At 60.3% G+C, this 68,543-nt stretch overlaps 2 protein-coding genes and 1 long non-coding RNA gene across 7 annotated transcripts; 2 read left to right on the forward strand and 1 right to left on the reverse strand.

Moving 5' to 3' along the window:
* Positions 1-2,356: 2,356 nt before the first annotated feature.
* LOC122173185 (uncharacterized) lies at positions 2,357-12,064 on the forward strand. Of its 2 annotated transcripts, XM_065573888.1 has the most exons (4): positions 2,357-3,345; positions 4,304-4,395; positions 4,546-4,587; positions 4,906-12,064. In XM_065573888.1, the coding sequence occupies exon 4, from the start codon at positions 8,854-8,856 to the stop codon at positions 11,467-11,469; it is 2,616 nt and encodes an 871-aa protein (XP_065429960.1). In that variant the 5' UTR covers positions 2,357-3,345; positions 4,304-4,395; positions 4,546-4,587; positions 4,906-8,853; the 3' UTR covers positions 11,470-12,064. The 2 variants fall into 2 exon arrangements, with proteins under 2 accessions (XP_065429960.1, XP_065429961.1); XM_065573889.1 differs by lacking the exon at positions 4,304-4,395.
* Positions 12,065-30,953: 18,889 nt separating this feature from the next.
* LOC101941285 (carcinoembryonic antigen-related cell adhesion molecule 1-like) lies at positions 30,954-55,950 on the reverse strand. 4 transcript variants are annotated; one of them, XM_065573890.1, is made up of 10 exons: positions 55,756-55,950; positions 55,048-55,410; positions 37,437-37,712; positions 37,032-37,295; positions 34,821-35,096; positions 34,286-34,537; positions 33,453-33,564; positions 32,841-32,890; positions 31,990-32,021; positions 30,954-31,760 (listed from the first exon to the last, which is right to left on the reverse strand). In XM_065573890.1, the coding sequence occupies exons 1-10, from the start codon at positions 55,823-55,825 to the stop codon at positions 31,641-31,643; spliced, it is 1,815 nt and encodes a 604-aa protein (XP_065429962.1). In that variant the 5' UTR covers positions 55,826-55,950; the 3' UTR covers positions 30,954-31,640. The 4 variants fall into 4 exon arrangements, 2 of the variants coding, with proteins under 2 accessions (XP_065429962.1, XP_065429963.1); XR_010594024.1 differs by having other exon boundaries at positions 31,722-31,760; positions 33,399-33,564; XR_010594023.1 differs by lacking the exon at positions 32,841-32,890 and having other exon boundaries at positions 33,399-33,564.
* A 3,255-nt stretch (positions 55,951-59,205) lies between these two features.
* Positions 59,206-60,621, forward strand: LOC135976663 (uncharacterized). The gene is made up of 3 exons (XR_010593980.1): positions 59,206-59,286; positions 59,380-59,481; positions 60,186-60,621. It is a non-coding gene; the product is annotated as an uncharacterized LOC135976663 (long non-coding RNA).
* The last annotated feature ends 7,922 nt before the right edge of the window (positions 60,622-68,543 follow it).

Below are 68,543 nucleotides of genomic sequence, written 5' to 3' on the forward strand. Positions count from 1 at the left end.
TTGTAGCAAGGGAGATTTAGGTTAGACATTAGGAAAAACTTCCTAACTGTAGAGGTAGTTAAGCACTGGACAAATTACCTAGAGAGGTTATGGAATAGCAGTCACTGGAGTTTTTTAAGAGGTTAGACAAACACCTGTCAAGGATGGTCTAGTGTTGTTATTACTCACTCCTGCCTCAGTGCAGGGGTTTGACTAGATGACCTGTTGATGTCCCTTCCAGTCCTACATTGCTGTGATTCACACTGAATTGCCTTGTGCCACTGTCTAGTAGTAGTGGCACACAGTTCTCTGACATGCAGGTTTATAAAATTGGAGTTAATATACAGTTTAGAGCATAGCAGTTTTAAAGCTCTGCATGTTCAGATCAACTGAGCTGAAAATTGTGATCTACAGTATTCCAAACTATTCAGATGTGGGCTGAAATAAATAAATAAAATCAGCATGAATTGCTCAACGATATCAATGGAATCAGCATTGCGCTGCTCTATATTGTAAAACATTACAGTGAAATCTTGCAAGTATTACACAGCACGCCGCCTTGCCCAAGTGGTAACTAAGCAGAACATCTTCCTGTTTCAACATTCATAGCTCCTAGAAGTTGTTTTTTTCAAACACTGAATACTGCGAAGTTATGAGTTTTAACAGTTTTTTTTTCTTTTAAACCACAGCACTGAATGGTATTCTAAAATTGTTTTCCAAATATTCTTAAACTCCCAGTTTACCTCTGGATGATGTTCATTGTGAAAAGTATTGCAGGTCTAATAATAATATTTGGCACTTTTGTAATTCACTGTCCAACCTGTGTTTTGTGCCCTCCTCTGGTGGATTTTTAGAGGATAACTGTATAGCTACCAGCTAAGGGAGTTATATCTTGAACTCAAGTAGTAGAAGCTCATGCTTTTAAGTCTGGATGGCTCGGGTTCAATCTTTGGTGACTAGCTATGATGGAGGTTGCTACACTTATAATTCCTTTAATCAGAGGTTCTGAATATGCTTTGTTGTAGGCAGAGCTAGCCTATAGTTAAGCAACCGAAAATTTAGAATGGGAAGTGTTGAAATGTTGGGAAGCCTTATAATTTTGCCAGTCTGGAACGAACATCCCATCTGAGGAATGGGGGCGGGGAGAGAGGAGAGTGAGACAGGACCAGGAAACTGGGACAAGGAATCCAGAGCGGTAGTGGGGGGCAATTGAAATCAGATGAGGAGTTGGGGTGGGTTAGACAGCAATAGGATAGACATAGACTGGAGGGGACGGGGAAGAAGGGTCTTTGACTACTAGAGACCACTCCATTCAGGAGCCTGGAATAGACCCAGGATTCCTGAGTTTCACAGTTCCTCTTCTGTCAGCAGATATCTGTGAAACCCACTGGCAAAAAAAGTGTCTCATCCCCCTATAGAGCTGATCTATCACATATAGGATGACAACCTACTGCCTCTGCCATCACTTACTCCATTAGCTCACGTGGTAGAAGTCTGTGCAGTGGATCTAAAGGTTCATCGGCAGGGTTGGAGCCATGTGAGTTTCACGATGATTCCACATGCCAGAATTTCTGGGGCAGTTCAGTTTTGATTTTTACAAAAAAAACCTGGGGAAATGCCTACAGAAATAGGGTGACCAGATGCCTGAATAGGGGAATCTCAAGCAGGAGTAGAGAGGTTATTTTATCTCTGTATTTGGCACTGGTGCAACCACTGCTGGAATCCTGTGTCCAGTTCTGGTGTGCACAATTGAAGGAGGATATTGATAAATTGGAGAGTGTTCAGAGAAGAGGCACAAGACTGATTAAAGGATTATAAAACATGCCTTATAGTGATCGACTCAAGGACCTCGATCTATTTAGCTTAACAAAAAGACTGTTAAGAAGTGAGTTGGTTATAGACTGTAAGTATCTACATGGGGAACAAATAGTTAATAATGGGCACTTCAGTCTAGCAGAGAAAGGTAGAGCATGAGCCAACGGTTGGAAGTTGCAGCTAGACAAATTCAGACTGGATATAAGGCATACCTTTTCAATGGTGAGAGGGTTATGGTGTTTTTCTAAAAGCTTTTTCTAAAAGCTATCCTCTAGGAATTATTTTGGGAAAGTTCTATGCCTGTGCTATACAGGCGGTGAGACCAGGTGATCACCGGATCCCTTCTGGGTTTATAATCTCAGAACTGGGTACATCAGTTCACATGCAAAATTCTCATTGAATTCCATAGGTGTCCTTGCCCTGTGGCTTGTGGTGCGGGCTGCAGCAGGGGCCATACAACCCCTCTCGTAGCTTCCTAGGGCCCCCTCTCATGGCTCTGTGCATCTGTCTGTCATTGTCGTCCTCTCCCTCCCCCCCCCCCCCCCCCCCGCCGCCGCCCTGCTCACCCAATGTATCCTGATATTTCACTCTTGTGATCTGGGTCACCCTACTCCTGAGGTCCCTTCCAACCCTGATATTCTCTGATGCAGTATGGACGTCATGGATAATTCAGTCCAATGGAGAGAAACAGAATCAAAAACACTATTTTATTTAAACACCTTCCACCCCCCCCTCTCCTCCCCCATCCCCTCTTGAGGACTCCTGACCAACTTAACAGCACAATACATATGCTAACAAACAAAGCTTTTGTTTAAGTTTGTTAGCGTGTGTATTGTGCTTTCAAAGCCCTATAAAGAATGAATGCTCCCCCTAGCCCTGTTCTGCTCCTTAAAGGAGCAGAGCGCAGCCCCACCCCCCACTCTGGGGGGGGGGAGTCGAGCCCCAAGTCTTTCCGGTGCCCCAACCCACTAAAAATCTCTTGCCGGTTCTTTGCACTCGAGGGTACTGCCCTCAGGTCCCCGCTCACCCTGACGTGCGTCGCCGACTCCGTCCCAGCCCCCAGCTATCGCTGGGTTCTCAACGGCACCGACACTAAGGAGACCGGGAGCAGCTTGACCTTTAACCCCATGACCTGGGCTCAGCAGGGCACGTACGAGTGCCGGGCTCACAACCCCGTCACCAGCCGCACTGCCTGGGTGTCTGTCGCCGTGTGGGTGACAGGGACGGGTGAGTCCCCAGGATGGAGCAACGCGCTGCAGACACACGGATCCCAGTGCTGGCACCAACGCCCCAGCGGGCTTAGTACTGGGTGCTCCCCCCTGGCAGTCAGTGCTGTCCCCAATGGGTGCTAGGGGGTGCTGGGCTGCAGGGAGTGGGGTGGGGGGATTGTGGCTGAACCATCTGATCCAAATCCCCTCCCCACCCCCGTCTCTCCTCCAGCCGCCCATCGCCCTGGTGCTCCTTCAGGTTTCTCTCCCGGGGCCGTCGCTGGGATCGTCATCGGGTCACTGGTGGGGGCGGCGCTCATCGGAGCCGGGGTCTATCTCCTCTGTGAGTAACAGCCCCCCACCCCCTGGGGAGCCAGGACTCCTAAGTTCTATCCCTGGCTCTGGGAGGGGAGTGGGGTTTAGTGGTTAGAGCAGCGGGGCTGGGAGACTGTGACAATGCGGTTCTGGTGGAACACAACTGAGAGTGCCAACTCAGGACAAATTGCTCAAACAGGGCAGTTACAGACCAAGGCTGGGGTTTTTCCACCTCTAAGCCAAACCAAACCAAACCAGCCAGACTAGGAGGACTTCCACTGGCTAACCACAAGTCTCACAAGCAATTCCCTTAGACACTCCAGTTTCCCAGTATTATCACCAGTGCCACTCGTTATGGGGACAAAGGGTTATGAAAACCAATACCCCAGTAAAAGAAAAAGGTTCTCCTGATCCCAAAGGACCCAGCCCCAGACCCAGGTCAATATACAAATCAGATCTTACCCACAAATCACGCTGTTGCCAATCCTTTACAATCTAAAATCTAAAGGTTTATTCATAAAAGGAAAAAGATAGAGATGAGAGTTAGAATTGGTTAAATGGAATCAATTACATACAGTAATGGCCAAGTTCTTGGTTCAGGCTTGCAGCAGCGATAGAATAAACTGCAGGTTCAAATCAAGTCTCTGGAACATCCCCAGCTGGGATGGGTCCTCAGTCCTTTGTTCCGAGCTTCAGCTTGTAGCAAAGTTCCTCCAGAGGTAAGAAGCAGGATTGAAGACAAGATGGAGATGAGGCATCAGCCTTATATAGTCTTTTCCACGTGTAAGAACCCCTCTTTGTTCTTACTGTGGAAAATTACAGCAAAATGGAGTCTGGAGTCACATGGGCCAGTCCCTGCATACTTTGCTGAGTCTCAAGGCATATTTGCCTTCTCTCAATGGGTCCATTGTATAGCTGATGGTCCCAGATTATATCAATAACGTCACAGAGACAGACCCCAATTCCAGTGTCTCTGATTCCTCCAGACGCTCGCTGCCAGAATGAAACCCCCAAGGAGAACGGGGCCCCCGTCCTGGTGTACGAGAACCTGCCCCCGACAGCCTGGGTGGGGTCTGCGGTGAGTGACAAGGGCTCAGCCCCTCCCTCTGCTATTCCAGTCCCGCCCCCTCCTCTGCAGGTGCCACTCAGTCCCCCAAGCTCAGCTGGAGGGAGGGGGGGGTCCTCTGGGGTCTGGTGGTAACAACCCTCTTGCCTTTGCCTCCTGCAGGCCAAGCCCAGGAGCCCCCTTGACCCCAGCCCCACATACCAGGTGAGCACCGGCCCCTTGTGCTGTATCCTCCCCGTGAGGGGTGGTTGGACCCAGTGGGGGGAGGGGAGGAGATGCCCCCCCCAAGCCCTATGGCTGGGAACGGGGCTGGTTATCACATCCCAGAGCTGGGGGGGGGGGGCAGAGTGAGCCACAGGGGGACCAGCCAGGAGCCCCAGGGCTGAGCGGGGGACCCAGCACTGAGGGGGATGGGAGGGGCTTTGGGGCCAGTGCGGGGAGCTGGGGGGCTGTGTCCTGCAGGGCGGGGTTCCCAGCTCTCCCCTGGGGCGTCTCTGGCTGAATCATCCCCGTTTTCCCCAGACGCTGCAGCCCCGACAGCCGGACGTGTATGAGGACCTGAAGAAGTGACGCCCCCTCCTGCACCCCGTGCATGCTGGGAGGGGCCCGGGGCATGCTGGGAAAGGCGAGTCCCTGAGCCTGGGTCCCGCTGCCCCGGGGACGTCCCGTCGATGAAGCGTTAGAGGGCAGGAACAGTCACCACCTGGCCCAGGGGGTCCGTCCGTCCGTCTGTCCATGCTGCTTCCCTGGGGCCCATCACCGCAGCGTCTGGGCCCCTGTGAGGAGATCAGAAAGTCGGCGCCGGTGACTGGCTCCGGCTCCGTTGTGCCCAGCACAGGATTTGGCTTGGTGACGTCTCACGACCAAACACCCCCAGCCTGGGCACGTGCCCTGTTCTCTGCCCGCCTGACCTGAGCCTGGCGCTCTGTGTCCCACACCAGGCCGCGGGAGCTCCCCACTGCACGGAGGGGCCCGGGAGGCTCAGTGACTGGCCAGGTCCCAAGGGGAGTCTGTGGGGCTGCAGGGACTCAGACCCGGGTCTCCCCAGTGCCCGGCTGGTGCCCAAACCAGGGCCAGGCGCCCCTGCCCAGGGCTTCCCCCGACCCTCCCCCCAGCGCCCGGCCCCGCGTCTTCCCCTCCCTGGGGCAGTTCTCCCCTGCAGAGCTGTGAGCAGCGAATCCGACCCGCCCGGCCGGGACCCGGGTCCCTGGCAGGGCACAGGGCACCAGGGTCTCACGGGTCCCCCGGCTCTAACGTCTCCAGACCAGCCCCCAAAGGGGCTCAGGAGGTCCCTGCCCAGAGCCGGCAGCGCTGGGCGCAGTGACCGTGGTGAGCCGTGTGCCGGGGGCACGGCCGGAGCTGTGTCTGGCCTGGGTCCCAGGGGCTGGTTCCAGCCGGGCAGCGGGAGGCTCCAGGCCCATCCCTGGCAGACAGGAGGCACTGGGCCATTCTCTCTGTGCCTGACTCTGGGGGAGCTGAACCCCACAGAAGCTGCCAGGAGCGGGGTCGGGGCTCTGGGAAGCACATTCCCATTTTATTCTCCATGTCACCCATTGTCCCATTAACTCCATAAGAACGGTGATACTGGGTCAGACCAAAGGTCCATCTAGCCCAGTGTCCTGTCTGCCGACAGTGGCCAATGCCAGGTGCCCCAGAGGGAATGAACAGAACAGGGAACCATTCTGTGATCATCCCCTGTCACCCATTCCCAGCTCCTGGCAAACAGAGACTAAGGACACCGTCCCTGCCCATCCTGGCTAATAGCCATTGATGGACCTGTCCTCCAGGAACTTATCTAGTTCTTTTCTGAACCCTGTTATAGTTTGGCCTTCACAACCTCCTCTGGCAAGGAGTTCCACGGGTTGACTGCGTTTTGTGAAGTAATTTCATTTGCTGACCCCTAGTTCTTGTGTTATGAGGAGTAAATAACAGGAGCCCCCAGCGGCTCCTTCCCCCAGCTCTGGGCTCTGGCTGGTCCAGACACTCAGCCTGGTTTGCTCTGTAAGGCCTGGCCGTGCCGGGGCTGAGCGGGGCGCTGGCTGGGGGAGGGGTCACTGCTCAGCTGGGGGTTCGGGGCCTTGGGGGGCAGCTGGGAACTCGGCCAGTGGGTGATTCGGGGGACGATCATTGACCTGTCGAGGGCTGAGCGGGGGGTTGTGCTGCCTGCAGAGGGGGGTCGGGGGTCTGACCCCCAGCAGGGCCAGACGAGGCTCCTCACAGTGGGGCAGGGGGTCACAAGGGGCCTGCCGGTGCAGGGGGAGCAGAGCGGGAGCAAAGGCCCCACCCGTGAAGGAGCCAGACCGCGGGAGCCCCCGGCGCGATCCGGCCCCAGCAGGGCCAAGGGGACCCCAGTGCATCTGGCCCGGAGCCCGGCCGCGCTGGGCACTCGCTGCTGCCCCCTGCTGGCGAAGCGTGGCCCAGCCCCCCGCAGGGCTCAGCCGGACAGGGGCTGCCCCGGGAGGGAGCTCTCGGCCCCACTCCTGGTGAGCCAGGGGGCGGGCCCGCTGGCCCAGGCCTGATTTGCTTCCCTGTGTAGATAAATCTCTGATAATTTTCATATGACTTTATATTGTGCCTCTTCATGTAACCTTGTAGTGGGTCTACCCATGTGGGACCTCTGTTTTCATGGGACTTTGTATCAAAGTCTCATATAGAAACCTTGTTCTGATGAGCCTTGGTATAATGTTATAGCCCCTAAGGATAGAATAAGATAAAAGAAAAATGTCTTTTTGCTAGCAGTAGAACAAGAGCTCTTCCCCCGGGCCCCCCATCCACCCACACTTTGTAATCAATTGCCCTGTTGAATGAAGGAGGTGTGGATGAGGAAGGCGGGAGGCAGCACCTCCAGACAGCTGCAACTCTTGAAGAGGGGCTGGGAGCCAGACCCAAGGACAATAAAACGTGTCAAGTGGGCTCACTAAAGAAGATCAGACATATTGATGGCCTCGGGGGGAGGGGAGGGACGTTAGAAGCAAGTACCTTCTTTTGAAAACACCCTCTTTGAACAGCATTGGGACAACCCCCAGAGAGAAGCAGCACAAAGGACCAATGGACACAGACACGGATTTTGAAGCTGGTACAGATTTGCATAAGAGAAAAGCTGCTATAAATGTGAGGTGTCTTGCAGAGGACCACGGGTCTCATCTTGTCAACACGGGAGCATCAATCCGGATCGGCAGAAGCCCGGCTCCACCCCTCCCACATCTAACTCACCTGGCCAGTGCAGTGAAGGGGAGCAACTAATTGGTAACAACAACAAGACAGAGTGTGCTTGTGTGAGTGCATGAGTGTAATATATTAATTGATTGATACATGTATTACCAATAAATGTGGCGCTTTGCCTTATGTCACGGACTCACAGATCGTGCCCACTCTTGGCCCCATGCGTTCCGTGGGGGGTGCCCCTTTCAGTGTGACAGCCCTTCTCGGGGGTCCACTCTCTCCCGGGGTCAGGCCCCTCCACCTCCTGGAGCCGCACCTCTCGGAGCCTTAGCACGTCTGTCTCTGCCGTGGGGCCCCTGTGATGAACTGGGATTGTTCTTAATGTGGTCTTTGAATGCTGAGTGGGGAGTTTGGCTGGGACGGTCTGCATTGGGGGATGGGAGACTGGCCTTGAGGGAAGATACCTGAGCATGTAACGTGAGAACCCAGGAAGGGGGTTGCAGGCCTGTGACGAACTGGGCCTGTTCTCACTGTGGTCTGTGAATGCTGACAGGGGAGTGGGGCTGGGATAGTCTGCATTGGAGGATGGGATCTGCCGGAGGGCGCATACCTGAGTGTGTAACATGAGAACCCAGGAAGGGGTTGAAGGCCAGGTGACTCCTGAGCCCGGGAAACTGAACAAAGGCTGTGGGAGGGGTCGCTGAGGGCAGAGTGCTGGAAGCGAGCTGGAGAGATGGCTGGGAGACAGAGATGGCTCTGACCCCCCCGAAGGGGGGTGGGCTGGAATGCCCTGGGACCCCAAGCTGGACTTAACTGAGGGGGTCCTGTTGTCTGTGCCTGCAAGACCTGTCTTGGACTGTATTCCTGTCATCCAAATAAACCTTCTGCTTTACTGGCTGGCTGAGAGTCATGGTGAATCGCAGGAAGCCGGGGGTGCCGGGCCCTGAGTCCCCCAATACTCGGTGACAACTGGTGGCAGCGGTGGGATCTACTGCACCCCGTGGACGGCGCTTCCTGCAGTAAGTGACTGGGGAGCAGTAAAACGAAGGGGGATTGACGGGGACCAGGCCTGCTGAAGAGTGGGCGAGAGACGGTTATTACCCCTGGGAGTGTGTGACCAGCGAGAAGGACTTTTGCAGTAACAGGGTTCCCCGGGGGGATCGCAGCGAGTGGTCCCAGGGGCGGAGGAGTCTGCAGCTCGACCCTGGCAGAGAGGCGGTGACCTCGAGAAGGGCTGGCACACTAGGGGTCCCCCTGGGAACTGTGGGGAGCTGTGAGCACACAGGCCGGTGAGTGGCCAGCAGGAAGATGTATGCCAAGCGGCTTAAGAGCGACCTGGTGGAGCTGTGCAAGCAGAGGCGGCTGCGCATTGGGAGGCTCACCAAAGAACAGCTCATTGCCCAGCTGGAGGCGGAAGATCGCGCGAATGAACTGATCCCTGTGTCTCAGGGAAGCAGCCTGGCAAATGCAGCGCAGGCACCAGTGTCTGTCCCAGCTGGGAGTGGTCAGCCGGCTGCTGAGGGCTTCCCGAGACCCCTCCTTCCTATGCCTAGGGGAAGGGTGGGGAGGAGCCCAGCAAATACTGAAGGCGCCGTGACCCCGCCGGCCAGCAGGGGATCCCCCCGGCGAAGCCCGCCGGCCAGCAGAGGATCCTCCCGGCGACGTTCGGCATCCGTGGAGCGGAATTGGCTGGAATGGGAGAAAGAGCTAAAACTGAGAGAGCTGGAGGATCGTGAACGACAGAGACAGCATGAACGGGAGGAGAATGAGAGACAGAGACAGCATGAAGAGAGACAGAGACAGGAGAATGAGAGACAGCGTCAGCATGACCTGGAACTGGCGAGATTGAAGGGCAGCGAACCCCCGGCTGTGGTGGGTGAGGTGGGACCCAGGACTGCACGGAGCTTTGATAAGTGCATCATGGCCCCATACAAGGAGGGGGAGGACATGGATGACTTCCTGGAGGCCTTTGAGACGGCCTGCGAGCTGCACCGGGTTGATCCCGCGGACAAACTCCGGGTCCTTACCCCCTTACTGGACCCCAAAGCCGTGGCATTGTACCGCCAACTGGGAGAGGCAGAGAAAGGGGACTACGAACTATTCAAAAAGGCCCTGCTACGTGAGTTTGGGCTGACTCCTGAGATGTACCGGGAAAGGTTCCGGAGTCAGGATAAAACCCCTGAGATCTCATATCTGCAACTAGCCGTCCGCATGGAAAGATACGCCAGCAAGTGGGCTGGTGGGGCCCAGACGAAGGAGGACCTGATTAAACTGCTGGTACTGGAGCAACTGTATGAGCGGTGCCCCTCCGACCTGAGGCTGTGGTTGGTGGACAGAAAGCCAGAGAACCCGCGACACGCAGGGCAGCTGGCTGATGAGTTTGTAAAGAGCCGGTCAGGGGGTGGCAGGGAGGAGCCCCAAAGGAACAGGCCCGCCGCGATGCAGAGAGAGAGTCACCCTGGGACCTCCCAAAGGGGGAATATGGGGAATCCCCTCCCACGGGGAATGCCCAGCGTCAGGGACAATCGACCGGCTCGAGGGGACCCATGGGACATGAGCTGCTATTACTGCGGCCGAAGAGGCCACGTTCGGGCCCAGTGCCCCAAGCTCAAGGACAGACTGAGCAGACCGAACCCGCACCGGGTTAACTTGGTAGAGGCCCAGACGGACGAGGGGCAGGCTTCTCACGCAAGAGGGGCTGGCAGCTTATCAACTGCTCAAGAAAGAGAAGGGCCCCAGGCCAGCTTCTCTGGGGGGCCAGATGCTCCGGATTCAAAGTTCTCCGTTTACAGGGTTGGCGCGGGGCTGTCCCTGCGGAGCGAGTGCCTTGTTCCCCTGGAGGTGGATGGGAAGAAAGTTTATGGATACTGGGACACGGGCGCAGAGGTGACACTGGCCCGGCCCGAGGTGGTGGCCCCAGATCGGGTGGTGCCCAACACCTTCCTGACCCTGACCGGGGTGGGCGGGACCCCATTCAAGGTTCCCGTAGCGAGGGTACACCTGAAATGGGGGGCCAAGGAGGGCCCCAAGGACGTGGGAGTGCACCACCATTTGCCCACTGAGGTGTTGATGGGGGGGGACCTAGAGGACTGGCCAAGCAGCCCCCAGACCGCCTTAGTCGTGACCCGCGGTCAGAGCCGGCGAGGGGCACTGCGCCCTGGCCTTGGGGGGGGTGCCTTGCCTGAGGCGCAGGACCCTAACCTGGTGGGGAGGGAGCGCCCAGGGACACGGCTCAGGGAGGCTGCAGCTTCGGACCCAGCGGGCGAGAAAGAGCAGGTGGCCATCCCTGTCCCAGCTGCTGAGTTCCAGGCCGAGGTGCAGAAAGATCCCTCCTTGCGGAAGATAAGGGACCTGGCCGACCTCAATGCGGTACAGACCATGGGACGAGGTGGCCGGAAAAGGTTCCTGTGGGAGAAGGGGTTCCTGTACCGAGAATGGGCTCCCCCAGGGAAAATGGAGTCAGGGGGGATCAGGAGGCAGCTGGTGGTACCCCAGAAGTATCGCCGCCAGCTGCTGTGCCGGGCCCATGACATTCCCCTCTCAGGGCACCAGGGAACCTGGCGTACCCAGCAGAGGCTGCTACGGAGCTTTTACTGGCCTGGGGTCTTTGTTACTGTCCGACAGTACTGCGGATCCTGTGACCCCTGTCAGAGGGGGAGGAAGGCCTGGGACAAGGGGAAAACAGCTTTAGGACCCTTGCCCAGCATAAAGGAGCCTTTCCAGAGGGTGGCCAAGGTAAAAAGGGCGGCTCTAAACCAAGAGAGCCCAAAGCACAGACCTCCAGACTGGAGCGCTGGGAGAAGACCACAGCCCAGTTGGAGCCCCAGAGGTATGGGGGTGGGAAAAGGGCACAGGCCGCATAAACCTTCCCACATGCGAACTGCGAGTGCCATCAAGCACCCCCGACCTAAGGGGGGGGCGTGAAACTGGAGGGGCCTGGTGTAATTCTCACCAAGGAATGGGAGGGATGCGGGGGCATCCATGGGAACGGGGGTAGGTTCGAACTTCCCCGGGTCACTGGCTAAAGTGACCCTGCTCAGTTCGGTCTCGAAGGGGGGAGAGATGTGACGAACTGGGCCTGTTCTCACTGTGGTCTGTGAATGCTGACAGGGGAGTGGGGCTGGGATAGTCTGCATTGCGGGATGGGATCTGCCGGAGGGCGCATACCTGAGTGTGTAACATGAGAACCCAGGAAGGGGTTGAAGGCCAGGTGACTCCTGAGCCCGGGAAACTGAACAAAGGCTGTGGGAGGGGTCGCTGAGGGCAGAGTGCTGGAAGCGAGCTGGAGAGATGGCTGGGAGACAGAGATGGCTCTGACCCCCCCGAAGGGGGGTGGGCTGGAATGCCCTGGGACCCCAAGCTGGACTTAACTGAGGGGGTCCTGTTGTCTGTGCCTGCAAGACCTGTCTTGGACTGTATTCCTGTCATCCAAATAAACCTTCTGCTTTACTGGCTGGCTGAGAGTCATGGTGAATCGCAGGAAGCCGGGGGTGCCGGGCCCTGAGTCCCCCAATACTCCGTGACAAGGCCAGGTAACACCTCTGCTCCGGAAACTGGACAAAGGTTATGGGAGGAGCTGGGGAGAGACGCTGGAGAGAGTGGGGGTTTTTCAGGAGCTGACTGGTGTAATGAAGGGGAGCCCAGATGGGGCTCTGACCCCCCCACAATGGGGCTGTGGTGCCCCTGGGACCCCAAGATGCACCTAACTGAGGGGATCTTGTTGTCTGTGCCTGCAAGACCTGTCTTGGACTGCGCTGGAATTGATATGCAAACTAGATACAATCAACTCAGGATTGAATAAGGACTGGGAATGGCTGAGCCATTACAAACATTGAATATATCTCCCCTTGTAAGTATTCTCACACTTCTTATCAAACTGTCTGTACTGGGCTATCTTGATTATCACTTCAAAAGTTTTTTTTCCTCTTACTTAATTGGCCTCTCAGAGTTGGTAAGACAACTCGTGTGTGTGTGTGTAATATATGTTTCACTCCATATGCATCCGATGAAGTGGGCTGTAGTCCACGACAGCTTATGCTCAGATAAATGTGTTAGTCTCTAAGGTGCCACAAGTACTCCTGTTTTTGCGGATACAGACTAACACGGCTGCTACTCTGAAACCTGTCTTGGACTGTGTTCCTGTCGTCTAAATAAACCTTCTGCTTTACTGGCTGGCTGAGAGTCATGGTGAATCGCAGGAAGCCGGGGGTGTGTGTGTGCAGGGCCTTGTGTCCCCCCACGTTCCGTGACACCCCCTCAGGAAGTCCCCTCACTCTGGACCCCCGTGGCCTCCGCCCCCACGAAGGGGTCAATTCCCCCCCGTTCTCTAGCCCAGAACGACTCTCAGCCAGCGTAACACAGGAGGTTTATTGAGTGTTGAACACAGCACAGGAAACTCTCTGGCCTCAGGCCTGGCCTCCCTCAGCCCAGCACATCCCAGTCTCCCTGCATCCAGGTGGGCTCTGCCTGCTCCCCCTCTCCAGCCCCGAGCCTCCCTGCTCCCAGCTGGGCAGCTGATACCCCCGGCCCCAGGCCCCGCCTCTGTCCATTGTCTTCTCTCCAGGGAAACAGGGTCGTAAACCGGGGCCTCCTCTCCTCTCCGCCCTCCTCTGGCCCCGCGGGCTGGAACCGGCTGGTTAGGTCACTGGGTCCTCACTCTGCAGCCCATTGTCCGCCCACTGGCCAGAACCGGCTGCGTCTCCTGAGCTGGGTCTCTGGGTCGGGGTGTCAGGTCACCGGTCACTGGGGTATCCGTCCTCCAGGCCATCGGCTGTGGTCCCAAGTTCCCTCTCCAGTCCTCTGTAACAACAAACTCCCTCTCCTCTCCCCTCGTTAAACCAGTAACAGCAAACCATTGGAAAACCACAGAAAAAACAAGACAATCCCCCACTTCGTCACAACTTAAAAGATCCTGTGCAGTACTTTAAGTACAACATCTGTGCTGGGACCCATTTGCTGCTGGGGGGCCGGGCTGGGTGGGGCCCAGGGAGCCGTGTCTGGTTACGGTGCCGCAGGAGACGGGTTTAGTGGATGTTTGGATCCGACGGGCAGCGCTGGTTTGGGCTTTGTGACCCCAGCTTGTCCGTCCGGCTGGGCGGGGGTCTGTGTCAGGCTGGGGGGGTCTGTTGCCTGTTTCTGCTGGTTCCTGTTCCCCACGTGCCCTGTCTCTCGCCCTCGGTTGCTTCTCTTTTCAGTGAGTCTGACTTTCCTCCTGGCCGTGCCCTGTCTGACCGCACGGGGGGAGGGGCGGGGGGGGGCAGGTTTGTATAATTTCTGGTGGTGCCGAGAACAGGTCCAGGGCCGTCCCTACCCATACGCAAAGTATGCAGCTGCGCAGGGCACCAGGAAATTTGGGGCACCACATTTCCTGGTGCCCTGTGCTGCTCCAGCCCCTGCCCCGCCTCTTCCCCAGGGCCCTGTCTCTGCTCACCCCAACCCCACCTCGCCCCGCCCTGCCCCGCCCCCTCTCCACCCCTTCCCCAAAGCCCCTGCTCCACCCTGCACTCACCGGGCAGCAGGAAGTGGAGCAACCCAGCCCCAACCCCCTCCACTCCACCGGCTCGTGCTGGGGGGCGGTTCCCCCCTGCCCCCCCCAGCCTGCTCCTGCCCCCACGCTGAGGCCTAGGGCCCCACACAGCTCCACCATGGGGGGGGGGGCTGCGCAGGGCACCATAATGGCTAGGGATGGCCCAGAACGGGTCCAACCAGGACAGGTAAGTTCCAGTAGAAACCCCTTATGCTCTCTTAGCAAATCTGACTAAATTGTCTAGAGTCCAATGATTAAAATCAGATTGTCTCTTTGCCTCGATTATTGACAGACATTGCTTTGGAAAAGGGCCCGGTTTCCCTTCAGAATGGCTGCAGAGAAACCAAGAATTCTCTTCCTTTCACTTTCCCTTTTTTAAATATTTTCACATCTATCAACTGTTCAATTACCTCCAGCCTCTGCAGGGTTAACTTCTCACTCGCTTTCCTTCAATCACTCGCTTATCTCCCAAAATGACACCTTCATCACCCCAGATATCACCCATTCATCCAGCCCAGACTTCTTTAACTTGCCGGCAAGAATACTGTGGGAGACCGTATCAAAAGCTTTGCTAAAGTCAAGGAATAACACATCCACTGCTTTCCCCTCATCCACAGAGCCAGTTATCTCCTCAGAGAAGGCAATTAGGTTCGTCAGGCATGACTTGCCCTGGGTGAATCCATGCTGACTGTTCCTGATCACTTTCCTCTCCTCTAAGTGCTTCAGAATTGATTCCTTGAGGTGTTGCGGATTGTGGGGGAGTTAGGGCCCTGCACCCCCGGCTTCCTGCGATTCACCATGACTCTCAGCCAGCCAGTAAAGCAGAAGGTTTATTTGGATGACAGGAATACAGTCCAAGACAGGTCTTGCAGGCACAGACAACAGGGCCCCCCTCAGTTAGGTCCAGCTTGGGGTCCCAGGGCATGCCGGCCCACCCCCCTTGGGGGGGGTCAGAGCCATCTCTGCCTCCCAGCCATCTCTCCAGCCTCCTTCCAGCACTCTCCCCTCAGCGACCCCTCCCACAGCCTTTGTTCAGTTTCCGGGCCCCGGAGTCATCTGACCTCCAACCCCCTCCTGGGTTCTCATGTTACAAGCTCAGGTATGTTCCCTTGGGCCGGCTCCCATCCCCCGATGCAGACCATCCTAGTCACACTCCCCTGTCAGCATTCACACACCACAGTAAGAACAGTCCCAGTTCGTCACATCTCTCCCCCCTTCGAGACCGAACTGAGCAGGGTCACTTTAGCCAGTGACCCGGGGAAGTTTGAACCTACCCCCGTTCCCATGGATGCCCCCGCATCCCTCCAGTTCCTTGGTGGGAGTTACACCAGGCCCCTTCCGTTCCACGCCCCCCCTTAGGTCGGGGGTGCTTGATGGCACTCGCAGTTCGCATGTGGGAAGGTTTATGCGGCCTGTGCCCTTTTCCCACCCCCATACCTCTGGGGTTCCAACTGGGCTGTGGTCTTCTCCCAGCGCTCCAGTCTGGAGGTCTGTGCTTTGGGCTCTCTTGGTTTAGAGCCGCCCTTTTAACCTTGGCCACCCTCTGGAAAGGATCCTTTATGCTGGGCAAGGGCCCTAAAGCTGTTTTCCCCTTGTCCCAGGCCTTCCTCCCCCTCTGACAGGGGTCACAGGATCGGCAGTACTGTCGGACAGTAACAAAGACCCCAGGCCAGTAAAAGCTCCGTAGCAGCCTCTGCTGGGTACGCCAGGTTCCCTGGTGCCCTGAGAGGGGAATGTCATGGGCCCGGCACAGCAGCTGGCGGCGATACTTCTGGGGTACCACCAGCTGCCTCCTGATCCCCCCTGACTCCATTTTCCCTGGGGGAGCCCATTCTCGGTACAGGAACCCCTTCTCCCACAGGAACCTTTTCCGGCCACCTCGTTCCATGGTCTGTATCGCATTGAGGTCGGCCAGGTCCCTTATTTTCCGCAAGGAGGGGTCTCTCTGTAGCTCGGCCTGGAACTCAGCAGCTGGGACAGGGATGGCCACCTGCTCTTTCTCGCCCGCTGGGTCCGAAGCTGCAGCCTCCCTGAGCCGCGTCCCTGGGCGTTCCCTCCCCACCAGGTTAGGGTCCTGCGCCTCAGGCAAGGCACCCCCCCCAAGGCCAGGGCGCAGGGCCCCTCGCCGGCTCTGACTGCGGGTCACAACCAGTGCCTTTTGGGGGTTGCTTGGCCAGTTCTCCAGGTCCCCCCCCATCAATACCTCAGTGGGCAAATACGGGTGTACCCCCACATCCTTGGGGCCCTCCTTGGCCCCCCACTTCAGGTGTACCCTTGCCACGGGCACTTTGACTGGTGTTCCGCCCACCCCCGTCAGGGTCAGGTAGGAGTTGGGCACCACCTGATCTGGGGCCACCACCTCGGGCCGGGCCAGCGTCACCTCTGCGCCCGTATCCCAGTATCCATTGACCTTCCTCCCATCCACCTCCAGGGGAACAAGGTACTCTCTCCGGAGGGACAGCCCCGCGCCCACCGTATAAACCAAAAACCCTGAGTCTGGGGCATCCAGCCCCCTAGAGGAGCTGGCCTGGGGCCCTTCTCTCTCTTGAGCAGTTGATAAGCTGCCAGCCCCTCTTGCGTGAGAAGCCTGCCCCTCGTCCGTCTGGGCCTCTACCAAGTTAACCCTATGCGGGTTCGGTCTGCTCAGTCTGTCCTTGAGCTTGGGGCACTGGGCCCGAACGTGGCCTCTTCGGCCGCAGTAATAGCAGCTCATGTCCTGTGGGTCCCCTCGAGCCGGTCGGTTGTCCCTGACGCTGGGCATTCCCCGTGGGAGGGGATTCCCCATATTCCCTCTTTGGGAGGTCCCAGGGTGACTCTCTCTCTGCATCGCGGCGGGCCTGTTCCTTTGGGGCTCCTCCCTGCCACCCCCTGACCGGCTCTTTACAAACTCATCAGCCAGCTGCCCGGCGTGTCGCGGGTTCTCTGGCTTTCTGTCCACCAACCACAGCCTCAGGTCGGATGGGCACCGCTCATACAGTTGCTCCAGTACCAGCAGTTTAATCAGGTCCTCCTTCGTCTGGGCCCCACCAGCCCACTTGCTGGCGTATCTTTCCATGCGGACGGCTAGTTGCAAATATGAGATCTCAGGGGTTTTATCTTGACCCCGGAACCTTTCCCGGTACATCTCAGGAGTCAGCCCAAACTCTCGTAGCAGGGCCCTTTTGAATAGTTCGTAGTCCCCTTTCTCTGCCTCTCCCAGTTGGCGGTACAATGCCACGGATTTGGGGTCCAGTAAGGGGGTAAGGACCCGGAGTCTGTCCGCGGGATCCACCCGGTGCAGCTCGCAGGCCGTCTCAAAGGCCTCCAGGAAGTCATCCATGTCCTCCCCCTCCTTGTATGGGGCCATGATGCACTTATCAAAGCTCCGTGCAGTCCTGGGTCCCCCCTCACTCACCGCAGCCGGGGGTTCGCTGCCCTTCAATCTCGCCAGTTCCAGGTCATGCTGACGCTGTCTCTCTTCATGCTGTCTCTGTCTCTCATTCTCCTCCCGTTCATGCTGTCTCTGTCTCTCTTCGCGCTGATGCTGTCTCTCTTTCTCCTCCCGTTCACGCTGATGCTGTCTCTCTTTCTCCTCCCGTTCATGCTGTCTCTGTCGTTCACGATCCTCCAGCTCTCTCAGTTTTAGCTCTTTCTCCCATTCCAGCCAATTCCGCTCCCCGGATGCCGAACGTCGCCGGGAGGATCCTCTGCTGGCCGGCGAGCTTCGCCGGGGGGACCCCCTGCTGGCCGGGGGGGTCACGGCGCCTTCGGTATTTGCTGGGCTCCTCCCCACCCTTCCCCTAGGCATAGGAAGGAGGGGTCTCGGGAAGCCCTCAGCAGCCGGCTGACCACTCCCAGCTGGGACAGACACTGGTGCCTGCGCTGCATTTGCCAGGCTGCTTCCCTGAGACACAGGGATCAGTTCATTCGCACGATCTTCCGCCTCCAGCTGGGCAATGAGCTGTTCTTTGGTGAGCCTCCCAATGCGCAGCTGCCTCTGCTTGCACAGCTCCACCAGGTCGCTCTTAAGCCGCTTGGCATACATCTTCCTGCTGGCCACTCACCGGCCTGTGTGCTCACAGCTCCCCACAGTTCCCAGGGGGACCCCTAGTGTGCCAGCCCTTCTCGAGGTCACCACCTCTCTGCCAGGGTCGAGCTGCAGACTCCTCCGCCCCTGGGACCACTCGCTGCGATCCCCCCGGGGGACCCTGTTACTGCAAAAGTCCTTCTCGCTGGTCACACACTCCCAGGGGTAATAACCGTCTCTCTCTCACTCTTCAGCGCGCCTGGTCCCCGTCAATCCCCCTTCGTTTTACTGCTCCCCAGTCACTTACTGCAGGAAGCGCCGTCCACGGGGTGCAGTAGATCCCACCGCTGCCACCAGTTGTTGCGGATTGTGGGGGAGTTAGGGCCCTGCACCCCCGGCTTCCTGCGATTCACCATGACTCTCAGCCAGCCAGTAAAGCAGAAGGTTTATTTGGATGACAGGAATACAGTCCAAGACAGGTCTTGCAGGCACAGACAACAGGGCCCCCCTCAGTTAGGTCCAGCTTGGGGTCCCAGGGCATGCCGGCCCACCCCCCTTGGGGGGGGTCAGAGCCATCTCTGCCTCCCAGCCATCTCTCCAGCCTCCTTCCAGCACTCTCCCCTCAGCGACCCCTCCCACAGCCTTTGTTCAGTTTCCGGGCCCCGGAGTCATCTGACCTCCAACCCCCTCCTGGGTTCTCATGTTACAAGCTCAGGTATGTTCCCTTGGGCCGGCTCCCATCCCCCGATGCAGACCATCCTAGTCACACTCCCCTGTCAGCATTCACACACCACAGTAAGAACAGTCCCAGTTCGTCACATGAGGACCTGCTCAATCTCTTTATCTGTTGCCTGTCTGCGTGTCTGGGCCTGATCCTGCTTTCCTCGCTGAACCGTCCCTTCCCATGGGCCCCGGCTTTGTCCCACTAACCATTTAGCAAGGGGGGGGGGGCTCCTCAACTAGCCCCCACCCCTCCTGGTCCCTTGTCTTCCTTCCCGTTCTCTCTTGTAGCTCTGGGGGGTCATTATGCCAGGTAGGCAGTGACCCTTTCCGACAGACGGCACTGGGGTCAGGTGTCACCTCACACTCTAGGGCACCTGCCCCCACCTACCCAATCCTAACGCAGGTTTCAGAGTAGCAGCCGTGTTAGTCTGTATCCGCAAAAACAACAGGAGTACTTGTGGCACCTTAGAGACTAACAAATTTATTTGAGCATATTCTTTCGTGGGCTAAAACCCACTTCTTTGGATGCATAGAATGGAACATATATTGAGGAGATCTATATACACGTACAGAGAGCATGAAGAGCTGGGAGTTGTTTACCAACTCTGAGAGGCCAATTAAGTAACAGGAAAAAACAAACTTTTGAAGTGCTAATCAAGATAGCCCGGTACAGACAGGTTGATAAGAAGTGTGAGAATACTTACAGGGGGAGGTAGATTCGATGTTTGTAATGGCTCAGCTATTCCCAGTCTCTGTTCAAGCCTAAATTGATTGTATCCTAACGCAGTGTCACCAAATCCTCTAACCAATCCCACCCCCCCACCTTCATTCATTTACACCCAGCAACATTAATTCTGGAACAGACAGAAACAATCAAAGACCACCAGAGACAGAGGCGCAGACGCAGTCGGGAAGTGGGGACCATACAGATAAAACAATGAAGAAATGAGGATTTCACAGCCACAGCTATTGAGAAGTGGTTTCTTGCCAGACAGGCGCTGTCAGGCTCAGTTTTCTGTACCCAGTTGACGGTCGGTGTCTTTCCCTGGGGGAGGTGGGGGTCACTGGGAAGGGGTCTCCTCACCAGCCCCAGATGTCAGCGGTTTAATGTCATTTCGCTGGAATGTGGGGATGTGACGCCCCACTTCTCCCCCAATCGCTGCTGCCCCCTGCTGGCGACGCGCGGCCCAGCCCCCCGCAGGGCTCAGCCGGACAGGGGCTGCCCCGGGAGGGAGCTCTCGGCCCCCCTCCTGGTGAGCTGGGGGGGTGGCCCCGCTGGGCCAGGCCTGATTTGCACCCCTGGGCTGGGACCCTCTGGGCTTTGCCCTTCGCTGCAGCAGGACCCAGGGGCGCTGGAGCCATATGGACAATGGGGGGCTGAGAGCCATTGACCCAAACTGCAAACCCTGCGTATGATGGAAACCACGTCTGGCGGGGGGCGGTAGCCCCCTAGTTCCAGCACCCGCGGCAGGACCCATCTCGATACAGTGGGGGGGGTCTGTGCTGGGAGCCTGGACCCACAGGCAGGGCAGCCCCACAGGGCCATTCCTGGCTGAGACTGTCCCCTCCCAGCCGCACCCGCCCACTTCCCCTTCGGCTGCTAGGGAACTGTGTGTGTGTGTGTGTGTGTGTGTGTGCGGTCTGGGGGGAGTGACTTTCTGGGGGTGTCTGTCACTGGGTCTCACGCTCCTTCACAGGCCCCCCACCCGCCCCGCTCCTGCTGGTTACCCTCAGCCCCTCCCACCGGGTATTGCTGAAACAGCCGATTGCAGCGTTTCCTGCCCATTCTCTGCACCGCCCGCAGCTGGGAATTGGGGGTGGGGCAGAGCTGGGAGGTTGACCCATTGGCTGGACGTTCCCAAGTCACCAGAAACCAAAGTGTTACCAGCACAGCCCCTGTTGTCAGTAGGGACCAGAGTTAACATCGCAGAGACAGGGATGGGGCAGCTGTTGGCTCTCCCAGAGCGATCGGCTCAGGCTCTCTGCAGACTCAGGCAGCGCTGGTCATATCTGGGTCACATTTTCAGCGTTTTTTGTGAGGCCTCCCAGCATGCACTGGGCTCCCAGCATGCACCGGGCTCTCCTTGGCCTGACTCTGGGTCTTTATTCGCGCTCCCACAGCTCCTGTCACAGCCGGGTGGACACGCCCCAGGCTGGCGTTGGGCCCCGGTACTTGCCGAGTTGGAGATCCCAGGACACACGCTCACGGTGCAGAAAGGGAAAAACGGGCTCTGGCCGGTACCGAGCGGCCGGGCTGCCCCCACACCGTGCACGGCAGAGTAATTGCAGTCCTGGCGGTACCTGGGAACGGGGCCGTAACACGACGCAGGTGCCCAGACTCACCCGGGTTCTGCTTTGGGCCAATAACTGACTGGTCGGCGAAGGGACGAGCCGCGGGGCTCACACACCTGGCGTTCAGTAAAGCGTCTGCCACGGAGCCCGTGGGGAATTCCCCGCTGCCGTCGGGGTGCTGGGGATCCCCCCACGCTGCGTGCGCTGGGTCAGGAGCCGGCTACAGGGCGCTGGGGACCCCCCAGGCTGCGTGCGCTTGGTCAGGAGCCGGCGACGGGGCGAAGGCCGCGGGCGGTGCTGAGCAGAGACTCCCTGGCCTGCAGGGAGGTGGCTACAGGCATCTGTGCGGCTCGGTCTGGGGACCAGGCTCAGTCACTAGTTGTTAAGGACCGTGGCCATGGAAGGGAAGGGACAGATGGGGGGAGCGGATTCTGCCCTTCCCCTGGGGGTGGGTCCTCCCTGGTGATTTGGGGGGGGTCACTATGAGGAGCTTGGGGGGGGAGCTGGGTGTGTTCACTCCCCCACCCCACCCCACCCAGTCACAAATAGCTGATCCCGGCTAAGCCTCCACACCAGGAGCCGGGACGCAAGCAACATTTACATTTATAAATTACGTGCCGGGTCCAGTGGTGCCGGGCTCTGAACCGCCAGGCCCAGAGGTGCCGGGCTCTGAACCGCCAGGCCCAGAGGTGCCGGGCTCTGAACCGCCAGGCCCAGAGGTGCCGGTGCTCTGAACCGCCAGGCCCAGAGGTGCCGGGCTCTGAACCGCCCAGCCCAGAGGTGCCAGGGCTCTGAACTGCCAGGCCCGGAGGTGCTGGGCTCTGAACTGCCAGGCCCAGAGGTGCCGGGGCTCTGAACTGCCAGGCCCAGAGGTGCCGGGTTCTGAACCGCCAAGTCAAGTGGTGCCGGGCTCTGAACTGCCAGGCCCAGAGGTGCCAGGCTCTGAACTGCCAGGCCCAGAGGTGCCGGGCTCTGAACTGCCAAGTCAAGTGGTGCCGGGCTCTGAGCTGTCAGGCCCATCGGTGCCGGGCTATGAACTGCCAGGCCCAGAGGTGCCGGGCTATGAACTGCCAGGCCCATCGGTGCCGGGCTCTGAGCTGCCAGGCCCAGAGGTGCCGGGTTCTGAACCGCCAGGCCCAGAGGTGCCGGTGCTCTGAACCGCCCAGCCCAGAGGTGCCGGGGCTCTGAACTGCCAGGCCCAGAGGTGCCGGGCTCTGAACTGCCAAGTCAAGTGGTGCCGGGCTCTGAACCGCCAGGCCCAGAGGTGCCGGGCTCTGAACCGCCAAGTCAAGTGGTGCCGGGCTCTGAACCGCCAGGCCCAGAGGTGCCGGGCTCTGAACTGCCAGGCCCAGAGGTGCCAGGCTCTGAACTGCCAGGCCCAGAGGTGCCGGGCTCTGAACTGCCAAGTCAAGTGGTGCCGGGCTCTGAGCTGTCAGGCCCATCGGTGCCGGGCTATGAACTGCCAGGCCCAGAGGTGCCGGGCTATGAACTGCCAGGCCCATCGGTGCCGGTCTCTGAACTGCCAGGCCCAGAGGTGCCAGGATCTGAACTGCCAGGCCCGGAGGTGCCGGGTTCTGAACTGCCAGGCCCAGAGGTGCCAGGATCTGAACTGCCAGGCCCGGAGGTGCCGGGCTCTGAACTGCCAGGCCCAGAGGTGCCGGGCTCTGAATTGCCAGGCCCGGAGGTGCCGGGCTCTGAACCGCCAGGCCCAGAGGTGCCGGGCTCTGATCTGCCAGGCCCAGACATGCCCTGACTCCGCCCTGGCACAAATTAATCTCTGGGCACCGGCCCCCGGTGCTGTTACCCGCGCAGGGGGATTGAATCCCAGGGGGACGGGGAGGAGCTGCCCCACATATGGGCCCATGGCTGAGTGTGGGGCTGGCAATCGCACCACAGAGACAGGTGGAGTGAGTGAATTTGTGGGTGGCCCCCCCAGGGGCAGGGCCCAGATCCCCAGGGCAGGAGGGGTTGGCTGGAGGGGGAGAGGAAATGCCCCCCCCCTAGTTCCATACAGTGCCAATGCCCCCCGGGTCTCTCACGGGGTAAGAACCCCGGGGGGGGAGGGGGAACGGTGCCTGGGCAGCCACCAGGGGGAGCCAGAGACCAAGATGGGATGATTCTGCCCAGGACTGAGCCTCATGGGAGAGTCCTGCCCCCCCCCCTGCCCCCCAGCTCTGCTGGTGCCCCTCACTCCCGACCCGCAGCCCCTGCCAGCCCAGCCCTGCCCCCCCAGCTCTGCCGGTGCCCCTCACTCCCGACCCGCAGCCCCCTGTTATCCTAGTCCTGGGCTTCCCTCCCCACCCTGCCGGTGGCCCTCTCTCCCGACCCGCAGCCCCTGCTAGCCCAACCCAGGGCTCCCCCGGGGCTCCCCACACATAAACCCTCCCCACGCTGGTATTTAAGGCCCCGCTGTTGGGTTTGTTCCAACTCTTTGTTCACAGCAGATTCCAAAGTGCCTCCCCCAGAGCCTGCCACAAACTCCAACAGGGATGGGGCTAGCAGGGGGAGAATGGGACACGGGGCCTTTCCCCTCTAGGGGCCCCTGGCCCCGATCTGCCCCCAGCATAGGGACTGGCTGGCTCAGGGGGGCAGGGAATGGGGTACGAGGCTGCGTCCATCTCTCCCCGTCAGGCCTTTTTCTCCAGCCTTAGATCGTTTCTGGGGCTCTTCTCTGTCCCCTCTTCAGCTTTTCCACATGCGCCCCCAGAACGGGACGCAGGATTCCAGGATCCGTCTCACCAATGCCGGAGACAGAGGTAAAATCGCCTCCCTGCAGCCACCCTCTGCTCCCCCGTTCACACGTCCCAGCCACCCACTAGTCCTCCGCCCCAGCATGGCCCCCAGAGTCGCTCCTGTCCAGGACACGGCCCAGCCTGCAGGGACGCCGGGGGCCCTAAGTGGGACCCTGCCCTGGGCCGGGTTCAAACGCAACTCGTCTGAATGGGCCCAGCTGAGACCAGCGACCCCGAGCGCTGTGTGGGGCTGCCCTGAACGGGACCCGGGGCCTTTCCCCGCCAGGGGGCGCTGACCCTGATCCGGCCGGCCCCAGGGCGGGGCACTGGCTGGCTCGGGGAGGCCCCCACCCCGCTGGCTCTGACCAACGGGCCCATCCAGCATGGCCTCCCGTCTCTAACAGCTCCGGAGAACGCGTCAGGAAATGCGGCAACGGCTGGTTTTGCAATAACCGGGCTGGGGGCGGGGGGGAGGGGGGTGTTTCTACCTTGTCAGTTGAGGTTTGTGTGTGTGTGCGCACACCCCTCCCCCAGCAGTGCCCCCATCCAGGGATCCCAGGGCTGTGAGCTTCCCACCAGCAGTACCCTCAATCACGGACTCACAGATCGTGCCCACTCTTGGCCCCGTGCAGTTCGTGGGGGGGTGCCCCTTTCAGTGCGACAGCCCTTCTTGGGGGTCCACTCTCTCTCGGGGTCAGGCCCCTCCACCTCTCTGAGCCTTAGCACGTCTGTCTCTGCCGTGGGCCCCCTCAGGGAATCCACTCGCTCTGGACCCCCACGGCCTCTGCCCCCCCGCTCCCCCAGCCCTCTTCTCTAGCCCGGAGTGACTCTCAGCCAGCATGAAACAGGAGGGTTTATTTAGAGTTGAACACAGCACAGGAAACTCTCCGGGCCTCAGGCCTGGCCTCCCTCAGCCCAGCACATCCCAGTCTCTCTGCATCCAGGGGGGCTCTGCCTGCTCCCCCTCTCCAGCCCAGAGCCCCCCTGCTCCCCAGCTGGGCATCTGAGATCACCGGCCCCAGGCCCCGCCTCTGTCCATTGTCTTCTCTCCAGGGAAACAGGGTCATAAACCAGGGCCTCCTCTCCTCGCTTCTGTCCTCTGGCTGGAACCGGCTGGTCAGGTCACTGGGTCCTCACTCTGCAGCCCATTGTCCTCCCACTGGCCAGAACCGGCTGCGTCTCCTCAGCTGGGTCTCTGGGTCACCAGGTCACCAGTCGCTGGGGTATCCATCCTCCAGGCCATCGGCTGGGTCCCCAAGTCCTCTCTCCGGTCCTCTGCAAAACACACTCCCTCTCCCCTCCCCTCGTTAAACCAGTAACACCCAGGGAAACTGAGTCCCACCCCCTCCGCATGCAAACCATTGAAACTCCACAGAAAACAAGAAAATCCCCCACTTCGTCACACCCTCTCAGCACCTGGGCACCCCGTGTGTGCGAAGGGCCCGTGACGTTGTTTCTGGCACAGGCGAGCACCGGGTGGATGAAGTTTGAAGAGGCGTCGTTCCAGCCAGGACGGGGGGGGGCGGGGGGTGTGTGTGTGTGTGTGTGTGTGCGCGCCCCATAAATCAGAGTCCAGGGAACCCCTCCACACACACACACCCCTGACTTCTCCTTTATGTCCCTCCCCAGGGTGCAACCTGCCCTGTAAACAGCCCCAGGGAAGGAGGTGATGGGTGTGTGGGGGGGAATCTCTGCCCTAGAGATGGGGGAGGGGGCAGGACTGGGGGGCACCAGAGGGGCTGGGAAGTGAGGGGCAGCCAATACCCCTCTGCCCGGCCCCCCTTTGCCTTCTCCTGCAGGTCCCACAGCACGTCCCAGCCTTGTCCAACCCACCCCACAGGTTCCCATCAGCCCCCACCCCAGCCCCCCAGGCCTGCGAAACCCAACCACTTCCCTGCCGTTATCACATGGGCTGACCACTCTCCTCCCCCCATCCACCCCACTTCCCTCCTCCATCCAGCCCCCCACTTCCCCTTCGCCTCCTTTATCACATGGGCCAGCTACACCCCTCCCCACATCCACCCCACATCCACCCCCTTCCCTCCCCCATCCAGTCCCCCACATCCCCTTCGCCATCCAGCTCCCCACTTCGCACTCGGGCCTGAGGGCACCGACTCACCCAGACTGGCCATGTCTGGGGCTGGAGGGGGGGCAGGGAATCTCTCAGCCCCCGGTGTTAGGTGTCCCCCCCATGGGGGCATGTAGTAGCCAAACCTGCCCCCCCCCCCAAGCTCTCCAGGACTGTGCTGAGCTGGTACCCCCCTAGGTGCCCCATGCAGCCTGGGCCTCTGCCCACCCCTCCCCCCCCACATCCGTCTGTCCCAGCCCCAGGCGAGGTGGGGGCGCAGGGGGGTAATTACTTTGCAATAAGGAAACAGCCCAAGGTCATTAACCGATCAGAGTCCCCGGGGTTGGGGGGTGGAGCAGGGTGACGTCTGTTCCAGGGTGGCACTGCCAGGGGACCCAGGCGTCCGGGACGTGGCGTGCAGGCACCCCTCCCCCAGTCACATTCCCTCTATGGCCTATTCGCGGAATTGGGGGAGGGGTCACTAGATGGCTCTTCATCTTGGGGACCCAGGTGTCCAGGCCCTGCGCCCCCCCACCTGTCACATTCCCCTGTAGCCCGTCCCCCCAGGCAGGGGTTGTGTGTGTGTGTGTGTGTGGACAGGAGTCACTAGTGGGGGGGGGGCAGAATCATGGGGGAACCCAGGAACCCCCCCCACCCCGGTCTCAGAAGAGCCGGCTGGCCTGAGCCGGGAGGGAAGTTGGGGTTTGGCTCCTTGCTGCCAATTTCACAACTGGAAACCTCCCCTCCCCCAACGACCTGGTCTGCACGTCCGTCCGTCTGGGGGGCAGGGGCGTGTCTGTCAGTCTGTCCGTCCATCTGGGGGGCAGGAGCGTGTCTGTCAGTCCGTCCGTCCGCGGGGGCAGGGGCGTGTCTGTCTGTCCGTCTGTCTGGGGGGCTGGGGCGTGTCTGTCAGTCCATCCGTCTGTCTGGGGGACAGGGGCGTGTCTGTCTGTCCGTCCGTCCGTCTGGGGGGCAGGGGAGTGTCTGTCTGTCCGTCTGTCCGTCTGGGGGGCAGGGGCATGTCCGTCCGTCCGGGGGGCAGGGGCGTGTCTGTCAGTCCGTCTGTCTGTCTGGGGGGCAGGAGCGTGTCTGTCAATCCGTCTGTCTGTCTGGGGGGCAAGAGTGTGTCTGTCCGTCCGTCCGTCTGGGGGGCAGGGGCGTGTCTGTCCGTCCGTCCGTCCGGGGGCAGGGGCATGTCTGTCCGTCCGTCTGTCTGGGGGGGCAGAGGCGTGTTTGTCCGTCCGTCTGTCTGTCTGGGGGGCAGGGGCATGTCTGTCAGTCTGTCCGTCCGTCTGTCTGGGGGGGCAGGGGCATGTCTGTCTGTCCATCTGTCTGGGGGGCAGGGGTGTGTCTGTCAGTCTGTCCGTCCGTCTGTCTGGGGGGGCAGGGGCGTGTCTGTCTGTCCGTCTGTCTGGGGGGCAGGGGCGTGTCTGTCAGTCTGTCCATCTGTCTGTCTGTCTGGGGGGCAGGGGCGTCTGTCTGTCCGGCTGGCTTTGGGCCGGCTGCTGTTCACACCCCTGCAAAGCGAGTGAAACGGGACCTGCCCAGCGACCCCGTCCTGCGCCCCCTCTGCCTGGAGGTGTTAGTCAGTCAGGGGGTGCCGGGGGGGTTAATGCCCAGCCCGAGGCAGCTTCCCCAGGGCCCAGCTCCCTGGTGCCCCCCGGGCCCCCTATCAGGGCCTGGTCCCCCAAGCTCCCAGCCAGGCACGGACGGATGGGCCGGTGTCTCTGCCCTGGGGGGAGGGGGCTAACAGGGCTGGGGGGCAGACTGGGCCTGGGGGGGCAGACAGCAGCAAACGCTGCAGCCCGGACTTGCCCGGCTGGAATGGGGCCTTGCGGGTGAATCAGCGCGGGGGGGGGGGGGGGGGCCGAGCAGGGGGAGGTGTGAGGGGTCTGGGTGCGACCTGGAGGGAGGCACGAGGGGGGTGATTACACACTTGTGGTGTGGGGGGAGGCAGGAGGGGGGTGATTACACACTTGTGGAGTGGGGGGAGGCGGGAGGAGGGTGATTACACACTTGTGGAGCGGGGGGGAGGCGGGAGGGGGGTTATTACACACTTGTGGGGTGGGGGGAGGCGGGAGGGGGTGATTACACACTTGTGGGGGGGGCGGGAGGGGGTGATTACACACTTGTGGGGCAGGGGGAGGCGGGAGGGGGGTGATTACACACTTGTGGGGCAGGGGGAGGCGGGAGGGGGGTGATTACACACTTGTGGGGCAGGGCGGCTGCCTTGGGCGCGGCCGCCTGGTTTCATTTTTTTCTTTTCCCCAATTTCCTGCTATTGAAGCTAAACAAACACGCGGCACAAAAGAGTTTTTATTCCTGTCTGAAGCAGCTGAGGGTGTCACAGGGTGTGTGTGTGTGGGGGGGGGGGAATTCCTGGGCAGGGTGGGGGGTGGGCAGGAGCCAGGACTCCTGGGTTCTCTCCCAGCTGTGCGAGGGGAAGATGGGCAGGGTGGGGGTGACGTGCAGGTTCTGGCGGTGAGCGGATTTCCAGGTATCTGATGTAACAACTTCTGCTTCTGCTCGTCCCCCCCCCCCCCCCCCCGTCCCGCCAGGTGCGGCTTGTTCGGCTGGGATCTTTCTAGTGAATCTCCATAAAGAGGAACCAGAGAAACCAAACATCCGTGTTCAGCCGCCTGGCCAGCAAAACACCCATCAGCCAGCGCCCACTGCCAGCCGGGGGACCCAGGAGTCCTGGCTCCCAGCCCCAACCCACTGGGCCCCACTCCCCGCCCAGAGCTGGGAGAGAACCCAGGAGTCCTGGCTCCCAGCCCCCCTGGCCTTCTGCGCTGCCTTCGCCCCCCAGCCCAGGGCCATGGCTCTGCGCAGCTGCTTCCCCCAGCAGGACGCCCCCTTGTAGTATTTGCAAAGCAAATGTCGCTGCAGCGCAGGGAACTGATCCCCGTCCCGGTCCCGGGGGCAGGCCGTGAGTGTGTCGGTCTCGGCTCCCCAGGCCCGGGCTGTCACCCAGCCCGTCTGGCAGGGCCCCACTGCTCTGAGCTAGGCCCTGCAGCCCCCGCTGCTCGCCAGGGTTCCCCAGCTGAGCCCCGGCCCCGGCAGAGACGCCCCCACCCCCACCCCGGGAGCGGCTCCGGGCAGCCTGTGACGACCAGCCGGCGCGTCCAAGTCCCCGGGGCGCCAGGGTCAGGCCACTGCCCGCCTGGCACCCCCTCACCGCCCTGACCTGGAGAGATTAACCCTTTCACCGCAGCAGGTGGCTGTGCTCAACGAGTGGGGAAACCGAGTCACAGCCGGTGGCCAGCAAAATATGACAACAGCAGGATTCTCTGCCCCCACCCCGATCCGGGGAAGGTCAAGGCCCCTCCTAGCCTGGGTCACGCGCGCCTCCAGGCGTGGCCGACACCACCATGGCCAGCGCGTTTCCGCCCGTCCCCTCGGCCACTGAGCAACGGCGCAATTCCCACCCACCCCGATAACCGAACCCCGTGGAGCAGCGTCGCGCCCGCCCAGTGCCTTCCCCTCTGAGCACACGAGCAGGGGCACATGGGGAGGTCACACCCCCATCCTGTGGGTTCGACGCTGGCAGGGGGTTTGAGGGGGGCAGTGACCCCCCTGCCTCCATGCGCCAGCCGCGGCGGCTGCAGGCCGGGGTGTCCTAGGCTGGGGCGGGAGGTGACCCTGTCACCGTTTGGGGGCTGGGTGTCGGGTTGCCCCCCTGGAGGCTGGTCACAGCTCTGGTGTCCCGCGGTCTGGTGTGGGGGCCCCCCCACACTGCCCGGCTCCCGCTGGAATTGTCTCCCTGCAGGCTGTGCGTGTGCCAGGACCCCAGTTCCCCTCTGGGGGTGAACCTGCTGCTCCGACCCCCAGGGCAGAGCCACCCCCCGCCCCATGGTGGGCTGTGATCCGGGGTCTCTGAGTCAGGGGAACCCGCCCTGGCCATGGCCACCCTCTGCCCAGGTCTCTGTTACCAGCACCAGCCGTCCAGCGGCTTCCCCCTTCCCTGGGGTGTCCCTCGCCCCTGGCAGGGTCAACCCGCTGGGCATCGGCCTGCCCTGCCCGTCTCCCCCTCACCCAGCGGGGACTCAGCCACCCCTGGGCCCAGCTCTGCCCGGTGCGAACAGGCCGATCGGCTCTGTCTGTCGCAGCCCCAGACTCCTGGGAGTTCGCCCCAGACTCCTGGGAGTTCACCCCAGGCCCCCGGGACTCAGTCCCTGGTGTGGGGCTGAGTGGGGCCTCCCCCTGCTGTGACCCCGAGTGACCCTTCCTGAGGGGGGGGGGAACCCTAACCCCCAACCCCAACCCTCCCCCCCCGACGCCAATTTGCACCTTGTCTGACACCTCCCGTCACATCAATATGGGCCCAGCCAGGCCCTTGGCTTCCTGGGTGGGGGAACCCTAACCCCCAACTCCAACCCTCCCCTCCCGACGCCGATTTGCACCTTGGCTGACACCCCCCCCTTCCCATCACATCAATATGGGCCCAGCCAGGCCCTTGGCTTCCTGGGGGCGGGGGGGTGCTTGGCCCAAAGTGACCGGGCAGGGGGGGCTTGTCCTGTCCCAGCTGCTGCTGGAGAGACTCTGCCCAGGGCCCTTCCTCAGCGGGTCCCTGGAGCGCCAGGTCACGGCCCTGCAGCAGCCCAAGGGGTGTTCACGGAGACCCACCCAACCGGCCTGCACCGAGCTCGGGCAGCGCTGGGGGGGGGTGTTGGGGTCACACCTGGAACCAGCCCCCGGTTCTACCCCCTTCGGCGCTTGCTGGGGTGTGAGCACACTGAGCTCATCCCTGCCGCCAGGGAAAGTCTCCCCGTCAGCCCCCAGCGCCGGCTCCGGACGGCCGAGCCCCTGAGTCCAGCCGGACACGAGCCCCGGGGACCCAGCGACCAGCCCGTCCTGTGCCCGGGGATCTGCCCGTCCCATGTCGCTGTCCGTGTGTGTCTGTCGTCCCCGTGTCCTCCCATCCCTGTGTCCATCTGTGTCCCCCCACACCCAGTGTCTGCGTGTCCCCATGTCCATGTCTGCTTGTCCCATGTCCCCGGGTCCCTGCCCCCAGCGTTGGCCCGTCCCCGCCCTCCCCCCTCACACCCAGCAGTCGTGGGGGCAGTTTTGACATTTTGTTTTATTACAAACAGCGTCAATCACGGTACAAACCCCGATCAGCCAGTCCCACCCGCTGTGAGCGACACCCCTCCCGCCCCTCATAATCATCATCCCACACCCCCCTGAGCAGCACAACCCCCCTGCACCTCGGACACTGTCTGACAGCGGGAGGCTCTGGGAGGGGGATGCGGAGAATGGGGGGTGGAGCTGGGGGGACAGGGCTCTGGGCTGAGATGCTATGGGGTGACTGCACTGCCTCACCCCTGCACCGGGGCTGCCCAGATCCACACCCCACGCCCAGCCAGCACCGACAGCGCGGCCTGGGGTGGGGGTGTCGCTGTTATCCTTCAGCCCCACACACAGACCATCCCCCCCTGCACAGCACCCCCCCCAGCCCCGACCCCTGTGCAGTGATTAACCCAGGAGTCCTGGCTCCCAGCCCCCTGCTCTAACCACTAGACCCCCCTCCCAGAGCCCCTCAGGAGTCCTGACAGCCCTCATCCGGGGAGGGTATCACACTCGTGCTCAGTGGGCAGTGACCCTGCATGGTGGGGAGGGGGTAGGTGGGACCGGAGCTGCCCCTGAGTGAGTGCTGCATTGGGGTGGGGGGGTGCTGCAGAAGCTCTCCTGGGGGGTGGGTGTGTGTGTGTGTGTGCAGTGATTCCCGAGGTCCCAAGCAAATCACAGTCATTTCTTTCTGATTTCCGAGTAGACAGTGCCGCTCTCCCGGGGGGGCTCGGGCCCGGGTGGTGGCTTCTGGTCTCCTGCGGTGAAAGCGAGTGTAGAATACTGAATGTCTTCGTCACCCTGGAAGACAGGAAAGCCAGATCAAGGACTGCAACAGGCAGAGAACCCAGGAGTCCTGGCTCCCAGCCCCCCCTGCTCTAACCCACCAGACCCCACTCCCCTGCCTGGGTCAGAGATAGAACCCAGGAGTCCTGGCTCCCAGCCCCCCCCCCCCCCCCCCCGCTCCCCTGCCCTCCCAGCAGCAGGATAGAACCCAGGAGTTCTGCGGCCGGACACGAAGGCTCCTTACCAAGGTAGGTTTGTTGTCACAGACGCCCTGATCTGAAGGACAGAGACAGGAGACAGACGGGGTTAGAAACACAACAGTCCCGGGGTGCAGCCCCGCTCCCCCCCCCAGCCAAGCAGTGACACCCCCCCCAGGGGCAGCAGGGCCCGTGTGGAGTTAGTGGCAGCAGGCGAAGCACCACGTGGGTTATGGCTGCAGCCGGCGTGGCCCCTAAGGGCTCAGCAGGGATCCTCAGGGTGGGGGGCTCCTTGCACCAGGATGGTGAACCCAGCGGGGGAGGGCAAGGGAAGGGGGAGTGGAGGGGGATGGGGAGGGAATAAGCAGGGAACCCCTTGGCCATGTGACCCCCAGCCTGCGTCTCCGCAGTGCTGCCCCAGGTTCCCAGCACCAGCCACACGGGTTGGGCTGGGTTGGGGAGGGAGGGGAGCAAGGGGGGCTTGAGGGAGGGAAGGGGGTGGGGGGATGGGATAAGCAGGGAACCTCAGACCCAAGTGACCCCTTGCCCCATATCCGCTGTTGCCCCCAGAGTTCCCAGCACCGGGGGTGGGGGGCACCCGTGACACCCACAGCCCAGAGCAGTGACGGGGGATCCGGGACCCAGCCCGGGGGAAGAGAATCCCAGACGGGCTCTTGGAAACTGGGGCTGGCGCAGCCGCGATGTCACTTCCTGTCTGGCCAGGGAGTTTCCCATCATGCCCCTGGGCTTGGCCGTCCATCACTCTTTGGCATGGGGGAGCGGCAGCAGCACTAGCAGCGGTGCAGGCATGTGGCTTGCAGGCCCCGCCCACACGGCTCACAGGCCCCGCCCACACGGCACATGGCATGCAGCTGCGAGGGGCGGGGCTGCTACTTACTGGGGGCGGGGGTGGCCTGGCCTCCGACGGGCGGGTGCTGCTTGGGCCCCCTGGGGAAACAGCAGACTCTGCGTGACGCCGGGGGGGCGAGGGATTGGGCCGTTCCCCACGCCAGGGACGGGGGCAGCAACCAGCCGGCTTCCCCAAAACTGCAGACCTGTCCCCCCTCCCCTCACCTCCCCACGGACCATCCACCCCCACACACACCTACCGAACCCCACAGCCATCCATCCCGCCCACCTCTCTATCCATCCACCCCCCACAGGCACCATGTGCCCCAGACTCAGCCCCTGGCTCTCCCTGTGGGGATGGGTAGCTCTGGGGTGGCTCCGGGCGCTGGGTGCCAGCCTGGGCAGGGATTGTTCCCTGGGAGACCTGACACTGTTTCCAAGAGGCGTGTGGGGCGAGATCCCATCCTGGGGGGCAGAGAGGTGGAAGGACCCTTCACCATAGAGCGAGTGACAAGCAGAGACCCCGAAGTGCAGAGACCTGGGGCTGGAGGGCAGAGAGACTGACCCGCTCCAGCACCCAGGGGCAGCTCCCAACCCCCCTACTCACCAGGGCTCGGGGCAGCCCCCAGCCCCAGGGCCCCCCGGCCCCCTGAGCCATTACCCTCCAGTTTTGCGGAGCAGGAAGTAGAGCAGGACCCCGAGCAGTGCCACCGCGGCCAGCGACCCGATGACGATCCCGGCGATGGCTCCGGCTGTCAGGCCTCCGTTGGAGTCTGGAGGCGATGTTGTAGATAATGGAAAAGAAGGGGGGGGAGTGTATCAGGGAGTCCAGTCACGACCCCCCGTCCCAGCCCCACACTTCTCAATGCTGCTCCCTCTTGGTGCCCAACGTGAGGCCCTGGGGGCTGGAGCCCCCATCTGCCCCCCCAGAGACATTGGGGGCAGCTCAGCCAGGGGTCCGCTGAGCCTGACGGGTTTGGGCCCAAGACAGGACCCAGGATGTGGTGGGCTGAGGGGGGGTCCGAAGGTCAGGAACTGGAAGGTCTCCTGGTGGTGTCCAGCCCCCTTGGGAGCAGGGGAGGTTTGGGGCCCCCCAGTGGTGCCAGTGCCCCCACACCCAGCGCTGGGTGAGCAGGGGTCTCAGCTCTATCACTGGCTGGTGCTGGGGGGATTCAGGAGACCATGGGGCTGGACGGCGCATTGACAGATCCCCTGCCCCCCAGCCACAATGGAGCCCCCCCAGCCATGGGGGAGACAGACCCCCAGCCTAGCCCCAGTCCAGACCCCCACAGTGCCTGGCCCTAGAGAGGAGCAGCACTGACCAGGAGAGAGAGGGGACCCAGTACAAAGACACCATCGCCCAAGGGTCCCCTGAGCGCTGCTGGCAGCCCATGGCCTGGCCACCCCACACCCAGCCATGGCTCCTCCTGCACCTCGCCCCAGCCCCAGCCGTGCCTCTCCCCCAGGTAGGGCATTTTCTGGTGCCTGACTCACTTAACCGCACATCCACAGATGCTGAGGCAGTGAGGCTGGTGACGGGATTGTGAGCCTGGCACGTGTACGTGCCCTGGTGATCCTGAGTAATGGGGTTAAAGGTCAAGCTGCTCCCGGTCTCCTTAGTGTCGGTGCCGTTGAGAACCCAGCGATAGCTCGGGTCTGGGACGGAGTCGGCGACGCACGTCAGGGTCAGAGGGGACCCGAGGGTAATGGATCCCGACTGGTCTATCTTGGCTGAGTTCGGCCCATCTACACAGAGAGGGAGGGCATCAGGCGGGGGGACAGTACCAGCGAGGGATCCCTGTATAACCAGCCCCAGCCCTCTGCCCCAGGGGGTCGTAACTCAGCACAGCGCGAAGAGTCCCCATATAAACAGCCCCTGTATCCTGCCCAAGAGGAACCAAACCTCAACACCAGGTGAGGGTGCCCCGTATAATCCGCCCGTTTCCCACCCCAGAGGCAGCTGTATCTCTGGGCGATGCTGGCAGGACCAGGGGCAGTGCGGCCGGGGGACGGGGCTGCAGTTACTCACAGGCCACCGTCACGGTGCTGGGCTCGCTGCGGTTGGTGCTGACGGGGTTCCCGACCTCGCACTGGTAGGCGCCGGCGTCGCCCCGGATGACATTTGGCACCGTGAGGGTCCGGTTGTCAGGGGACAGCCCCAGCTGCTCACTGGGCACGAGGGATGCCCCATCCCGGAACCAGAGCACGGTGTCGGCGCTGGGGGAGCCATTACACGTGAGGGTGAAGGTCCCGTTCTCCAGCACCAGGGTTTGGTTTGGCGTCACCGTGGGCTTGGGCAGGATTTCTGGGAACAGAGAGAGCGTTACCGTGTGTCCCTACTCCTCCATCTGCCCATGACAGGGGCTGCTGCCCCGCGGGATTGTGGGAAGGGTCCTGGCACCACCATCCCGCTGCATTTTGGGAAGGTCCCAGCATCGCTGTCCAGCGGTGTCGTGGGAAGGGTCCTTTGCCCCTCAGAGCTGCGGAGACGGGCAGTCGCCTTCTGGGGTCTGCCAGAGGGTCCCTCTCCCTGGCGTCAAGTCTCACAGTTATTGGTGCCTCCCTGAGGCTCTGGCTCCCGGAGCCCCGTGATTTCTGGGAGACTCTCGGCTGTGGTTCGAAGGGGGAGCGACGCTCCGGCTCCCAGGTCTGTCCCAGGATCCAGCCTCACAGCAGGGTTTTCAATGCTTGGTGCCACTGACATTGCCCTGTGGGCACAACCCCGTGTTTGGTCCTTGCCGTCCCCTCCGACCCGGATGGTGCTGCCCATCCCAGACCCTGGCCAGGCGGTGAGGGTGGCGCTGCTGATGCATCATGGGAAGTCTGCCAGAGCCGCTCTCACTGACCCAGGGGAGATCAGAGGTGACCCAGTGAGGTCATGGGGCAGCCCCCGATTCCTACCCAGCCCTATAGCTCAGCAAGGGCCTCATTGCCCCAGGCCCCCTGGGTTCTCCCCACACGTCCCGCGAGAGTCCAAGTGGGGCAGGTGCATACGCCAGACTCCAACTGCAGGGCCAAGGAAACTCCTCCAGTCCGTACCTCCTCTTTGGGGTGTCCCCTGGGGGCAAGATTGTCCCCTCTACTATAAATCCCTCTCACCCTGGGCGAGGGCAGGATCATCCCTGCCAGTTTGTCCTCCCCTCCCAGAGGGTGGGATCCAGTCTGTTCCCTCAGGGCAGCCCCCATCCCCTTGTCCCCCTCCGAGCTCCCTGTCCTGCCCGCTGGCTAATTCACTCTCCAGCACCCCTTGCTGGGGGGCACCGAGCAGCGCGGGGGCCGTGGGGGGCAGGCGCACCAGGAAGGAGCCGGTAAGTCCCAGGAGAGAATCAAGAGAGCGAAGGAGGAAACAGCGGCTCAGAGAGATGGTGCCTCCCCCTCCCCCCAATCTGCCCCATCCGCTACCCACCCCAAGGAGGCAGCGCCGGGGCCAGCAGCGCCCAGATCTCAGGCGGGGACACAGACCCGGTGTGCAGCTGGGGGTCTGGAGCCAGCCCGTAGGCTGATAGTGGGTACAGACCAACCCCCCCCACCACCAACACCAGAGCCATGGCCACACACCTGGCCCAGGTGGGAACCAGCCGGAGACGCCAGGTGGACAGAAATCTGCTGTCGGAGCTGCAGTGGGGCGTCCCACAGGGGACAGATGTCCCAGAGGGGCGGGGGGCAGAGACAGGACGGAGCCGGGAGGGAGAGACGGGCACAGAGCTGGGCACTCGACGCGCTGATCGGACGGGTCGGGCACCGCTTGGAAAGCGCCAGGTAGCGTCCGGCCCAGCTGCAGCACGGCTGGGAGCAGCCCCCACAGGACAGAGCCCACGGGGTGGAGCTGGGCCCTGGACAGGACCAGAGCACAGGGGGATGTGGCTGGACTGACAGTGAACTAGCCGAGAGCGCCCAGCATGGGGAGCGGGATCAGCGCAGGCAGTGACAGGTGATAGAGCAGTGTCTGATCCAGACAGATGGGAGCGTCCCCTGGGGAACAGAGCTCGACGGGTGAATCCAGAACAGAGCTGAAGACGCCAGACCTGGCTCCAGAGCCAGGAGAGCCCAGGACGCAGGAACGGCGCTGACCCGCGGGGTTGGTGCACAGAGTAACAGGTGACAGGGGACGTCCCAGGCAGACAGGGAGCCCGGCTGGAGACAGGACAGATCCGGAGTGGCCAGGGCACCCGCTGGACAGACAGCGACAGAGCCCCCGGTGTTCTGTGGGCCTGAGACAGAGACAGGCCCGGCTACTCACCCAGCACCTGGATTACCAGGGTGGTGCTGTTCTTGGTCAGGTTGGTGACGGGGTTCTGTGCCTGGCACATGTACATGCCCTGCTGATCCAAGCTCGTCAGAATAAGGGTCAAGCTGCTTCCGGTCTCCTTTAATTCAGTGCTATTGAGAACCCAGCGATAGTGCGGGGCTGGGACGGACTCAGAGACGCACGTCAGGCTCACAAGGGACCCCAAGGGCCGGGGGAGGAGTTCTGGTGGCTCTATCCTGGCGGAGTCTGGCCCATCTGCACAGAGAGGGAGGAGGTCAGGGGAAAGGTCAGCACCAGAAAGGGATCCCGTATAAACAGCCCCACACCCAACTCCATGGGCAGCTGCATCGCCATGGTTGGGTGAGAGCCAGGCACAGCGCGGCTGCAGTTACTCACAGGCCACCGTGACGTTGCTGGGCTCACTGCGGTTGGTGCTGACGGGGTTCCTGACCTCGCACTGGTAGGCGCCGGCATCACCCCGGGTGACATTCATCACTGTGAGAGTCCGGTTGTCAGAGGATAGAACCAGCCGCTCGCTGTCCGAGGGGGACACCCTGTCCCGGAGCCAGAGCACGATGTCAGCACTGAGGGAAGTGTTACACGTGAGGTTGAAAGTCCCATTCTCAAGCACGAGGGTTTGGTTTGGCGTCACTGTGGGCCTGGGCAGCATTTCTGTGCAGGGAACAGAGAGAGCGTTACTGTGTGTCCCTGCTCCTCCATCCGCATAGGATCGGGGTCCAGCACCACCGTTCTGTGGGATTGTGGGGAAGGTCCCAGTGTAGTCATCCCACAGCATTGTGGGAAGGGTCCTGGTGTCGCCACCATGTGGGATTGTGGGAAGGATCCCGGCATAGCCTTCCTGAGGTGTCGTGGGAAGGGTCTTTCGCCCTTTGCCCCTCAGAGCTGTGGACACGGGCGGTCGCCTTCTGGGGTCCGGCAGAGGGTCCCTCTCCCCGGCGTTGAGTCTCACAGTTATTGGTGCCTCCCTGAGGCTCTGGCTCCCGGAGTCCTGTGACTTTTGGGAGACTCTCGGCTGTGGTTCGAAGGGAGAGCGACGCTCCGGCTCCCAGGCTCCAGCCGACAGCAGGGTTTTCAAGCCAATCCCGTGACAGTTCCGGCCCAACAGGAGGGTTGTGACCCCACAGGGTGCTTGGTGCTGCTGGCATTGCCGGGTCCTTGCCGTCCGCTCCTACCCGGACAGAGCTGCCCATCCCAGACCCAGGCCAGGGGTGACCTCGCTGGTGCATCATGGGTAGTTTGCCAGAGCCTCTTACTGACCCCGGGGAGCTCAGGGTGACCCAGTGGGGTGAGGGGGGTACCCCCCAGCCCAGCACTGCCCCCCATTCCTACCCAGCCCCATAGCTCAGCAAGGGCCTCACAGCCCCAGCCCCCTGGGTTCTCCCCACGACCCACGAGAGTCCCGACTGGGGAGGGGGCGTCCGGACTCCAGCAGCAGGGCCAAGAAAACCTCACCAGTTTATATCCCCTTCCCCGGGGGTGGGGGGTGGGATTGTCCCCTTCAGTCTGTTCTATCAGGGCACCGCCCTCCCATGCCCGCTGGCTAACGCGCTGTCCAGCAGCCCCTTGCTGGGGGCACCGAGCAGCGCGGGGGCCGTGGGGGGCAGGCGCACAGGGAAGAATCTGGTAAATCCAAAGAGAGAATCAACAGAACGAAGGCGGAAACAGCACCTCAGAGAGACGGTACCTCCCCCACCCGCCATCCGCTACCCACCCCCAGGAGGCAGCGCCGGGGCCAGCAGCGCCCAGATCTCAGGCGGGGACACAGACCTGGTGCGCGGCTGGGGGCCTGGTGCCAGCCCGTAGGCTGATAGTGGGTACAGACCGACCCCCCCGCCAGAGCCATGGCCACACGCCCTGCCCAGGTGGGAACCAGCCGGAGGCACCAGGTGGACAGGAATCTGCTGTCGGAGCTGCAGTGGGGCGTCCCACAGGGGACAGATGCCCCGGAGGGGCGGGGGGCAGAGACAGGACGGAGCCGGGAGGGAGAGATGGGCACAGAGCAGGGCACTCGACGCGCTGATCGGACAGGTCGGGCACCGCTTGGAAAGCGCCAGGTAGCGTCCGGCCCAGCTGCAGCACGGCTGGGAGCAGCCCCCACAGGACAGAGCCCACGGGGTGGAGCTGGGCCCTGGACAGGACCAGAGCGCAGGGGGATGTGGCTGGACTGACAGTGAACTAGCCGAGAGCGCCCAGCACGGGGAGCGGGATCGGCGCAGGCAGTGACAGGTGATAGAGCAGTGTCTGATCCAGACAGATGGGAGCGTCCCCTGGGGAACAGAGCCCGAGGGGTGAATCCAGAACAGAGCTCAAGACCCCAGACCCGGCTCCAGAGACAGGCAGAGCCCAGGGCGCAGGAACGGTGCTGACCCGCGGGGTTGGTGCACAGAGTAACAGGCGACAGGGGATGTCCCATGCCGACAGGGAGCCCGGCTGGAGACAGGACAGATCCAGAGTGGCCGGGGCGCCCGCTGGACAGACAATAACGGAGCCCCTGGTGCTCTGTGGGCCTCAGGCAGAGGTGGGTGTGGGACGCGGTGCCTGGTTACTCACCCAATCTCCAGGGTGATGTAGCTCGAGTGGCCATCAAAGACAATTATCACCACACAGGTGTAAGTCCCAGACTGGCTCATGGAGAGATTGGGGACCAGGAGCTCAGAGCCAGAGGAGGCCAACAGAGCCCCAAATGTACAGGACAGCTGGAGAGTGGAGCCCTCAGCATAAACCTCCTGGCGGGGGGTGATTGTGGGGGTGTTGGGCCCATCTGGAGCAAACACAGGAGAGCCGCGTGTTGGGGAGGGGCGGGGGGGGGCTGCTCCGGCTGCAGAGACCTCAGCACCCAAGGGGCCTAGATCCAAAAGCCAGCAGGCACCCCGACACTGTCCAGCCGGTGCTGCTGCGTAGCTTGGGAGGATCCCCCCACTTCATCCAGCCCAGGGAGGAGATGGGTGGTTTGGAGAGAGACGCCCTGTCTGGATCCAAAGTCCCCGAGTGATGGAGATCCCCCCCTCCCCTAGGCTGCTCCCCTGGGGTCCCCTCCCTGCGGGGAAGTGGCCCCATACCACCCAGGCTGGCTCTGACTCACCGCAGCTCCCGGCTGCGGGGTCTTGCTCCGCGTTGGCCTGAGGGGTTAGAGCTCTCTGCTTCCACAGACCCCAGCCCCACGTTTGTCTTTGCATCTCACAGATCCTCCATCTCCTGCCCCCTGGACCCCTGATCTCTGACCCACTTAGGGTGACCAGACAGCAAATGTGAAAAATCGGGACAGAGGGTACGGGGTAATAGGAGCCTATATAAGAAAAAGTCCCAAATATCAGGACTGTCCCTATAAAATCGGGACATCTGGTCACCCTAGACCCACCGGCCGGAGCTCCCCCGAGAAGTGGGGAAGGACCCTTGGCCACCGGGGCTCACACTTACGGAGCACGTCCAGCCGGACGGTGGCGTTCTGGGAACTGGCAGCGTTGGTGGCCAGGCAGGTGGAACTGCCCGAGTCATTCCTGCTGCCAGGATCCAGCGTCAGGGTCTAGTTGTCGCTGCTCAGAGGGACGCGGCTTGTAGCCTTAACGATCTCGTTATCCCTGAACCAGCTGTAGGAAACCAGGCTGCCCCAGGCCTCACAGTTCAGGGTCACGGCCTCGGGTTCGATGGGGATGGAGCGGGAGATGGAGATTGACCCCAGACACCCCCTCTGCGAGACAGAAAGGGGCAGGCAGTTATCCGAGGCACAGGGGAGCAGCCGAGGGGGGGGCGTATGTCCCAGGATGGGGTAACATGCTCCTGCCCCTGGAGCTCCGGCCTGGCCCTGTGACGTTACTGACATAACCTGTGCCCATATGGATCATTGTTGCAACCACTGTTCTATATTTGCAGCAAATCCTGTACAAAGGTTGTCATGTGAGGTGTCTATGAAAAGGTTATGATTTGCTGGATATGATGATGCTGTCTGTAGGTGTGTATCACTTGTGTAGTTGAAGTTCTGAATATTGGCTCTGTCCTTGTATCTCAATGTGTTTAATTCTAAATAGCATTAGTGAAGCATTTGGTCAGCTTCTTGAGAAAGGGATTTGTAAATTAAGTGCCCCATCAAGAAACACGTAACTGACAATGGACTTTGGAAGACTCCAATCCACATACGAAGTCTTCCTGGGGGTGTGAGCAATGGCTGCCACCTGTAAAGAACTGAGTCATGCGTGGACATGTGACTTGCCCATGGGACTCCAAACTCCATTTTGCTGCTGTAATTTTCCACAGTGAGAACAAAGAGGTGTCCTTACACCTGGAAGAGACTATAAAAGGCTGATGCCTCATCTCCATCTTGTCTTCAATCCTGCTTCTGACCCCTGGAGGGACTTTGCTACAGACGGAAACTCTGAACAAAGGACTGAAGGACCCATCCCAGCTGGGGATGTTCCAGAGACTTGATTTGAACCTGCAGTTTGTTCTATCACTGCTACAAGCCTGAAGCAAGAACTTTGCCATCACTGTATGTAATTGATTCCATGTAACCAATTCTAACTCTCATCTCTATCTTTTTCCTTTTATGAATAAACCTTTAGATTTTAGACAGCGTGATTTTTGGGTAAGATCTGATTTGTATGTTGACCTGGGTCTGGGGCTTGGTCCTTTGGGATCGGGAGAACCTTTTTCTTTTACTGGGGTATTGGTTTTCATAGCCATTTGTCCCCATAATGAGTGGCAAGGGGGTGATACTGGGAAACTGGAGTGTCTGAGGGAATTGCTTGTGTGACTTGTGGTTAGCCAGTGGGTGAGACCGAAGTCCTCTCTGGCTGGCTGGTTTCAGAGTAGGAGCCGTGTTAGTTCTCCTCGGTCTGGCTGGCTGGTTTGGTGCCTTGGAGGTGGAAAGACCCCAGCCTTGGGCTGTAACTGCCCTGCTCTAAGCAATTTGTCCTGAATTGACACTCTCCTTTGGGTCCCACCAAAGCCAGCATCGTTACAGGCGCCCCCCCACCCCCGCATTGGGGAGTGAGCCAGGCTGACCCTGATCCTGCTGGGGGCAGGGGGAGCGTCCCACGGACACAGGGTGTGACGGTGCACTCCATATGATTTTATGAAAATATGCTAATAAGTGTGAATATGATGTAACGGGAATATGCGTCATGCAAAAGGTCTCTTGTAAAGTATCATTACAAAGCTTATAATCTACTATGTGTGTGTCACGGAGTATTGGGGGACTCAGGGCCCTGCACCCCCGGCTTCCTGCGATTCACCATGACTCTCAGCCAGCCAGTAAAGCAGAAGGTTTATTTGGATGACAGGAATACAGTCCAAGACAGGTCTTGCAGGCACAGACAACAGGACCCCCCCCAGTTAAGTCCAGCTTGGGGTCCCAGGGCATTCCAGCCCACCCCCCTTCGGGGGGGTCAGAGCCATCTCTGCCTCCCAGCCATCTCTCCAGCTCGCTTCCAGCACTCTGCCTTCAGCGACCCCTCCCACACCCTTTGTTCAGTTTCCCGGGCTCAGGAGTCACCTGGCCTTCAACCCCTTCCTGGGTTCTCGTGTTACACACTCCGGTATGCGCCCTCGGGCAGATCCCATCCTCCAATGCAGACTATCCCAGCCCCACTCCCCTGTCAGCATTCACAGACCACAGTGAGAACAGGCCCAGTTCGTCACAGTGTGGTCATCCTATTTGTATGTATGTACCACTCTTGTATCTGAAACTAGAAATATGAAATATAACTCTGAGGGCCTATTGTAATTATGTAAAGTGTGGGCCATTAAGGATGGTTTGGAATCTTGATGACTCCCATTAACCAGGACCATTGTCTGCAGATGGCTGTGTTTACCTGTGAGTCTTCCTGTATATGTGTGTGCTGGCAAGTGGGCAATGAAGTCTTGCAGTGACATGTGATCATGTCACCTGAACTGGAATCCATCTTTAATCTGATGCTTTTCCAGTGGGGGGGGGGTGGAAACCCAGAGGGACAAAGGGTTCCCGCCTTATGCAAAAGATACATAAGTGGGTGGAACAGAACGAAAGGGAGGAGCCATCATGAGGAATCCCCTAGCTACCACCTGAGCTGGAACAAGGGCTGTACCAGGGGAAAGGATTGTGCCCAGACTAGAAGGAGGCTAGTCTGTGAAAGAAGCTGATTAGAACTTCTCTGAGGGTGAGATTTTGTCTGTATTCAGTTTTCTACTGTATTAGGCTTAGACTTGCAGGTTTTATTTTATTTTGCTTGGTAATTCACTTTGTTCTGTCTCCTATTACTTGGAACCACTTAAATGCTACTTTTTGTATTTAATAAAATCACTTTTTACTTATTAATTAACCCAGAGTATGTATTAATACCTGGGGGGGGGCAACAGCTGTGTATATCTCTCTATCAGTGTTACAGAGGGCGAACAATTTATGAGTTTATCCCGTATAAGTTTTATACAGGGTAAAGCGGATTTATTTGGGGTTTGGACCCTATTGGGAGTTGGTATCTAAGTGCTAGAGACAGGAACACTTCTTAAGCTGTTTTCAGTTAAGCCTGCAGCTTGTGGGAGACGTGGTTCAGACCTGGGGCTGGGTTGCAGCAGGCTAGTGGGTCTGGCACAACCAGGCAGGGCACTGAAGTCCCAAGCTGGCAGGGAAACCAGGCTCAGAGGTTGTCTAGACACATCAGGTGGCAGTTCCCAAGGGGGTTTCTGTGACCCAACCCATCACACAGGGGCTGTGGGGTGAAACCAGGATGGACCCAGAGTCCGACGGACAGGACATGGGGTAGAGACAGATCAGGGAGCACGGGCTGCGCTGAGGGCAGAGGGTGGGTGAGAGACGCGCACCAGGCCGATGTCTGATTCCCGCGCAGGGCAAAGACAGGGAGCCGAGGGCAGGCAGGGCGGGTCACAAGTGACCAGGCGCTGGGCACAGACAGGCAGAGACGGCAGCGCGGGCTGTGCTGGGGAAAGGAATCTGGAGTGATGGATGATCCAGATTCAGGACATGTGGGAACAGCCCACGGAGACTAGACCCCACAGGGGCGAAACCGGAACTGCCCTGGTACCGAGAGACCAGGTGCTGGGTGCAGAGACGGGCGCACGAGGCACTGATGGGAGCGGCTGCTGGAACGAGTGACCGGCTGACGGCTGATGCAGCTCGGGCGAAGCACAGATGCTCTGGGGTTGAACCAGGCCTGCCCAGGAGGGAAGAGCAGGTGCTGGGGAGAGCCCAAGAGAGCCGGCACACCCTGCGAGGATGGGCGATATCGGCGCAGCGAGTGACGGAGAGGACGTCCCCGTGGGGTGGTGAGGGGGCAGGACGGAGCCGCACAGACCCGGCTGATGGCAGACGGGGTGTTGGGGGCCCAGGCGCAGGCTCTGCAGTGCAGAGCGACGGGGTCATTCATCAATGGGCAACAGTCCGACTTCAGATCCAGCTTCAAGAGAGATGGGGCCAGCGCCACGGGACCGAATCTCAGACTGGAGCCCCCGGCCGCGGCTGCGGAAAGGGCAGCAGGGCTGGTAGATGGTGACAGAGCAGCGTTGGATCCAGACTGGAGACAGACGGGAGCATCCCGCGGAGAACAGAGCCTGAGGGGTGGATCCAGGCCAGCCCCAGAGCCCTGGCTGCAAAGACAGGGAGCTCCCAGCACGGGAACAATGCTGACCCATGGGGTCGGTGCAGGGAGTGACGGGGGACGTCCCATGCAGACAGGGAGCCTGGCTGGAGACAGGACAGACCCAGGGCAGGTGAGCGCCGGCTGGCCAGACTGACAGAGCCCCCAGCACCCCACGTGCCCAAGACAGAGGCAGGTGTGGGCGTGGTGCCCGGCTGCTCACCCAGCCCCGCGATCTCCAGGTCGGCGCTGTAGTGGTGGCGCGTGAGGACGCTGTCGGCTCTGCAGGTTTATGTGCCCGAGTGGTTCACAGAGAGACCAAGGACCAGGAACTCGGACGACGGCCCCTCTTCCCAGGTCTGCATCCCACCATGACGCCACGTGCACCCCACGGACAGGTCAGTGTCTGCGACCCAGGACAGGCTCAGGTTAGAACCTGCGGCATAGAGCAGCTGATCGGGGCTGATCACCGGGTCAGGCCCGAATGGAGCAAACACAAGACGGTCACACACCTCCACAGGGCAGGGAGAGCCCCAGCACCCGGCGCCAACTACCCAGAGCTGGCGCCAATGCACAGGGCTGCCCCGGGGCACCGGGACCCGGCCTCCCTGGCAGCGCCTCAGACTAGGAGAGGAGCCAAGGGGATCTCGACTCCCTGAGGCGGCACCGATCTCAGGACGCTGCCCGCTGCGGCTGGGTCAGGAGAGCCCCGTGTCTCCCAGGGACGACGTCCGCCCCCGTTATTTCGACCTGCAGGAGAGCCGTGACTGGGGCTCACTCACACATGGTGCCCCTGTGCACGTCAGCCCCGCTGGGCGAGACCGGCAGCAACCCAGGGCAGGGACAGGGTCTCTGTGCCGCACCCAGCACCACGGGGACCCCACCCCAGATAACAAACCCAAGGGACAGCGTCCTCCAGACACCCGCAGGGGCTGCGGCAACTGATGCAAAGTCTCCCACCCAGGCGCTGCTGGGACCAGACTGGGCCATGCTGCAGCCACCCGGGTCTAACCCCACCCCCCGCCCTCCCACAGGGTCTGGGGAGCAAAGGGGCCTGCTGGGAACTGACGCGCTGTGGGACCAGCTCGGCCACCCCCTGCCCGGCTAACGCACAGGACAAAACCCCCAAGGGGCTTGACTGGGCCTAGACTCTCCTTGGAGCTGCTGATGGGACACAGGACCCAGTAGCTGGCTCCAGGCTGAACCCCGCCACCCATCAGATACACCCCCAGAGCCGTGCCCAGCGTCCCCATATCCGGTGGTGTTAGCGCCAGTGTCCTGATATCCGGCCCCCCAGCTCCCGGGAGACGCCGCGCTCGGTTTTCCAAAGGAGTCGGAGTTTCCGGTGCACGGGGCCGGGCCTAAACCCAGCAAACCCGAGTTCTAGCAGCCCCCGAAGGAACACGGCCGGGATGGGCTCCCAGGACCCCGGCTCCCGCTCTATAGGGAGACCCTCGATCGAGGGCGAACACGGGGCTGACCCGGGAGCTGGCTCAAGCTCCTGTCAGGCCCGTGCGAGGGAGGTTTGAAGCCCGTTTCCAGAGGCTGGGACAGGTGGCTCTAAGCCCCCCGCTGAACTGCTGGACTGAGCCCTGGTCACTAAATCAGGGGCAGAGAAGAGCCCCAGAAGCGATTCCAGGGCGGGAGGAAATGCCTTGGGCAGGGACGGCTCCCAGCTTTTTGCCGCCCCAAGCAAAAAAAATTTTTGGCTGCCCCCACCCCAGCCCTGGGCTTCCCCCCCCCCCGCCCACCAGTGCCCTCCCCCACCCACACCCCCTGCCGCCCCAGCCCTGGGCCCCCCCCCACCCAGGGCCAGCTCTAGGTTTTTTGCCACCCCAAGCAAAAGAATTTTGGCTGCCCCCCCTTTTTAACAAACCCCAGTGTTAGGAAGAAATTGCATGCATTTGTGGAGAACCGAAAGAATATGACTGGCATCACATATTGTATAGAAATGCAAAAACCCCATATAAAATTGCCAGCAAGTTGAAGTATGGGCTGGATGAATGGACTGTAAGGTGGATAGAAAGCTGGCTAGATCGTCGGGCTCGACGGGTAGTGATCAATGGCTCCATGTCTAGTTGGTGGCCGGTATCAAGTGGAATACTCCAAGGGCCGGTCCTGGGGCCGGTTTTGTTCAATATCTTCATTAATGATCTGGAGGATGGCGTGGACTGCACCCTCAGCAAGTTTGCAGATGACACTAAACTGGGAGGAGTGGTAGATACGCTGGAGGGTAGGGATAGGATACAGAGGGACCTAGACAAATTAGAGGATTGTGTCAAAAGAAACCTGTGAGGTTCAACAAGGACAAGTGCAGAGTCCTGCACTTAGGACGGAAGAATCCCATGCACTGCTACAGACTAGGGACCGAGTGGCTAGGCAGCAGTTCTGCAGAAAAGGACCTAGGGGTCACAGTGGACGAGAAGCTGGATATGAGTCAACAGTGTGCTCTTGTTGACAAGAAGGCTAACGGCATTTTGGGCTGTATAAGTAGGGGCATTGCCAGCAGATCGAGGGACGTGATCGTTCCCCTTTATTCGACATTGGTGAGGCCTCATCTGGAATACTGTGTCCAGTTTTGGGCCCCACACTACAAGAAGGATGTGGAAAAATTGGAAAGAGTCCAGCGGAGGGCAACAAAAATGATTAGGGGTCTGGAGCACATGACTTATGAGGAGAGGCTGAGGGAACTGGGATTGTTTAGTCTGCAGAAGAGAAGAATGAGGGGGGATTTGATAGCTGCTTTCAACTACCTGATGGGGGGTTCCAAAGAGGATGGAGCTCGGCTGTTCTCAGTGGTGGCAGATGACAGAACAAGGAGCAATGGTCTCAAGTTGCAGTGGGGGAGGTTTAGGTTGGATATTAGGAAACACTATTTCACTAGGAGGGTGGTGAAGCACTGGAATGGGTTACCTAGGGAGGTGGTGGCGTCTCCTTCCTTAGAGGTTTTTAAGGTCAGGCTTGACAAAGCCCTGGCTGGGATGATATAGTTGGGAATTGGTCCTGCTTTGAGCAGCGGGTCGGACTAGATACCTCCTGAGGTCCCTTCCAACCCTCATATTCTATGATTCTATGATTCTAAATAAAATCTGCCATTCTGCCTTCCAATGCTGGTTCTACTCCCTTTGGGTACGTCCAGACTACGCGCCGATTCGGCGGTTAGTAATCAATCTATCGGGGATCGATCTATCGCGTCTTGTCTAGATGCAATATATCAATCCCCGAACGTGCTCCTGTCGACTCCGGAACTCCACCAGGGCGAGCGGCGGTAGCGGAGTCGATCCCGCGCCATGAGGACCCGAGGTAAGTCCCGTAGCTGAACTGCATATCTTACATCGACCCCCTCCCCCCCCAGTGTGGACCAGCCCTTTCTTAGGCCTGGGCTACACTCAGGACTTCCCAGTGCTGCCGCGACAGCGCAGTGAAGCGCGAGTGTAGTCGCACCGCCAGCGCTGTGAGAGCTCTCTTGCAGCGCTGTATGTACTGCACGTCTCCGAGGGGAATAGCCTGTAGCTCTGCGAGCGAGCGTGCAGCGCTGATTACACTGGCGCTTTGCAGCACTGCACTCGGGGGGGGGGGGCGTTTTCACACCCCTGAGCGCAGCAAGTGGCAGCACTGGACAGCCCCAGTGTAGCCAAGGCCATAGAGACAAGAGGGAGGGGTGAGGTTAGCACTTCATTAGCTAAAAATATCAAAGAGAAATTCAGACAGTCAAGCCACATGAAAAGGTTCTGTTTTAAGCAACAGAGGGTCCTGTGGCACCTTTAAGACTAACAGGTGTATTGGAGCGTGAGCTTTCGTGGGTGAATGCCCCCTTCGTCAGACGCAAGTTCTGGTTTAGGGTTTTTAGAAAATGTTCTCATTGGTGGAGAAGGGGCTGAGGATGAATCAAACTGACAGAACCAAACGTGACCTCGTTCACCACAGCAATCCCCGTTCACACTTGCAGTGGGGATCAAACCGTTTCTCCTATTTTTATTTCACTTTAGTATAAATCTCGCCCCCCCCCCGTCCCCCGCAACCCCATCTTTAGTGCTCCAAATGCACATGGAAGGCCTAGGGACTAACCCTCAAACCTTGTCCCCGGAAAGGGATGGGGATCTAGTAAAGAGGGTTCAGGCGGAGGAGCGGGTGTGGGGGCGCTTGGGGGCTCTACACTGGCAGAGAAGCGGGGTGTGATGTACTCGCGGAGGAGGGTGGAGGAGGAGAGGGGGTATCAGGAGGGTTGCGGGCGAAGAGGTGCAGGGGAAGGGGGAGGAGCAGAGGCCTGGGAGAGAGGTGCGGATGAAGGGAGAGTACAAGGGGAAGGGGTGCGGCGAGGGGGGGAGGTACAAGTGGAGGGGCTGCGAGCGGGATGGGGGGTGCAGGGGCTGAGAGGGGCAGGTGAAGGGAGAGTACAAGGGGAAGGGGTGCGGCGAGGGGGGGAGGTACAAGTGGAGGGGCTGCGAGCGGGATGGGGGGTGCAGGGGCTGAGAGGGGCAGGTGAAGGGAGAGTACAAGGGGAAGGGGTGCGGCGAGGCGGGGAGGTACAAGTGGAGGGGCTGCGAGCGGGATGGGGGGTGCAGGGGCTGAGAGGGGCAGGTGAAGGGAGAGTACAAGGGGAAGGGGTGCGGCGAGGGGGGGAGGTACAAGTGGAGGGGCTGCGAGCGGGATGGGGGGTGCAGGGGCTGAGAGGGGCAGGTGAAGGGAGAGTACAAGGGGAAGGGGTGCGGCGAGGGGGGGAGGTACAAGTGGAGGGGCTGCGAGCGGGATGGGGGTGCAGGGGCTGAGAGGGGCAGGTGAAGGGAGAGTACAAGGGGAAGGGGTGCGGCAAGGGGGGGAGGTACAAGTGGAGGGGCTGCGAGCGGGATGGGGGGTGCAGGGGCTGAGAGGGGCAGGTGAAGGGAGAGTACAAGGGGAAGGGGTGCAGCGAGGGGGGAAGGTACAAGTGGAGGGGCTGCGAGCGGGATGGGGGGTGCAGGGGCTGAGAGGGGCAGGTGAAGGGAGAGTACAAGGGGAAGGGGTGCGGTGAGGGGGGAGGTACAAGTGGAGGGGCTATGAGCGGGATGGGGGGTGCAGGGGCTGAGAGGGGCAGGTGAAGGGAGAGTACAAGGGGAAGGGGTGCGGCGAGGGGGGGAGGTACAAGTGGAGGGGCTGCGAGCGGGATGGGGGGTGCAGGGGCTGAGAGGGGCAGGTGAAGGGAGAGTACAAGGGGAAGGGGTGCGGCGATGGGGGAGGTACAAGTGGAGGGGCTGCGAGCGGGATGGGGGGTGCAGGGGCTGAGAGGGGCAGGTGAAGGGAGAGTACAAGGGGAAGGGGTGCGGCGAGGGGGGAAGGTACAAGTGGAGGGGCTGCGAGCGGGATGGAGGTGCAGGGGCTGAGAGGGGCAGGTGAAGGGAGAGTACAAGGGGAAGGGGTGCGGCGAGGGGGGGAGGTACAAGTGGAGGGGCTGCGAGTGGGATGGGGGGTGCAGGGGCTGAGAGGGGCAGGTGAAGGGAGAGTACAAGGGGAAGGGGTGCGGCGAGGGGGGGAGGTACAAGTGGAGGGGCTGCGAGCGGGATGGGGGGTGCAGGGGCTGAGAGGGGCAGGTGAAGGGAGAGTACAAGGGGAAGGGGTGCGGCGAGGGGGGGAGGTACAAGTGGAGGGGCAGCGAGCGGGATGGGGGGTGCAGGGGCTGAGAGGGGCAGGTGAAGGGAGAGTACAAGGGGAAGGGGTGCGGCGAGGGGGGGAGGTACAAGTGGAGGGGCTGCGAGCGGGATGGGGGTGCAGGGGCTGAGAGGGGCAGGTGAAGGGAGAGTACAAGGGGAAGGGGTGCGGCGAGGGGGGAGGTACAAGTGGAGGGGCTGCGAGCGGGATGGGGGGTGCAGGGGCTGAGAGGGGCAGGTGAAGGGAGAGTACAAGGGGAAGGGGTGCGGCAATGGGGGAGGTACAAATGGAGGGGCTGCGAGCGGGATGGGGGGTGCAGGGGCTGAGAGGGGCAGATGAAGGGAGAGTACAAGGGGAAGGGGTGCGGCGAGGGGGGGAGGTACAAGTGGAGGGGCTGCGAGCGGGATGGGGGGTGCAGGGGCTGAGAGGGGCAGGTGAAGGGAGAGTACAAGGGGAAGGGGTGCGGCGAGGGGGGGAGGTACAAGTGGAGGGGCAGCGAGTGGGATGGGGGGTGCAGGGGCTGAGAGGGGCAGGTGAAGGGAGAGTACAAGGGGAAGGGGTGCGGCGAGGGGGGAGGTACAAGTGGAGGGGCTGCGAGCGGGATGGGGGGTGCAGGGGCTGAGAGGAGCAGGTGAAGGGAGAGTACAAGGGGAAGGGGTGCGGCGAGGGGGGGAGGTACAAGTGGAGGGGCTGCGAGCGGGATGGGAGGTGCAGGGGCTGAGAGGGGCAGGTGAAGGGAGCGTACAAGGGGAAGGGGTGCGGCGAGGGGGGGAGGTACAAGTGGAGGGGCTGCGAGCGGGATGGGGGGTGCAGGGGCTGAGAGGGGCAGGTGAAGGGAGAGTACAAGGGGAAGGGGTGCGGCGAGGGGGGGAGGTACAAGTGGAGGGGCTGCGAGCGGGATGGGGGTGCAGGGGCTGAGAGGGGCAGGTGAAGGGAGAGTACAAGGGGAAGGGGTGCGGCGAGGGGGCGAGGTACAAGTGGAGGGGCTGCGAGCGGGATGGGGGGTGCAGGGGTTGAGAGGGGCAGGTGAAAGGAGAGTACAAGGGGAAGGGGTGCGGCGAGGGGGGAGGTACAAGTGGAGGGGCAGCGAGCGGGATGGGAGGTGCAGGGGCTGAGAGGGGCAGGTGCTGACAGCTGCTTCCCCAGCCCCGTGCAGGCAGAGCCGAGAGGACGGACATTGACCCCCAGGTGCCCGAGTTGCGGGGGTCCCCCGGTGAGGCAGTATCCCCCGCTGCCCCGCTCAGAGCCGGGCTCTGCCTCTCCCCACCCCTGGCGCTGGGGGGGCCCGAGGCAAGCAGTGCGGGGCTAAGGCGGGGGAGGTGCATGATGGGCTGGGTCCGGGGGCAGGAGGGGGCAGGAGGGGGCAGCTCGGGCTGCCCAGCCACTCGCCCCATCAGTGCGCGAGCCGGGATCTGTGCCCTCTGCCCAGCCCAGCGGTGCCCTGCACAGCCCCCTCGGGCGGGGAAACACCGCGCCGCCCTGGGGAGGAGACTCAGAGCAGCAGCAGGACCCCTCCCCCCTCCCTGCATCCCAGACCCCACTTCCCTCCCTCCCCGGCTCCTCACACACTCCGGGAGCCCCTCTTGCCACCGCAGCCCGGGCTCCGCTCCAGGGGACGATGCTCTGGCCAGGGCTGGCTTCCGGCTTTTTGCCACCCCAAGCAAATAAAAAAAGGGGGGGTGGAGTGCCGCCCCTTGGAAAGTGCTGCCCCAAGCACATGCCCGGAGTGCTGGTGCCTAGAGCCGGCTCGGGCCTTGGAGCAGCGACTGGCAGAGCTGGATCTGTTCAGCCTGTCAGATCCCTGGGGTGTCTGTCTGATACCGGGGTCAGCCCCTCCGCGGGAGATAACGGGCGTGGGAGCTCCCAGGCCGAGCCAGAGGGAACGGCTGGAAGTTCCAGGCAGACACATCCCAGTTACACAAAGGCCCAGGCTTGTACCAGGCTGGGTGACCAGCCGCTGGGACAAATGCCCAAGGGCAGGGGTGGACCCTCCATCTCGGATCCAGGCTGGGGCCTGTCCAGCCAACACGAGTGTCTGGGCTCCATACTGTGCTAACAGGGGATTCTCTGGCCTGCCCTGTGCAGGAAGCAGGACTAGTTGGTCGAATGGCCCTTGCTGGCCTCAAACGCACCAAGTCTATTAATTATTAACTGTTTACAGCAACTCTGATGGCACCTTCCCCTTCCCGTCACCGAATCAGCCGGCGCTGGCCGAAGGTTACCGACAAGGCGCACAAGGGGAGGGGGGATTAGCAGACGGGTTCAGGGTGACAGGCACACGGGGGGCAAAGGACGCGGCAGGAGCTGTTCTAGGTGGTTATCGGCACCCACGCCCTGCTGCTCTGCCCAGGACAATAGATCCACCAGCGTCACTGCTGGGTGCAGAGATTCTCGGCTCTGAGCTCCTGCTTCCCCCAGCAAGTTACCCATTAACCGCCTGCCTGCTCATCAGGGACTTTCCTACAACCCTCGAGACCCCGACTTGTGGGGAGGCGGGAGCAGGGCTCACAGAGGGAGGGGCTCCCGGCTCCCTGGCGACCAGGTGGGGGCCCACGGCACATGGAAGAGAAAGTTCCCCAGGGTGATGGGGGGGGGGCTTGGAGACGCTGTGGGGCAGCAGTGCCACCCCCCCTCCCCCCCAAAAGTATCTCACTCTGGGACCCAGGGTGAGTCTAGCCAGGCACCAAGACCCAGCCACCCCCATCCCCACCCCAGGGTGACACGCTGAGGGTGACCTCGCCAGCCGCCCTTCCCCCCTGTGCCATCAGCCAAGCGCCCCTGCCAGGTGAATGGGGGCAGGAGGCCGAGGGCAGCGAACAGCCAGGCCTGACGTGTCTCTGCTGTGGGGGAAGGACCCCACCCCTCTGCTGCTCTCCAACACTTCCCATCAGACCCCCCCCCCCGGGGTTCCCACCCCAGACTCTGCCCGTTGGGGGCGCCCCACGCTCCCTCCCTGCATCCAGCCAGCCGCTCCTGAGGAAAACACATGTTTGCAGCTTCCCAGCCCCAGCCGTGCTGCAGGGCGTCTGTGCTACGGGCCGGGGGTGGGACTGGGGGGCTCTGTGGGCAGAGAGAGGCTGTCAACCTTCAGCCAGATGTGCTTTGGTTGGGGGGGCTCTGTGTGGCCTGTGCTGGAGAACTGCCGTGGGGCAGAGCGCGAGAGCCAGGGGTCGAGCTACCTACACCAGGGATGGATTTGGTCCATTGTGTTTCAGCAGGTTGATTTGTTATGTGGATTATGGTAACACGCAGTGGCCGATTGTTCCGGGCGCTGCTCAGACCCCGACCCGGATCAGGGCCCCGTCGCGCCGGGCACTGCACACACACAGCGAGACGGCCCCTGCCCTGAAGGGCTCCCAGTCTAAGCGGCCAAAGGCAGGATCAGTCTCCACGTTACAGCTGGGAACCGAGGCCTGGAGAGGGGCAGGGACTGGCCCAAGGGCACCCAGAGAGTCAGCGGCAGAGCTGGGAACTGAACCCAGGAGTCCGGGCCCCACAGCCACAGGCAGATGAAACTCCAGGTTCTCTGCTGAGTCCCACGGGGCAGCAGGCCCAGGGGGCAGTCGATGGGCACAGAGAGCAGCAAGGTTCCCTCCCAGGGAGGCGGCGCACAGAGATCTCCGGGGTTACCCAGGGGAAACCAGACCAGGCCAGAGGAGGCTGGAGCCCAGATGACCCGGTGAGGGGCCCGACAGAGTGGGGGGAGCCAATACACACACCCTCTGACCCCCCAACATGGGATATCCCACCCCCTGAATCAACCCCCACACAAACACACCCAGCATAGGTACCTCTCCCCATGTCCTGGAGCAGCCCCCCCTCCACGTCCCCCCAGCACCAGATGTTTCCCTTTCCCCCCAGGGGTGGGGGCCATGCCTCAGGCCCCCAGCTTCCCTACAGCCCGTCCTTCCCCGGGCAGAGCCACCAGTGCCAGCTCCCCAGGTCAGCACGACCCAGCTCTGCCATGGAGACGCTTCTCCCCAGGCCGGTTAATGCTCACTCGGGCTGGCAAGGCAGGGACACAGAGCAGAGATGTTGGGATGGTGGGGGGGAGATTCCGAGGGGGCATGGAAAGGCTGGGGTGGGTGGAGGGCGCTGGGGGGGGTGCCAAGGACATCTGGGGGAGCTGGAGAGGGTGAGACAAACAGGGGGGCATCACAGACACCAGGAAAGGATGGAGGCACCAGAGACCCTGGGGGGACTGGGCCCCCCAGAGTCTGACTCCTCCGTACCCAGAGCAGGGTCGATGCAGGCGGCATGAGGGAGAGCTCCCCCCACAACACACAGCCCCCCTCACCAGTGTGTGCCCCAAACCCCAGGGGATCTCAGGGTCTCTGGCCCAGCCCTTGGCCCCTTTGCTGCGACTGCCAGTGAGGGGCTGGATCCCACTCAGGGGCCAGGAACCAAGCTGGGACCCAGCAAATCCATGTCACCCCAGACCCTGAACGGGCACTGGTGGGAACGGCAGGCTCTGGTGGGTGCTGGGAAGCCCAGGGATCCCCCTATGCCCAGTCAGGCTCAATCCAACACTGCTGGCACTGCCAGGGAAAGCCAGAGCCAGGGGGTAATGGCAGGGTGGAGGGACCCCGAACCCATTTCTGGGGGGCACCATCTCCCAGGAGAAGCAGGGGGCAGGGAGTCCCAGGCTACCCCACGGTGTCTGTGTTTGGGGGCAAGTTCCCCCTGTGACCCAGACTGGCTCCTCCGAAGGGTGGGGTGGGGGTGGGGCGGGGGTCGCAGGACCAGGGCACAGAGCAGCGCCTGGGCGGGGAGGGGGGGCGGGGGGAGGCACTTACCATAGACGCGCAGAGTCACTGGGATGGTGAGGAAAGCAGGGGTCTGTATCTGCACCGTGTAGTTCCCGTTGTCATTGAGCGTTAACCCCGCGATGTTCAGGGCGCAGCTCGGCCCCACTGTCTCCCGCCCCGTGTGGGCCGGGCCGGGGGTCTGAGTGCGGTTTGGATATTGGAAGTAACTGAGGATCCGGCTGGTTTCATCAGTGGTCGCTGATCGGAACCAGCTGCAGGACATGAAGTTCTCTGGCGGTGGCGGCGGGGCCAGGCTGACGCCCCCTCCCACCACGGGGCTCGGCGGGGTGAGGACGATGGTCACTGGGGTCTGGGCCGGCGCCGGCTGGAGGCAGGAGCCCAGGACGGAGGCTGCGGGGGAAGGAGAGTCTCAGTTGGGCAGCGAGAGGTCGGGGCGCGGGGGGGTCAGTCGGGGCCCGGGGGGACACAACCAGTGAGCGCCCGGCCAGGGGAGACCCACCACCCATGGGGCATGGGCAGACCCTGGGCCGGTCCGGGCCTGGCCTTCCAGAACTTGGCCCCCCGTCTGGGGAGCATAGCATGTGTGTATGTGCACACGCGCGTGTCTAGCGTCTCTGTGCCGGGCACCAGCTGTCAGGCAGATGGGATAACCCTGGGGGTGGGTGCAGACCCCCACCCTCTGCCCCAAAGCTGCCAAGCCTGCCCCACGACCTGATGCCCATGCCCTGCTCTCACCTGCCAGCAGCAGCCCTTTCCAGGGGCCGCCCCATGCGGGGGGGTCCCAGCTCCCGGGCAGACGCCCCATGGCCCTGCCTCACCCCAGGGGGTCGCTGCCTGCCCTGGCCTTGCAGAGAGCCGAGTGCGGTGCCCGGCCGGACGCCTGGGTTCTCTGTGCCAGCTGCCGGGGCTCCCTGACTGAGACTCTGGCCGGGCGGGGTGGGGACTAGACAGCCCCGGTCCCTCCCCCTCTCCGGGGGCAGAGCTAACGCCGAGCCAGCCCCTCTGTCTGGGCTCCCCCCCCCCACCTGCCCAGATGTTTGTTCCCTGCACCTGTGAGTCCTGCTCTAGGGCAGGGGCAGCTGGGAGCCGGGCAGATGTGGTCACCACATCTCAAAACAGATCTATTGGGATCGGAAAAGGTTCAGAAAAGGGCAACAAAAATGATTAGGGGTTTGGAACGGGTCCCATATGAGGAGAGATTAAAGAGGCTAGGACTGTTCAGCTTGGAAAAAGACAACTAAGGGGGGGATATGATAGAGGTCTATAAAATCATGACTGGTGTGGAGAAAGTAAATAAGGACGTGTTATTTACTCCTTCTCATAACACAAGAACAAGGGGCCACCAAATGAAATGAATAGGCAGCAGGTTTAAAACAAACAACAGGAAGTATTTCTTCACACAACGCACTGTCAACCTCTGGAACTCCTTGCCAGAGGGTGTTGTGAAGGCCAATACTATAACAGGGTTCAAACGGGAGCTAGATAGATTCATGGAGGATCGGTCCATCAATGGCCATTAGCCAGGCTGGGCAGGGATGGTGCCGTAACCTCTCTTTGCCAGGAGCTGGGAACGGGCGACAGGGGATGATCACTGGATGGTTCCCTGTTCTGTTCATTCCCATCGGGGCACCTGGCACCGGCCACGTTTCAAGGACAGGACACTGGGCTAGATGGACCTTTGCTCTGACCCAGTCTGGCCGCTCTTATGTTCAGTGCCGGGGCTCGGGGATCCCTCAGGGGACCCCGCACGCTGTGGCTGGCGCAGACACTGGCACCAGTGCAAACACGCCCAGATGGGACCAGCAGAGTGTCACACTGAGCACAGGTGTGTCAGCACGGGGGGTCACACTCACAGAGACACTCGCCCAGTCTGGGTCTGTGCAGCACCCGTACAATGGGGGGGCGATCTCTGTGCAGTGACCGAGTGATGGGGCCTGACCTTAGCCGGGGTCAGTACAACGCCCAGTACAACGGGGAGACAGATCTCCATCAGGGTCTGGGCAGCATCCGGCGTGATGGGGCCCTGATCTCAGTCTGGGGGGCCGGGCAGGGCAGGGCCTGGCGCGATGGGGCCCAGATCTCAGTCTGGAGGGCCGGACAGGGCAGGGCCTGGCACGATGGGGCCCTGATCTCAGTCTGGGGGGCCGGGCAGGGCAGGGCCTGGCGCGATGGGGCCCCGATCTCAGTCTGGGGGGCCGGGCAGGGCAGGGCCTGGCGCGATGGGGCCCTGATCTCAGTCTCGGGGGCCGGGCAGGGCAGGGCCTGGCGCGATGGGGCCCTGATCTCAGTCTGGGGGGCCGGGCAGGGCAGGGCCTGGCGCGATGGGGCCCCGATCTCAATCCCGGGGGCTGAGAAGTGCCAGGCGTGACGGGACCCTGATCTCGCTCGGGGTCTGGGCACCGATGGCGCGCTGGGCCCCGATCCGGCGGCGTCTCTAGGCGCTCTGTGACACACACATTCGTGCTGTCCCTGGCAGCCCCCGTGCCCCAGCGACGCCCAGAGGCTGCCCAGGCCCAGACTCGCCTGGGATGGTTCTGTGCTGAGTCACACGCGGGCATGGTGCTGTCGGGGTGGGAGGGGCCCTGCCCCGGGGTGGGGGAGGAGAATCTTCCCCCCTCCCCCGGCTGGGGGCCCTGGGGTTTTGTTTCCAGGGAACCGGAGGGGTGGGGGGTTTTCCTCCCATTTCAGTTCCCATGCACTGCCCCCCCACCCCCAATGCGTGACGTCTCTGAGCCCAAACCTCACCCGCTCCAAATAGGATTCTGCCCCAACCCCCGGGTGCCCCTGCCACCCCCCCAGTCCCCCTGGGTGCCCCCTTAGCCCCGGAGTGCAGCCGTGGGGCACCCACTGCCCCTCATGCCCCCTGCAGTCGTCCCACCCCTCACTGAAGCAACCTGTGTCAGCTGGGGGCTGGCCCCAGACTCCGGGTGGCACGGGGACAATGTGTGTGTGTGTGGGGGGGGTATTTGCTCTGTGTCCCCTGCCCTGGGGAGGGGGGAACAGGGGTCCAGATTTACCCCACTGCTCCCCTGCAGGGAGCACAGCTGACCCCTAGTCTGGGAAGCCCCCTGAACCCCCCTGAACCTGCTGCTGCTGGGGCACCCGGAGCTCACAGTCCCACAGCGCCACCCCGCGGCCAGTGGGGGAATGGGCACGAGGGGGGGATGGCAGCACCCAGGGCATGGGGTTCATGCTGTGAACCTGCATCATCTAGCGGGGTTCCCCACTCACCCAGGAGCAGGCCCTGTGTTCCCCCAATGCAACTCCTGGGGAACAGGGTGTCCTAGGACTATCCCCAGCTCTGGGAGGGGAGTGGGGTCCGGTGGGTTAGACCCAGGTGGGTCTGGGAGCCAGGACTCCTGGGTTCTGTCCCCGGCTCTGGGAGGGGAGTGGGGGCTGGTGGGTTAGACCCAGGTGAGTCTGGGGGCCAGGACTCCTGGTTTCTGTCCCCGGCTCTGGGAGGGGAGTGGGGTCTGGTGGCTTAGACCCGGGGGGCTGGGGGGCCAGGACTCCTGGGTTCTATCCCCGGCTCTGGGAGGGAAGTGGGGGCTGGTGGGTTAGACCCAGGTGAGTCTGGGGGCCAGGACTCCTGGTTTCTGTCCTCGGCTCTGGGAGGGGAGTGGGGTCTGGTGGGTTAGACCCAGGTGGGTCTGGGGGCCAGGACTCCTGGGTTCTATTCCAGCTCTCGGTTTCATTTCCCGTAGCTGGGGGGTGCCTGGGGTGCCAGGAAGGCTCTGGAATGGGGAAGCCCTGGGGCACTCCACGCTCTGGGAATCGGCCCAAAAGTCACCGTTCTCCACTAATCCTTCCTGCTCGGTTCCCGTCAGAGTCGTCAGGGTGACAGGACAATGGGTCCCCCCCCCGCTGGGCCAAACCGCAGCCAATGGGCACCGGGCTGGCAGCCGCTGGGGTATAAAGGCTGCGGCAGCCCCAAGACAGCGCTGCGGAAATGGACCAACTCCTGTGCCTGTTCGTGCTGCTGTCTGTAACAATCACAACCTGCTCGCCCCATGTGCCAGGTGAGAGGGGATGGGGGTACCTGTATAACCCGCCCCCACCCCCCACCCCGAGCCAGCTGCACCTCAGCACCGGGCAAGGGGTCCCTGTATAAACAGCCCCTGCGCCCCACCCCAGAGGGGCCGCAGCTCAGCACCGGGCGTTTAGCTTCCCTTCTCCTGTCTGATGCAGGTGGTGGACACGGAGCAGAGGGGGAGCTGAACCCAGTCAGACGGCGCGCGACCGGAGCAGGGCTCTGTGAGTGCTCAGGTCAGTGTCCCCTGCCATGGGGTGAAGTTGGGTGGGAGAGGAGACACCCCCCCCCACACACACACACACACGTGATGTCTCCTGTCATTTCAGGCTGGTCGGGATCCCAGCGCCAGCTCGGAGACCTCAGGGATGGGGCCAGACACAATGGGCTATGCCCCTGTGATGGCATCGTCCCCCATAGCCAAGGCAGGGGTGAGAGCCCAGCGTCGGGGGTGGGGGAGCAAGGCCAGAGAATGGGATCTGCTAACGGGGCGGGGTCAGGGTTAGGGGCTAGTAATGACAGAGGCAGAGAACAGCATCAGGGAACGAGGGAAGGGGATTTGAGTCTCATCACAAGGGGCAAGGAATGGGGATTAGGACTGACGTGGAGGGGGGCAAGGATTGGGGGATGGGATTGAGGGGAAGAGGGGAGGAATTGGGGTCTGGTAACGGGGTGCAGAGAATGGAGTGTAGGATGGGGTGAGGTGCAGGGACTGGGTCTGGTAACGGGGTGCAGAGAATGGAGTTGGGGATGAGGTAGGGGTTGAGATTGGGGTCTGACACTGAGGGGAAGAGAGGATGGATTGGGGTCTGGTAATGGGGGGCAGAGAGGAGGTTTGAGATTGAGGTGGGATGCAGGGATTGGGGTCTGACACTGAGGGGAAGAGAGGATGGATTGGGGTCTGGTAATGGGGGGCAGAGAGGAGGTTTGAGATTGAGGTGGGATGCAGGGATTGGGGTCTGACACTGAGGGGAAGAGAGGATGGATTGGGGTCTGGTAACGGGGGGCAGAGAGGAGGTTTGAGATTGGGATGGGTGCAGGGATTGGGGTCTGGCATTGAGAGGGGGTCTGGGGTCTAGCTGGGGGAAGGGCAGGAGACACCCCTGCTAAGCCCCCCCCCCCGTCTCTCCCGCAGGGCGTCACCCCCAGGGCCGGGGCAGACGGACCCAGCACCACAGGCGCAGACGGCAGCGGTGCCGCGAGATCCCGAGCCGATGCCGGCAGACGGGCCTGGCCAAGGGGCTGCTGCTGCCCCTCTAGCGGCCCGTCCCTGGGGCCCTGAGCGGAGCCAGTGGGGGGGCGTCGCCTTTCGCCCCGTCAATAAAAACCCAGCTCGAGGGGACACTCCCGTCTGGTGTCCGTGTGCGGCTCCTTCACCCCTGACCTCTGACCCCACGGCTGGGGTCAAAATCGCCCCCTGACACCTTCCCCCGGGGCCCTGCACCGACCCCTCCCCCGCTCCTGGGGCAGCAGCACTGGGCGGGCGTCTTCTCTTCCCGTGGGGCGTTAACCCTGGAGCCTAGTGATGGCGGCTGGGGTCAACCAAGGGCACGAGGAGGGAGAGGCCTGGGGTGTCCCAACCAGGGGGAGCTGGGGGGAGAGAGGGGGAGGGGAACCCCCCACTCCCAGCACAGGGTCTGGGTGGGGCGGCCCTAGGGGTGGGGCCAGAGGAGGTGACACTGAAACGTGGCGGTTTTGTAATGGGGTTAAAGGTCAAAGGTTGCGGCTCCTGTGCGGTCAGAGGTCACCAGGCGAGGGCGGGGCCAGGGCAGTGACCTGCAGGGGTCAGAGGTCACAGCCCCCAGGCGGTGCCGCGCGGTGGGGGAGGGTGGGGGAGGGTGCGATGCAGTTACCCCGGTAACAGACATGGCTGATTGGCCGGCGCGCATCACGTGCCTGATCCGGGGCCGGCGGGAGCCAGAGCCACAGGTGGGAGTGGAGGGAGGGGCACAGGGCCGCAGGTGGGTAAACTGAGGCACGGGGGGTGGCAGGGCCGGGAATGGACCTAGGCGTCCAGGCGCCGCGCGCGTGTCCCTCGGGGTCTGTCCTGGCCCCGCCGCTCGCTCCGGCCCCTCACAGCCCCCGAGCACCGCACATGTGTCTCGCACTCGGCTTCGCTCACACCCGCCACCGGAGCTGGGTCCCCCCGGGGCTGGGGCCGGGCTCTACTCGGGCTGGCGGGAGCCCCTGAGCCCCGGCCCCCACCTCCCCCCCGTGTGGCTGGGTCCATTCCGGGGACTCGCTCAGGGGCTGAGGGGTGTCACCGAGTCCAGTCTGTGGGGCAGCAGCGTCCACCCCCCTCACCCCCATCTGCCCGGCTGGGACCCTCCGTCCGGCTGCTCCCGCTGGGGCCTGTCACCGGCCGGGGCCTGTCACCTTCGCTCCCCTGGCCGGGGGGGGTGTCCCACAACAATCGTGTCAGGCCAGGGGGTTCAGGCCAAACTTGGTGCCTAGCTCAGGGTCCTGGGAAAGGGCACAAGCCAAAGGTTAGAGCATCACTGTCATAACTAGAACAGGAAGGGTAACAACCCTCCTGTGTACAATACTATAAAATCCCTCCTGGCCAGAGACACCACAATCCTCTTACCTGTAAAGGGTTAAGAAGCTCAGGTAACCTGGCTGACACCTGACCCAAAGGACCAATAAGGGGACAAGATACTTTCAAACCTTGGTGGCGGGGAAGGCTTTTGTTTGTGCTCTTTGTTTTGGGGGTTGTTCGCTCTTGGGACTGAGAGGGACCAGACATCAATCCAGGCTCTCCAAATCTTTCTGAACAAGTCTCCCATATTTCAAACTTGTAAGTAACAGCCAGGCAAGGCGTGTTAGTTTCTCTTTGTTTTCTCAACTTGTGAATGTTCGCTTTGCTAGAGGGAGGTTTATCCCTGTTTTGCTGTAACTTTGAACCTAAGGCTAGAGGGGGTTCCTCTGGGCTCTTTGAATCTGATTACCCTGTAAAGTTATTTTCCATCCTGATTTTACAGAGATGATTTTTACCTTTTCTTTTTAATAAAATCCTTCTTTTAAGCACTTGACTGATTTTTCCATTGTCCAAAGACCAGGGGTTTGGGTCTTTGATCACTTTGTAACCAATTGGTTAGGATATTATTCTCAAGCCTCCCCCGGAAAGGGGGTGTAAGGGCTTGGGGGGATATTTTGGGGGAAGAGGAATTCCAAGTGGTCCTTTCCCTGATTCTTGTTAAATCACTTGGTGGTGGCAGCGTACCAGGTTTTAACCTAAGCTGGTAGAAATAAGCTTAGGGGGCTTTCATGCGGGTCCCCACATCTGTACCCCAGAGTTCAGAGTGGGGAAGGAACCCTGACAGTCACGTTCCTCACAATGCAACATCCAGCAGCCTGGGCAGGTGTTAAAGCCACTCGACGCATCTTGCCATGTGGACAGCGCCTGGTCCCGTCTCTGCTCGTTTTCGTTCCTGCACAGGCCCTGGCCCCTGTCACGGAGCATGGGGGAGTCCGGGCCCTGCACCCCCATCCCCACTTCCTGCAATTCACCGGGGCTCTCGGCCAGCCAGTAACGCCGTAGGTTTATTAGACGACAGGGACACAGAGCCCTGTCCCCACACTCGCCACAGGGGATATTCTTGTCCGAGGCACTTTGACGTCACTCAGGATCTTTTCTCTTTCAGCCATTTGTTCCAGCGAATATTTTCCTTGATAGGGCATCAGTATCCACAACCGTTGTCGTTCCTACCTCAGTTTCCAGCCTTCCCGCTTTGGCCAGGTCACCCGCTCCCTCACTCCCAGATATACCAGGGTGTGAAGGGATCCAGTGAAAAGTCAGTCTCCTGCCTCGCTTTCCAATCCTCTGAGCCAGCCCACGGTTCATAGCGCTCTGGTTTCAAGGGTGGCCACCTGCCAGTCAACAGACAAACCAACAGCGTCTGTGTCTGCTCTTGGTCTCAGGTCCGAGGAGCCGAGTCCTGGTTTGCAGTGGAGGGAGAATTCACGTCCGCCATATCATTGGAGCTGATCTGCCGTGACCAAAGGCTCTTTCTTGTGCTCCCTCTGTTAGCCACGGGATGAGGACACCACGACCACCGTGCTGGAAGGATTTGTCTGATGAGCCAACAGTGGACACGTGTCTCTACTCGCCTTGTGACCGATACTCTTGGCTTGTCTTTTCTTCAATTTTCCTTAGTGGGGCCAAGTCCAAATGTTCCTTTGAACTCGGTTCCAGAAGAGAGAGACATTTACTGAGGTAAATCTGTTCATGTGGAAAAATTACTGGGCGAACCAGATTCTTCGTGCCCGTTCCCCTCCTAACATCCCCAAATGCTCCTGTTTTCTCGGTCGCCGTGGCACACCTTTCAAATAGGATGATCGTGTCAGCCGGCACTTGGGTTTGCAATTCCTGCGCAGACGTGAGCAGTGGTGACGTCCAGGTGGGAATGAGATGATTTCCGTACGGAATTAGCTGTTCTTCTCTATGATTCTCAAGAGGGGGAACATCAGACTCTTGGCCACAAGCTGCCGTTGGAGAGGATCTTACAGCTCCAGCTGCTGTGTGAGTTGTGGACAACTGTACAATTCCCATCTGGCGGGGTGACTGGGACCAGACCGGAGCGGCAGATTCACGTATTGGGCGAACTCTCCAGCCGTAGGTTGTTTTCAGAATCCTAACACGTGAGCCCCAGTTGGTGTCGGCAATACACTGTAGAAGGTTTAGTCCAGGGGTCGGCGACCTGTCAGAAGTGATGTGCCGAGTCTTCATTTATTCACTCTGGTTTAAGGTTTCGCGTGCCATTTTAACATTTTTAGAAGGTCTCTTTCTAGAAGTCTATAATATAGAACTAAACTATTGTATGTAAAGTAAATAAGGTTTTTAAAATGTTTAAGAAGCTTCATTTAAAATTAAATTTAAAAGCAGAGCCCCCCGGACCGGTGGCCAGGACCCGGGCAATGTGAGTGCCACTGAAAATCAGCTCGTGTGTCGTCTTCAACACGCGTGCCATAGGCTGCCTACCCCTGGTTTAGTCTCTTCTTGGCTTCGGCTGCCATCTTCTGACTTGTGGCCCAAACCTTCGTTCCGTGTCCAAGGTCATTGCAAGGTATCCTGGCTCGCTCTCAACGCTAACACGTTCTCCATCCAGTGTCCGTTGCAGTCATTGAACCTCTTACGGTTTTGTTGGATTCAGCTGAAGTTTGTTTGTTTGCTCATCTGGTTACAGTTCCAAGTCCTCATTCAGTTCATTCTCCACTATCTCTATTTCCAACCCTGACACACAGCGTGATCTCGCCTGCACAGAGGCATACAGGTGATGTCACGCGGCCGGACAGTCCAGAGGAGTCCAGCAGGAAAAGAGGACTTAACACTGAGCCCGAAGGAACTCCTGCGCTGAGGCCTTGCCTTCAAAATAGTACCTTTTAGTCTTCCTGTTATTGTCCTGTACTGCAGGAAATCTCCTATCCCGAGGTACGTTGTGCCACGGATTCCCCTCTCGCTGAGTTTCACTGAGACGCTATCACACGCCGCGCTGAGATCCAAACAGACTCCTCTTGGTCATTGGGGTAGCTGGGATGGGAATCCGTCTATGAGAGGCTGGCAGAAGGCTCCCAGGGAGCCTGGAACTGAGTGTGAGGCCCGTCTGCCTTTGGGATGAGTTTCATCTTCCCTCCTGTTGGAAGCCTCTGCAGAAGCCGTGATTGGACCGTGTGCCCCGTTATCTGTCGAGGTGACTGGCTGAGGATACAGGCTGGTAGCAGCTTGGAGAAGACAGATCCAGGCCAGACTTAAGAACTGCTGAGTTCTGCTGATTAGGGACCATCCCTTTTCTCCATGATTTGTCGATGAACTCCAACAACCTGGCTTTAGCCTTCTTCCCAAAGTGCTTCACCATATAACCGTAGGGGAGGTCCAGCCCATGGGATTCTTGGTTTGAGCTTCTCTATTGCATCTTCTAGCTTGTGTGAGAGATCTCGCTAAAACCAGGGTACTCGGTGAAATGCGTGTGCATGTTTTTAAATTCTCTTTGTCTTTCCTCCTGGGTAGTCCATCTTGCATGATCTGCAGTGGCTCCATCCTCGTCTTTGGGAGCCTGCTAGTCTTGGTACAATATTCACAGACTGTGTCACCTTTTGACTCTGTACCTCCATTTGTCTGGATGTCGGTGTTCTTTAGATTGCAAGCATTGGTCTGTTTGTTCTCAATTCCCTGCAGCGTCATCTATAAATCCTTTCTTCCGTGAAAAGAACAGGAGTACTTGTGGCACCTTAGAGACTAACAAATTTATTAGAGCATAAGCTTTCGTGGACTACAGCCCACTTCTTCGGATGCATACAGAGTGGAATAAATATTGAGGAGATATATATACACACATACAGAGAGCATAAACAGGTGGGAGTTGTCTTACCAACTCTGAGAGGCCAATTAAGTAAGAGAAAAAAAAACTTTTGAAGTGATCGTCAAGCTAGCCCAGTACAGACAGTTTGATAAGAAGTGTGAGAATACTTACAAGATAGATTCAATGTTTGTAATGGCTCAGCCATTCCCAGTCCTTATTCAAACCGGAGTTGATTGTGTCTAGTTTGCATATCAATTCTAGCTCAGCAGTCTCTCGTTGGAGTCTGTTTTTGAAGTTTTTCTGTTGTAATATAGCCACCCGCAGGTCTGTCACTGAATGACCAGACAGGTTAAAGTGTTCTCCCACTGGTTTTTGAGTATTATGATTCCTGATGTCAGATTTGTGTCCATTAATTCTTTTGCGTAGAGACTGTCCGGTTTGGCCAATGTACATGGCAGAGGGGCATTGCTGGCACATGATGGCATATATCACATTGGTAGATGTGCAGGTGAACGAGCCCCTGATGGCATGGCTGATGTGATTAGGTCCTATGATGATGTCACTTGAATAGATATGTGGACAGAGTTGGCATCGGGCTTTGTTACAAGGATAGGTTCCTGGGTCAAGTATCAGAGGGGTAGCCGTGTTAGTCTGAATCTGTAAAAAGCAACAGAGGGTCCTGTGGCACCTTTGAGACTAACAGAAGTACTGGGAGCATAAGCTTTCGTGGGTAAGAACCTCACTTCTTCAGATGCAAGCCTTGCATCTGAAGAAGTGAGGTTCTTACCCACAAAAGCTTATGCTCCCAGTACTTCTGTTAGTCTCAAAGGTGCCACAGGACCCTCTGCTTCCTGGGTCAGTGTTTTTGTTCAGTGATGTGTGGTTGCTGGTGAGTATTTGCTTTAGGTTGGGGGGTTGTCTGTAAGAGAGGACAGGTCTGTCTCCCAAGATCTGTGAGAGTAAAGGATCATCTTTCAGGATAGGTTGTAGATCTCTGATGATGCGCTGGAGAGGTTTTAGTTGGGGGCTGAAGGTGACAGCTAGTGGTGTTCTGTTATTTTCTTTGCTGGGCCTGTCTTGTAGGAGGTGACTTCTGGGTACTCGTCTGGCTCTGTCAATCTGTTTTTTCACTTCAGCAGGTGGGTATTGTAGTTTTAAGAATGCTTGATAGAGATCTTGTAGGTGCTTGTCTCTATCTGAGGGATTGGAGCAAATGCGGTTATATCTTAGAGCTTGGCTGTAGACAATGGATCATGTGGTGTGTCCCAGATGGAAGCTGGAGGCATGTAGGTAAGTGTAGCGGTCAGTAGGTTTCCGGTATAGGGTGGTATTTATGTGACCATCGCTTATTAGCACAGTAGTGTCCAGGAAATGGACCGCTTGTGTGGATTGATCTAGGCTGAGGTTGATGGTGGGATGGAAATTATTGAAATCATGGTGAAATTCCTCAAGGGCTTCTTTTCCATGGGTCCAGATGATGAAGATGTCATCAATGTAGCACAAGTAGAGTAGGGGCGTTGGGGGACGAGAGCTAAGGAAGCGTTGTTCTAAGTCAGCCATAAAAATGTTGCCATATTGTGGGACCATGCGGGTACCCATAGCAGTGCCGCTGACTTGAAGGTATATATTGTCCCCAAATGTGAAATAGTTGTGGGTGAGGACAAAATCACAAAGTTCAGCCACCAGGTTAGCTGTGACATTATTGGGGATACTGTTCCTGATAGCTTGTAGTCCATCTTTGTGTGGAATATTGGTGTAGAGGGCTTCTACGTCCATAGTGGCCAGGATGGTGTTTTCTGGAAGATCACCGACGGATGTAGTTTCCTCAGGAAGTCAGTGGTGTCTCGAAGATAGCTGGGAGTGCTGGTAGCGTAGGGTCTGAGGAGAGAGTCTACATAACCAGACAAGCCTGATGTTAGGGTGCCAATGCCTGAGATGATGGGGCGTCCAGGATTTCCAGGTTTATGGATCTTGGGTAGCAAATAGAATACCCCTGGTCGGGGTTCTAGGCATGTGTCTGTACAGATTTGTTCCTGTGCTTTGTCAGGGAGTTTTTTTAGCAGATGGTGTAGTTTCTTTAGGTAATCCTCAGTGGGATCAGAGGATAATGGCCTGTAGAATGTGGTGTTAGAGAGCTGTCTAGCAGCCTCTTGGTCATATTCCAATTTATTCATGATGACGACAGCACCTCCTTTGTCAGCCTTTTTGATTATGATGTCAGGGTTGTTTCTGAGGCTGTAGATGGCGTTGTGTTCTGCATGGCTGAGGTTATGGGGCAAGTGATGTTGCTTTTCCACAATTTCAGCCTTTGCACGTCGACGGAAGCAATCTATGTAGAAATCCAGTCTGTTGTTTCGACCGTCCGGAGGAGTCCACGCAGAATCCTTTTTTTTGTAGTGCTGGTAGGGGGAAATGTTGTACTTAAAGTACTGCACAGGATCTTTTCAGGGGGAATAAGGCAAAACGCCACATTTATTAGTAATACATGTATTCATTAACACTGTATCATATGCATATAATATATTACACTTACACTCACACACACACACAAATCCACTCCGTCTTGTTGTTACCAATTAGTTGCTCCCCTTAACTTCACTGGCCAGGTGAGTTAGATGGGGGAGGGGGTGGAGCCGGGCTTCTGCCGATCCGGATCGATGCTCCCATGTTGACAAGACGAGACCCGGGGTCCTCTGCAAGACACCTCACTTTTATAGCAGCTTTCCTCTTAAGCAAATCTATACCAGATTCAAACTCTGTGTTTGTGTTCATTGGTCCTTTGTGCTGCTTTTTTTTGAGTGTTGTCCCAATGCTGCAAAGAGGGTGTTTCCAAAAGAAGGTGCTTGCTTCTAACCCCCGAGGCCGTCAGTATGTCTGCTTGTCTTTAATGAGCCCACTTGACACGTTTTATTGTCCTTGGGTCTGGCTCCCAGCCCCTCTCCAACAGTTGAGGCTGTCTGGAGGTGCTGCCTTCCATGCCTTGCTCATCCACACCTCATTCATTCAACAGGGCAATTGATTAAGAGGGGGGGGGGGGGAAGAGCTCTTGTTCTACTGCTAGCAAACAGAAATTTTTCTTCTATCTTATTCTATCCTTAGGGGCTATAATATTATACCAAGGGCAATGCAAAGTTTCTAAATGAGGCTTTGATACAAAGTTCCATGAAAACAGAGGTCACACGTGGGTAGACCCA

The sequence above is a fragment of the Chrysemys picta genome, chromosome 20 (assembly GCF_011386835.1).
Source record: "Chrysemys picta bellii isolate R12L10 chromosome 20, ASM1138683v2, whole genome shotgun sequence".
In the NCBI taxonomy this organism is placed as follows: Eukaryota; Metazoa; Chordata; order Testudines; family Emydidae; genus Chrysemys; species Chrysemys picta.

Bases quoted from the DNA above. Each gene is read 5' to 3' on its own strand.
- LOC122173185 (XM_065573888.1), top strand. From the start codon at position 8,854: ATGTATGCCAAGCGGCTTAAGAGCGACCTGGTGGAGCTGTGCAAGCAG.
- LOC101941285 (XM_065573890.1), bottom strand. From the start codon at position 55,825: ATGGGGCGTCTGCCCGGGAGCTGGGACCCCCCCGCATGGGGCGGCCCC. The intron at 35,097-37,031 runs GTGAGTAGCCGG...CTCTGTTCCCAG, and splicing joins CCTGGTAATCCAGGTGCTGG to AAATCCTGCCCAAGCCCACG. The intron at 31,761-31,989 runs GTAAGGAGCCTT...CCTGTCTTCCAG, and splicing joins GTGACAACAAACCTACCTTG to GGTGACGAAGACATTCAGTA.